Source organism: Cornus florida, unplaced genomic scaffold (genome assembly GCF_030987335.1).
Source record: "Cornus florida cultivar Cherokee Brave unplaced genomic scaffold, ASM3098733v1 CherokeeBrave_3.0.0_Hap2_Chr11, whole genome shotgun sequence".
In the NCBI taxonomy this organism is placed as follows: Eukaryota; Viridiplantae; Streptophyta; class Magnoliopsida; order Cornales; family Cornaceae; genus Cornus; species Cornus florida.
The window spans coordinates 64,415,461-64,487,549 of NW_026775581.1; the positions used below are offsets into that span (position 1 = coordinate 64,415,461).

Sequence of the window (72,089 nt, forward strand, 5' to 3'; positions counted from 1 at the left end):
TCACTTGCACTCGCGAGAAGCGATGGCTTCTGTACTGCAGCGAGGTACATATGGTTGTGGGGGGTAAAAGATTCCTTGTTGTACTTCTTCCCATTTGGGCAGTGGGGTGCGAATGATGTTGGCCTCGCCCTCCTCGTTTTCTTCTTTCAACTCGTCAAAGAAGAGTACTTCGGTAAAGTGGGCTTCATATTTGACAAAAGACTTGTCTGAGCAAGGGACTGTGATGACTTTGTTGCCAAGTATTCCTTTGAAGCACTAGTGGTAAGTGGAAGGTATGATGCCAAAGCGGTGCATCTATGCTCATCCCAGGGGACATGATAGGAGGTGTCGGCCTTCATAACATGGAACTTTGTGGGAGTGCAAAATTTGTTAACTGTGAGGTCAATATTCACATAACCAAGGGTCTAAAGGGATTCATTGTCAAATTTGTACACTTTGATAGCTTATTTGATATGGCGGTCTTGAAGAAGACCGGCCTTTTGGAAAGTTATCCATGGCATGACATTAATGGAAGAATCGTTGTCAAGTAAAGCACGTCGAAACTCCTTGTCATTGATGTATACGGTGGCATAGAGAGGACTGTTCTGGTGAGTAGAGACCCGCTTGTCTGATTCAGAGAAGGAAATGGTTGATGGTGCTTGTCAGGAGTTGGTTTGACTTGCCGAAGCTGTTGCACAATACTCGTCCTCATATTGCTTTAATTTAGTCTTTGAGTGTTGGGGGTTAGTTTCTGCTATCTCATCATAGTAGGTGATCATGGCCACATCGTGATGGCAAGGATAAAGATTGCATCCCACATCCTTTGGCGCGGTCACCTCGAGGTCACCACCTTCAAGTTACTGCTGAAAAATTCACCTCAAAGTTCAGCATGCGCTGGTTGGATGTGCGGTGGCTTGATGGAAGATGCATAAATTGAGACTGGCATGATCCTACACTGTTGGCTCTTTATGAGGAATAGGTAACGTGACCACACCATGTTTAACCCACTGTTGGAGGGTACTTGCTACTTCCTCCATGCGAACTACGAATGGGGGTGGATCGTTAATCGCTCCGCGCGAGGTGCTTTAGCCTTGGTGTCTAATTCACGGCGCTTCTTGGCTTTGTCATTATAAGTAGTAATTGGTGCCTCTTTGCGGGTGGACTGTCTAGCGACTTCTACTTTGGGAGGTGCAAGGTCCTTGCAGATGTTCCATACAGCTATGGTGAGATCACTGAAGCTGTTGAGTCCCAAATTGACCAAGTGTACCTTGTAAGTTCTGTTCATGCCTTGTATGCAAATGTCAACCAGATCTTGCTCGCTACTACCCTCGAAGCATTCCCTCGCATGAGCTTGGAACCGGGAGATGAACTTGAAGGGTTCTTCATGGAGCTCATGTATCTCCTTAATAAGGGAGAGGGTGGTGACCCGCTCGATGGCTTGGCTAAACTTAGCGTGGAAATTGTGAGAAAGCTACTGCCATGTAGTGATCGAATCTGGCTTAAGGCTTTGTAACCATCTGTAGGCAAGTCCTGTGAGGGACTTAGAAAATTCTCTGAGGTGCAGGACCTCGTCATGGCTATGCTGGCCCAGGGACTCTATGAACCTCTATAAATGCTTGTCAGCATCTCCTTTTACATCGTCATACTTGGGGAATTTTGGAATAATGTACCCTTGTAGGTATGGAGTCTGAGCAAGACTCTTTGGGTATGGCGACTCGGGGTGTGGAACGAACGCGCGTGCAGCAGAGGAATCATTTTTCATAAAAAAAAAGTCTCGTAAAATTGATTCAATGACGTATTCTGGCGGGGGGTAGACTGGAGGCACAACTTACACCGAGGCAGGCTTTAGTGCTGCCTGAGCCTGCATCGGCAGGTACCACAATGATAGTACGTGTGTAGATGAACTCGCTGGTTAGTCTTATTCAGGTAGGGTTGCTTTAGAGGGAGAGACGGTTATGGCTCGTGCACTCTCCATGATCATGGCCTCCAATCTGTCTAAACGGTCGTTGAAATGACGGTTGGACCGCAATAGTTCCTCATGTGAAGAGGAGGCTGCTGAGCTTTTTAGCAGCGTGATGTGGGGTGTACTGGCGTTGGAAGCATGTGACGGTGCCTGAGATCGGATGGGAGCATCACCACCTCCCCTTACGGAGGGCTCTGAATGGTGAGTCTGCATATTCTGTGATTCCATCTACTTATACTGATATCCCTAGCGGAGTCGCTAAAATGTAAGGGTTCTTTTTTATCAAGATAATAAACAAGTGTATAATGGTGATATCAAAGGTATAACTGTAAAGGAAACAGAGAAGATGCTTAGTGTAGGAGGAGGAGAAAAAGACCAATCATCAAGATTGAGATGGTAGTAGGGCAAATATACAGTTTCTTATGACAGTTGCCTTTTCTGGTTATTCTTCATGGTATAGTGTTATTTATAGGCCCTGATTCCATTGATTATTAACCAATGGTCTCTTTCATGCATGGTTTCTCGCATGCATAGCTCCCAGTTAGGATCACATGGGTAGTCTTGAAGGTCTAGGAGCCTGAGTAGTCCAATCCTCTTATCGAGCCTTGCACTATGTTGCTTCTCCCCCACTTGGGGCATTAAATGTTGCTTGGCCGCCGGTTGGTCAAGCCTGACACAACATTAAATGTGATTTTAAGGTTTGCTATCATAATATGTATAATCCCATCATCTTGTTAATTGAGCTTTGCTAAGAGCGAAGGCACTTATTGACTTCTCATCCACCAATCCAAGATCATCCTAAATTTCCCAAATTTAGACCCCTTACAGCTGCGAAGATTATACCTTCGTTTCGTGCTATACATGGACCTGTGGCCTTCTAATGGCGAGCTCTCTGCCGCTCCAATCTTTCAATGTGTTACGGGCCTAGTGCAATACCAGGGCTTGGGGTGCTCGAGGATTGATCCCTCAAGGCTCAATGGACCTGATGTGGTACCAGGGCTTGGAGTGCTCGAGGCTTGGTCCCTCGAGGCTTAGTGGGTCTGGTACGATGCCAGGGTTTGAGGTGCTCAAGGATTGGTTCCTCAAGGCTTGGTGGGCCTGGTGTGATGCTAGGGTTTGGGGTGCTCGAAGGTTAGTTCCTCGAGGCTTGGTGGGCTTGGTGCAATGCCAGGGCTTGGGGTGCTCGAAGGTTGGTTCCTCGAGGCTTGGTGGGCCTGGTGCGATACCAAGGCTTAGTGTGCTCGAGGCTTTGTGGACCTAGTGTAACACCAGGGCTTGGGGCGCTCGAGGGTTGGTTTCTCGAGGATTTTGACTTTTCAACTCACCACGGGGGCTTAGTTAGTGTTGTATTGACTTGTCAACGTACCACGTCTGCATTTGATAAGTGACACCCATAACGTTTAAACAAAGAGACAATATCTTCCCAATCAGATATGGATCAATGATCTCTTCAAATGACCCTGTTTCTAATCACACATTTGCATATGACTGGATACTTTTTTCCTATGGTAGCCTCGAGTCAGCGAGGGTTCTCCACAATGCACTATCTTCCTTCTCATCAGTCTCTAGTCTCATCATTAATCACTTAAAAAGTTCAATTTTTTTCCTTGTGGAGTTGACCATCAACACAGCATCTATCACTGCCCTTCTTGGATTTGGCACAATCTGAGATTCATGATGAACTCAACCACAAAAAGGCAAAGGTGGCATGGCTCAATGTTTGTAAGCCCAGAGTTGAAGGTGGTCTAGGCATTCCTAATATAGAGAATCTCAACAAGGCTTCCACGCAAGGACAACTCATGGGCACTGTAATGTTTCTAATTTTTACCATTTTCCATTTTCTGAAATTTTTTGAATTTTTCGAGAGCAATTTTTGTCTTTTCTCGTTTTGCGTGCCGAACACTGTGGGATGTGTTGGGTGTGTCTGAGACTTAGTTGGAGCATTTCTTTGAGTCCAGGACTCTTAGAAATGCATTGTTGGTCATTTCAGCATTTTTCAAGCTGGGAGGTCCAGGCGGGACCCGCAACTGGTATTGTTGTGCACGGGAATTATTTTTTTTGGGGCCGTTATTTTTCATACATTATTTTATGATGTATATTTATGTGGTTATATGTTTGGAAATGTGTGATTGTGAAGTATTTAGTGTGTGTATGTATGTTTATATATAAAAAGAGTAAAAAGAAGATTTTTTTTTTTTGGTGGGCCCCACATGATATACACATATATCATATGTCACTTGACCTTTCTTTTTGGCCATACATCTCTCTTTCTCATGTAGCTCTCTCTCTCCTCTCATTTCCTTTTCATTTTTCTTTTTTTCTTAAGGCTTTGATTTTCTCTTCCATTTTTTGGCTAATCGGTGGTGTGTTCAGTCTTGGTTCCTTGACGGAAAACATTCTCTTGTCATTCTCTATCACATAGTCAAAGGATTTAATTTTTGGAGGAGCGGTGATTATTTTATGAATTTTTGAAGTTTTTGGATTTAAGGCTTCGGAGGGGGTTTTGAGTCACTTGAAGTCGGATTTCGGAGCTGACCCTTTGGAACAGTAGAATCTCCTCGTCGACGGCTACGTTCCCACCGAACAGTTTTTCATTCCGCCGCCGTTGACTAGCGTTGACTTTTGTTGACCAACGTTGACTTTTGTTGACCGGCATTGACTTTTCTGGCCGGGGATGTATTTTGGCTACTTTTGAGGTAGGGGTGTTCTAATTCATAATTTCTTAGGTTTTATGTAAATTTTCCTTCTTAAATTGACTATAAGCATATTTAATTTCAATTATTTTGACTATGTGATTGTGGTTGATTATATATAAAGTGGTGGATGTATGTGATGAGAGCTGAAAAGTACACATTTAAACCCCTTAAGCTTGAGTATTCTAGGACCTTTATCTATCTTATTTACCCGTTTTAGTACTTATTTGTGTTTTTGTCTATTTCAGGTCAATAATGTTAAAATGGGCTAAAAATGAGTTCTTAAGGCCTTTTTGGAGTCAAACTAAGTCTTAGCGATGATCCGGAGCAAAAAGAGGCTGATTTGGAGCAAAAAGAAGCTGATACTGAAAAGCTGAAAAGTTGGATGGATCGCAGAAAAAGTTGGATCGATCGAACTTTTAGTTGGATCGATCAGAAAAGTTGGATCGATCGAAAAATAAGTTGGATCGATCGAAAATAAGTTGGATCGATCGAACTGGACATGCTGGCAGCAAGCTGTCACTTTTTCCGTGCGCGCCCAAAAGTTCACCTACCAAAAAGTTGTGGGATTAGATATTTTTGGGCATATATTCTAGACTTAGTGACTAAGAAAATGACCTTCTATATAAAGGGAAGCAACCCATTTGTAAAAGGGGATTCTTTAGGCTTTTATCATTTTATTTTCTATATTGTAATTTTTATTTCTCTCTCTAGAAAAGTTAGAGATTAGGGTTAGAAGAAAAGAGAGAAGTGGAGGCACATCTCAAGAACACATCTCTAAATCCACAATCTCTCCATCTCTAAAGCTTCAAAGAAGCAGAAGAAGAAGAGGAAGAAGAAGATGGAGCCATGTTTGGAGCTTGATTCCATGACTACATCCACCTCCTCCATGATTGACTAGATCTACACTTAGGGTTTGGATGAGCCCGAAGTCTTGTGTAATCTAAACCCTTGTATTTCTATTTTTGGGGATTTATATATATATTGTTGTGATTAGTGTTCTAGCCTTGTGAATTTCATGAATCTTGGTATATTTCTATGATTTCCATGGTCTAATTCTTCCTATTAATTCTCTAGTTTATTTACATGTCTACGTGTGATTAAATTAGGAATTATGTCTCACATGATTCATATGGGTTAATTCTTCCATTGATTCTCTATTTTAATTACATGTTGTCTTATGTGATTATTTGGGGAATTAATCTCTACACTAGTTTTTCTATATTAATTGCATGTCTATGTGTGGTTAATTGAGAATCTAGTGATGGCTAGACATTAGTGCTTAATGGAATGCTCTTGTTATGTCTTATGATGGTTCATACTTATTCCTTGATGGATTGTACCTCTCCCTTAGTTTATTTTCATGCTAGTAGTGTAGTTGTAGTGTAATGTTAGATGGGGGAGATAATTCATGCTTGTTCTTTGATGTTCCATGTTTTTGAATGCAAGAAGCATATGCTCTAATATTGTGGTGTAATGGAATTTTGAGCTTAATGAAGGATTAATGACTTGTTATGATATATTGTATCTTTCACATGTATTTAGACAATATATTCCTCTCCCAATAGATATATTGTGGCCTCTCACATGATGTTTAAACAATACATATTTAACTAAGTCATCCTTGTGAATTATTTGGACTATGAGCTTAATGAAAGGTTTAATGACTTGATTTGATATTTTGTTCTCTTCACATGTTGTCTAGACAATATATTCCTCTTCCAATAGATATATTGTAGCCTTTCACATGTTGTTTAGACATTATACACTTGTTGAGTCACCTTTGCTAGTCGAACCAATTTTGTTCACAATAATGTATTCCCCATTAATGGAAAGCAAGTGGTTAATTACATGAGCTTAGTGGTGATTCCAACACCCTAAGTCCTCTCTTCTCATCTCTTAAATCCCTATCTATACTTAGTTTTATTTTTATTACATTTTAATTAATTCTTTTCTAGAAGTAATCAACCAACCCAACTCTCTTTTGCAATCATTTGGTACGCTAGAGTCGAAGTTGAAATTCCAACACGTATAATCCCTTGGGACGATCCCTACTCACTCTTGCTACGTTAGTAGTGGTGTTGGTAGTGGTTTTTATAAATTTAAATTTGACATAAAGGGCTTTTCTTGAACCACACATTCACTACATTTAGTTTGGCGTATTGGAACGGCCGTCGTCAGTATGCTATGTGATAAATGAGTTTGTAAATTTATTTACATCCTTCTAGTGAAGAAGCATGCTTAGAAATGACAAGTTGTTTACTTTATGTATTTCAATTGCCATGGAAATTTGATGTCATAATCGTAGAAATAAATGTTTAAAATATTCTTTTACAAGTTGTGATTATGATATGGGTAAAATGTATGAAATATAGCTGTTGAATTTGGCATTTGGAATCATGAAGCATTTATGCATCCATTGGGAAAGAAAAAGGAGAAAAGTATATTTTTTAAAACCAATGTTTTGGGGAAAAGTTTTTGAAAAGTGTTTATGAAAACCCGGACGCCTAGGAGGCGCCTAGTGGTCCGTGGTGTTAGTATGGTCTAGAGAGGGGACTAGGGAGAGACCCTAGTGTGGTTGAGCTAATCAGGCCGAATGTGATGCCTTAGAGGTGCCTTGTGGTCGTGGATGATTAGCTAATCCCCTTTTCGTGACACCTCAGAGGTGCCTTGGGTCGGATTATACTAACGGTTTGGAAGTTAAAACGTTATGGTTTTGGAAACGGGGAGTGACATTGCATGGCATGGCACATCATTGGCATATGTGATACATTTGGTAATAGGTTAAGATATGTATGTTTGTTGATGATACAGTGGTTTTACTTGACTCCCGAAATATGATCCCGTTCTCTTGCTTTCTATTCTCTATGTGGATTCACGAGGTCATAAGAGGTGTGTCTTAGACACTTCCTACTGAGTGTTTAGCTAACCCTATCATTTTAACATTTTTCAGGTTACGCGAAGGAAGTGGCGGATGACGTTCCTCCACAGGTTTTGATGGGTTAGTAGACAGTTTGACATATTTTGTAGTTATGGTCTTATTTTATTTATTATTTTTATTATTTATAAACTGGGATGACACGTATATTATGTATTGATATAGGAAAGGACGGTAACGTTTTTAGTTGACCTCGGGTTCGAGTAAAGACCCGGTTAGTGATTCGGACCCTCGGGTTCGGGTCGTTACAGGCACAATGGATTCTAGAGTACATAGTAAAAAATAGATGTTTCTGGGAGCTTAAAATACCTCAAAGATGCTCATACAACTAGAGATGCCTCCTTCAGCTCAGACTTATCCTCAAGAAATTGGTTCATGTTAAGATAGGAAATGGGGAGATGATAACCTTCTAGCATCACAATTAGCTTGAAAACGAGTCCCTCTACAGCAGATTCAACAGATCGAGATCTGATGGAAGTAGCTGACATCACTCCAAATGCAAAGATAGAGACTTAGGTTCATGGAATTTCCTAACTAATATACTAAACCTCCTCCCAAGCCTTACCTGACTTTGGCATTGATTCATTTACTTGGAAGGCATCCCCAAATGGTAAATTCTCTCTCAAACACACTACAGCATCAATCACCGGACCTTCTCCCCATACTCCATGGTTTCAACTTGTATGGAATTCATTGTCAATACCAAGGCATAAAGTCATCCTTTGGTTAGCTGTCCTCAATAAATTGCCCACCCTTAATCGCAAATCCATGGCGTACAAGCACATTCCTAAGGATGGGGGTGGGGTTGCTGCACAACGAGTTCGTAATTTCATTCATCCATTCACCGCCGCGACCCCCATACTCTCACAATTAGCTAGTTGCCTCTAGCTGGTCACCAGAAATGGCTGCGTTCTCACCGGAGTAGATGATACTGTTCCAACGGTCTCAAGTTTAAAATGCCTGGTGGATGGGCTTTTTCTTGTTCCTTGTTTTGGCTAGGTGCCTTGTTTTCTTGTCCTAGACTATGGCCCATCAATGTATATATCTTTATATCTATAACAATTGCTTGATTTTTTGAATTTTTTTTTAAAAAAAAGAAAAAAAAAATTTGTTTGGAATAGGGATAAAATTGAAAAAGTAAGATCAATGTGCGGAATTGGTTAGTAGTTCTGAAAACTTTAAGACCTAAATATTGAATGTGATACCCCCTGTTTTTGAAACACAGGTTGATCAAGTCTGCGCACGAGACTAAGGGATATCAAAACAATTAAAGTATTTCAAACAAGCACAGATTACAAAAAGAAATAAAAAGAATAAATAATACGTTGAAAAAAACTATTAAATAATAATTTCATTAACACTTCTCCAAAATTACAACTCAAGAATCCCGTAATGAAAGGACCCCTAAAAACATTATTTAATAATCCAGTCAATTATAAATAAAATAAGCTAGTCTATCATCCTACTTTGGAATAAACTGAAAGAATGGATAAGTCCTCCAGCTACGGATCCTCGACCTTGAGACTTGGAACCTCTAATAACCTGAAAAATAAATTACAGGTTAAATCCTACGAGCAAGCTCTCTCTACCAGGCCTCTGAAAACCAATAAGCAGATCATCTCTGATCAAAACCAAACCTAATAAAGCTTTTATCTTTAATATACAATGATACACACATATATAAATAATTATAAATACTACACTAATCACATCTATTAATAGGTTCATTAAATTTTCAAACCCATTAAATAATGATTAAAATAATAATCATACATTCACCAATCCATTATTTCTTTTAAAAAGAAACTCCTTTAACCTAAATCTTATCCTAGTCAGTTATTTAATAATTTAAACAATATAATTAAATAATAATATATTCAATTTAAACCCAATAATGATTTAATTATTTAAATCACACAGCCAATTTTAGGCTTTGACAAATCGTCCATGTCTCCACCAATATTATTTTATTAATATATATAAAATAATAAACTAACCTAGATTATTCTAATCTAAGAATATCTAATCCTAGTCCAACCTATACATACAATAGCCATAGATGAAATTTTAATCATCTAAAATATAACAAGTTAATTATGTTTTAGCAAGTCAACCATGCCATTATAAATATATTTATTTATATATTGGCAATTCAACCATGCCTTCTTAAGTATATATTTATACTTTTAAATTAACAATTCATCCATACTTCCTATGTATGTATTTTATTCATACAAATAATAAGGTAATATATTTAAGCGTTTGGCAATTCATCCATACCTACAATTCAACCATGTACCAAACTTAAAAACTAATTTAACCATAAATCAAATCATACATAGGCATTCCATGTATATTATAAGCATATTAATAATTTAACAATCAGCTTATCAAGATATACCAAATAAGAATAATAATTTAATCATCTTAAATAATATATACATACACATATATTATTTAATATATATATATATGTGTGTGTGTGCGCGCGTGTATAACACCTTCCATACTAATCATAAATTAATTAATTGATATATTTACATATAATATATATACACACTTCCTTTTATTCCCAATTATTAATTAAATATATATACGTACATTAAATACCGTAGTGATATTTTATGACTCTCAAAACACCACGAACGTATCCTTTAATGGTTGCTTTCAACCCTAACAGCTTAAAAATCAATTCTGAAAATTCACTGGACCCCACAGGAGCTTTTTTGGACCACAAACACCTCTGCACATGCCCCACACGCCTTCACTTGCTATATGCGCTTCTACCCATTGGCAGGCGCCTCCACGCACTGCCACGTGCCCTCACGCGCTTACCCACTCGCGGCGTGTGATGGCTTGCTCGTATTGGCCATCCTTCTGTGTTATGGTGCACTTGCCAACACCAGATTACTTTATGCTGACTGGACCGCATCTATGGTCTAGATGCATGCGCACACCAGCTTTACATGCACCGCGTTTCACCATATCATCCATCCCTCATCAGCACACTCGAATGGCCCAAATCCGAATGCGCATGGTACTATCATGTGCTGTAATGCACTGAATCCATCCATTATTATTTTCACACTCAATGGCTCTGATTCAATTGTACACCAAGCTACAGTCTATTGCACCACACTAAACCAAAAACCCCTTTTTGATGCGTCGATTAACTTAAGCCTCTAGTGAATATATATATATATATATATATATATATATATATATATATATAATTTTTCAAACAAATAATAGGAAAATAAATTCCTAAAAATATAGAAAAATACCAGAAAATTCTATAAAATTACAGAAAATTCCCAAAAGCTCTATAAACCCTAAATAACCATCTTGGGTCATAGATCAAGCATAACAATTAATTTTAAACATATACAACCTATATTAATTAATTAATAAATTCAATCTAAAACATTAATACTCAAGGTGAAATATTTATTAGTTCTAAGAGGAAAAATAGAGAAAACTCGCCTGAAAGTTTTAAAATGAAACCGACGTCTCAAACTTTGATTGTCTCTTCCAATCCTGACGTCCTCTTCCTCTGATCCGGCCTCCTCTTTGTCAGCCTTCTCCTCTTTTCTCTCTGCATCTCTTATTTTTCTAACGTGTAACCATTTAACCCTAAAGTCTTATGTATATATTTATACACATTAAAAATCCAAATCATATTCCAACTATGATTACCAAATAAAATAATAAAATAATAATCATTTTAAATAATATATATACACATATATTATATAATATATATATGTATATTTCCTTCCATGTTAATCCTTAACTAATTAAATCATGCATATATTCTATAATAATTATTAATTAATTAATTATTTATTTATATATATATATATATATATATATATATATATATATATAATATTATGGAAAGATAATTATTTAAATATCTTTATAACTATGGGCCCTTATTAATTAACCCAACAAGGTTTCCTTCAAGCCCAAAACCACATTCTTTGGTCCCACTCCTCTTAAGCCCAATCCAATTAAAATAAAATAATTTAAAATAATGAAATTAAATCTAATAATTATAAATAATTAACAAACAATTCACACAAATATAAATATACACAAATCAAATAAACAATTCAATCATAGCATTTCACAAAGTAAAACACCATATCAATTAACAAATAAAATCACAAAATATAATCTAATTATAATAAGATAATTAATCTAAGCACTCAATTAAATAAAACAAATCGTTTAAAAATAAAAATAAAAGTAATTAAACCGAAATAAATCAAACAAATCATTTAAAAATAAAATAAAAGTAATTAATTTTAATTAATAAATCATTTAAAATATCATGGTATTACATTATATAGTTAAAAATTTAGGCTAAAGGTATTGTAGCATGTTAAGAGATGGGCCAAGGGCTTGACTGTTACAGTAGTAAATTTATAAAGTGAATGTCATAATTTCGTTTACTTTGCTTTAACATTCACTACTACCAATAAGCAAAAACCTCTTTCATATAAAATTCAGATTCTTTTAAGTTAACCTTTTATTTTTTGTGATGGGTAATGTAGAGTTATCAGTCACACTTATAAAGTAATCACTGAAAATTTTAATATTACACAATAAAATTTGATTACCAAGTAATATGTGTTTTTCATCAAAATCATGAAGTGTATTATTAATATGTCTAAAGCCATTTTCATGTAAATTAGATATGTGAAAAACATTTGTTTTTGTCATTTCAAAGTGTTATTTGATACATTGATGTTACGTTTCCATGTCTCATTAGAATTTTAATTATCAGTTGAAGGCTTAGAGCACATATTTCATGCCATCTAACCCCCGGTGAGAATAACTTATCTTTTATTATAAATTGAATTCGTTATAGGAGAATAACCTGGAGAATGTATGAATGGAGGACATAGTAATTTTACCTGTCAATTTTTTTTTTTTTTTTTCCCTTTCCAAGTAAGTAAATGATAAATTGCATAGATGAAGAACTCTCTATCAAAAAAACTACTTACGAACAGAGACTATGCAGAGTCATGTATGACTAACTACACGTGCAAACATAATAATATCTATATGTATATATAGAGGGGTGGAGCCGGTGTATGCCGGGGCGGGGGGTACTAGCCCGCTTATTATAATACATATACTAAATTTATATATTTATATATATATATATATATATATATATATATGAAAAAATTCAAATAATGTCCCGTTACAATTTTTATTTTCTAAAATTATCCCTTAAATTTTGTATTTCTTTTCTTTGTTGCTTTTTAAATTCCTTTAATTTCCTTAAAAAACTTATTTTTTTCTCATTTTACTTTCCTTTCTGGCTCTGCCCCTATATATATAAATTTATATATATATATATAGTCCGAGAACCTCTGCCAATCTTATAATTCTGATGTTTCTTGTGCCAATAGAAAACCCCCATGATCAAAATTTTAGACACAGATTTTGCGGTAGCTCTTTGATATGAAATTTATATATATATATATATATATATGAAAAAATTCAAATAATGTCCCATTACAATTTTTATTTTCTAAAATTATCCCTTAAATTTTGTATTTCTTTTCTTTGTTGCTTTTTAAATTCCTTTAATTTCCTTAAAAAAATTATTTTTTCTCATTTTAATTTCCTTTCTGGCTCTGCCCCTGTATATATATATATAGTCCGAGAACCTCTGCCAATCTAATAATTCTGATGTTTCTTGTGCCAATAGAAAACCCCCATAATCAAAATTTTAGACACAGATTTTGCGGTAGCTCCTTGATATGAAATTTAGATTCTTTTAAATTAATCTTTTAGGGTTTAGCGGTTTATGTTTATGTTTATGTTTATGTTTATGTTTCTAGAGTTATGTTCGCATATTAGTGGTTGATAGGGCGGAGGAATATACTTTATATATATAATTAATTTAAAATTTTAGGGTCAGTTATTTTCATGAAGAAGTGTAGTTAAGTTAGTATTCTACTAGTAATTGAGCACTTTTTATGTATTTGAAACACTTTTTACTTAATAATACCGTAGACGATGGGAAACACAGAGCAAAAGCTCCGGCAAAACCAAGAGAGGCCTCGCGAAGAAGACGAAGCACCAACAACTTTCACTTGCGAGATATGCTTCGAACCCATGTTATCGTCATCAACCAAGAAATTCAAGAACCAGAACCGGTGCGTTCACCCGTTCTGCACAGATTGCATGATCAAGTACATCCAAGCCAAGGTGGAGGACAATGTTGCCGCTGACGTCCCGTGTCCGGCACTGGACTGCGAGCAGCTGTTAGACCCTCTCTCTTGCAGGCCGGTTGTGCCTGCGAAACTGTTCGACAAGTGGTGCGACAAGCTCTGCGACTCGACGGTTCTAGGGTTTGAAAGATGTTACTGTCCGAATCCGAATTGCTCGGCTCCGGTTGTGAACGAATGTGGAGGGCGTGTTACGAAATCAGTGTGTCCCAAGTGCAAAACGATGTTCTGTTTCCACTGCAAACTTCCATGGCACTTCGGCTATCGATGTGAAGAGAGCGGAGAGCGGAGAGATACTAATGATATTCAGTTTGGAGTGCTTTTGGAGAATAGTTACTGGAAGAGGTGTCCACAGTGCGGCAGTTGCATTGAACGTATTGAAGGTTGCAATAATATTATATGCAGGTACTCTATCTCTTTATACATATATATTGATTATTAGGGATTCATAGACTTATGAATTCATATTTATTTGAGTTAAAATCGTGATCTTTCAATATATATATATATATATCAAATGCTGAAATTATCTCTTTGTATGGAGGAGTTATATTTAAAGACAATACTTGGATCCTCCTGAGGAGAATGCAGTTCATCCTTTATCTGATGTTTAAGAAACAAAAAAGTTTAAAGATGGGCATTACCCATTTCTTAATGGTTAAACAGTTTTTTCCTATTTCTTCTCCTTTTTTTCTTTTTCTTTTTCTTTTTTTTTTTTTTTTCTTTTTTAAATTTTTGGCGTGTCTTCCTGGGGCTGCAAAACCGGCTTCCAAGTTCAAAACGTCATTCCCAAAAAAATTTGTATGTTTGGTAAATTTCTTAAACGGGCTTATAGAAGAAGTGCAGTGGTCTAACCTACTTTAGTTGTTGCCTTATCACTTGTTCCCGTTTCGAGGGAGGGTTGGTGTGTTGAGCTAGTTAATTCCCTGTTATGTCACATTTTTGACGGTTCGAAAACAACTACTGATGGAGCAGGGATTTTGTGCACAAAAGTTTTTATGCTGCACAAAAATTGGTATATGATGACATGGTCGGCAAAAAAATATGGTACGTGCATGCAAGGGTACATGAAATAATAGAAGTAGTTTGAATAAATGAATAATGTTTTTTCATATCCTTCTAACTTCAATTTTATACTTACATAACACTAATTATTCGTAATAATTCCATATATATATATATATATAAAAGCATATATAACCCATACAAGTATATATTTCGAGTATTTTTTTTCCAAAGAATTACCTTCTGTATAAGAGTTCTATAAAACTACTTTGCTTAATTAAGGTCATTAATTCTTAATTTTGAATCTTTTGGAATGTAGATGTGGGACCAAGTTTTGCTACGAGTGTGGAGTCAAGGAGAATGAAACGCATTTGTGCGCGTGCTACTCCGAAAACTGCTTGATCTTTTGCGGTATTATGTTTATTTCATTGATATCCGTAGTTATTATGTTTGCGGTATACTATTTGGCTTCCCTAATCGGATGAAGCAGATTGGACTGGAAGAGAAAATGCGAGCTTATTGTTTCTTCTTCTCACTGAGATTACAACAACAAAGCAAAAGATCAAAAAGCTCTGTGTTCGGCTATATGAAATTGGACATTTAGAATTAAAATTGGTGAAATTAAAAAAAAAAATAGATTTAATTTTCTTAATTATTTTTCTCCAATTCTATCAATTCAATTAAAAATAACGTATTGATTTGTTAATACAATTTCACACATTTAATTCACTTCTCTCCACAAGTCTTCAATCAGAAAAATTTACCTTTTTTCACCTCGCATGACTTTTCCATACACCATGTTATTAAACCTTGTTAAAAATGTTCAAAAACGGGTAGAAATTCGAGAATATTGAATAGTTTCAAAATGGAGTAAACCTTTGGCCTTTTCTTCTTCAACCATGTTTCTTTCAAAGTGGTTTTTTTCGAGTCATGACCCGAACATGGTGGTTCAAGCAGTGAAGAAAATGCAGTTTTCCTCTATTCGGGTAGCTACTGCTATTGGAGATATTAAATTTGTTCTTCCGCAATAGAAGTCTTTTGATCTGGTTTTTATATCTAGAGATGTGAATGAGGCTAGGGGTGGCAAAATTTGACACAATTCGCCAACACGATTCGAACACGACACGAGTTAAGCGAGTTTGAGTTGGGTTTGGATCGTAAACGGGTTAACACGATTAACCCGTTTAATTAATCGTGTTGTGTGAGTTTAAGTGTTCAACCTGTGTATAAATGGTCTTTATTTTTTCCTTTATTTTAGCTTACTTTTCTCCTTAATTTAAGACTTGCTGTACTCCTTAATTTAAGGCTTGATGTACTCCACCTATTTGTATATAAAGAATGGCTAGTTTAACCATACAATTTCTATATAAATTCCAAAATTATTATCTAAACTTGTCCCTTATAATTTTGCTCTTTTTGTAAACTAGAAACTATTTAGTAATTTGATTGAATTGAAACTTATATATTTTTTTAGTATTTATTGTTTTATTGAGTATTCTTAATAATTTAAATGATATAGGTTGTACTTGGGGAGGCTTCTTGATGCAAAAAGTCCTTTCATTATAAAGGGCTTACAAGAATGACTTTACAAAAACAAATTTGAGAATAAGAAGTTGTTTGGTAGCATCATGTCGAAAAGTGCTTCAAAAGTGATTTTATTCACATTATGTTTGTTTGGAAACAATGTGTGGAAAAGTCCTTATTAAATAATTATAAATTTACAATAATAACCTTACATAATATTTACATATCTTACATCAAATACAATTATTGAATCATATTAGCACCAGTGTTTTGTCATCCCAAAAACCACATAGTATTGCCATTAATATTTTCCAACATATTCTAATAATGTTATGAGATAGTAAAAATATACATGATAAACAAGCCATTTTTCCCCAAAAATAAAAACAAAATTCATGCAACCAACTTCAAATAAATAGAAACAAAAAAACTTTGGTAAATTATAATTACTTAACTTTTGGTCTGGAATTAATGGCGAGTAAACTAGTTGTTCTCCCCCATCTTTATTTGATGAGCATCATAAGTGGTGAAGAACAAACCCAAGAATCTTTACATCCATATCAAGTCCAGGAATCCTTACATCCATGTGGACTTGCTGTGCAAATTGCTTTGGACTTTGATATATTTCCAATTAAATCAAAAGGGAGGGGAAACTCTATTCACTTTTCTTTTTCAATATGAATTCATATTACATGCTATTACATTCAAGTAAGAAAGAAGAAGAGAAATTGAAACTGTTATTTAAACAACGTCGTTAAGTCATAAAATTTATAAGTTGTCTTCGCATTGAGTTATATTGACAAGGAGTTAAAAGGCTTAAGATCATTTGCTCTTTAGTTTTAATTGACATGTTCTTATTTTGTTTGAATCATCTAAATTGCATGAAAAGAGTATATCTATAAATTGAATGGACAAGCAGAAAATCAAAGATGAAAAAAAAAAAAAAAAAAAAAAAGTTAGGAGTGTGATATGAAAGGAACACATTAAACAACAATACCCGTATCATACATCGGCATCTCACAAAATTGCAGGTGTTGGAAATTAATATGTGTCTTGAAAGATTACTTGAGTGACGAAAACTGAAATATAATATATATATATATATATAGAATTAGAATATTAGAGTCCCTCTAAAATTGTAATTGCTAAAGACTTTTGTTGAATTTGTAATTGCTAGACTTTTGGTTAATTTGTACACTACAAATTTATTCATTGGCCCACATAAATCTAGAGAGATGGAGCAACATATCTAAAACATTGATTCAGACTTGAACTATATGGTAGAGGCAAATAGGACAAACGTTGGAATCAGATTAAGAAGATTAAGAATGATACCATGAATAGGAGTGTAGCAATACTCAATTTCATTCTCTTAAACTAAAAATCCATATTAATATATAGAATTGGAGGATAACACATGAGTATATTCTTTGTGTGCTTCTCCCCTAACTTCACACATAAATATGTTGATCGATCTTCAAAACCCTTACTTTACATAAATTTAGCAGTTAGCACTCCCAGATTCGTAAGAATTGTTTCAAGATAGGAATCTGAAGGGGGTTTGCAACTCTTTCGCTTTCTTGTGTAGCATCGTTATTCTTTTAGCGTCGACTAGTTTCAGGAAATAAAGGGGGCAAAATCATCTATGCAATCATTTACTTAAAATGAGGTGTTGGCTTTCTGAAATGTGAGTTTAGAAAGCAAGTTTTATATGTTTCGTTGGAACGGACTTTTAATGACTTCCGATTTCATTGGAAGTTTGTTTCAAATATTTTGCCAAACACATAATTTTCACAAACAGGCTTTTTGGACTTGGAAGCCCGTTTGAAGCCTTTAGAAAGCTCAGTCAAATAGGCCCACAATGCTTTGTTTTTATAAATAAGTCATTAAACGAGTTATAAATGTAACCCGTTTAATAAATAGGTCAGGTTAGTTTTAAGAATTTATGATACGGTTATTAAACAGGTCGTATTCGAGTTGAGCTATGTAGTGTAATATCTTTAAGTCAATACGACACGATTACAATCCGCGAACACAAATTGCCACCCCTAAATGATGCTGCTCATAGTTTAGCTAGTGAAGCAATGGTGGAGAAATGTGAGAGTTTTATAGAAACTATCTTCTAAATACTCTCTTAGAGCATCTCCGACGGTTGTGCATGTGTGTGTGTGTGTGTGTATGTATGTATAAATCTAATGTGTCATGATAGATTTATGCAAAAATTTTAAATTATTTATTTTTAGCTCTTGTTTTATAGCTTTTGTGTAAAAATGTATCCTCCAATAACAACAAACCAAGTGTCATGTCAAACCCCACATAACTTTTACAAACCTATTTAATATAGAGTTGATTCTTTAATGAAATGAGAAAGAGAAAGGAGAAAAGAAATATAATGATATGACTGTGTAAAAATATTATATAAAATACACAACAATTTTATACATTTGAACACTGTATCAAGGTTGTGTAAAATACACAACAATTTTACGCATTCTTTTTTCTAAAATGCATATGGAGGCAAGAATAAAGAAACTTGATTCGTGTTATGCTATTTTTGCGCATCCTATTACCTTTCGAATTGTATCCCATGGTTTGTTCTGCTCTTAAAGAGCGTAGACCCCAATTCCTAGATTTGCCTAGATGCTCTAAAATGTATCTTTAACATACCGATGAAGATAAAAAAAAATTTACACATCATACGTGATTATTTTAATAGACTCTTAGAGATGCTGATACAAACTCAAAATATGATAGAAATTCAAAATTGGATGAAAACTCTATGTACTTTTAATAATATATAATATAGCATATTTATTTTCTATAAAAATTGGATGAAAATTCTATATACTTTTAATAATACTAGGAAAATGAACGTGCGATGCACGTGATCAATGTTTTGTAACTTATCGAATTTTTCTTTTCATATATTTTTTAATTATTTTATAAAAATTATTTTATTTTATTAGAATATATCATTGTCTAATTAGAATTTCTTTTACTAAACAAGTTATGATAAATAGATAAATACAAAGATTATATGTGATAGATTTCTCTTTTTATATTATTAATTAATAAATATTTTTTATACTAAAAAATTAATACTAAAATGCAGAAACTCCTTACACTTTTATATTTTATTTATATGTATTATTATATTATTATATATTTTCTTTAAATATATTCTTGTTTAATGTGATAGAGTTTTATAGAAAGTAAAATAGGTAATTTGTAGTATAGTTTTATAGAATAATTTGTCATAGAGTTTTATAGAAAATAAAATAGGTAATTTGTGGTAGAGGTTTATCGAAATTGTTTTATTTTCTTTAAATATATTCTTGTCTAATTATATTTCATTTTATTAAAAAACTCATAATAAATAAATAAATAGAGGTTATATGTGATAGAGTTTTAAAGAAAATAAAATAGTTAATTTGTGGTAGAGTTTAGATAATTTGTGTTAGTGTTTTATAGAAACTTTTTAATATATCATTGTCTAATGTGATAGAGTTTTATTGAAAATAAAATAAGTAATTTTTGGTAAAATTTTATAGAATTTATTTATTTTCTTTAAATATATTTATTCTTGTCTAATTAGATTTTCTTTTACTAAAAAACTCATAATAAAAGGTAATTTATGGTAGAGTGTTAGAAAAATTATTGTAGTTTTTATATCAATTAATAAATATTTTTTATATTAATAATTCTTGTCTAATTAGATTTTCTTTAATTAAAAAACTCACAATAAATAGATAAATCAGTAATTTGTGTTAGAGTTAACTTCAATCTTCTAATTGTTTGTTTTTTCTGAGGGTATGCCTTCTGTGCATCTGTAAATATATATATATTTTTATTTATACATCACCAATTAAGAAAAAAAAAAAATTTGTTTAGAGTTTTACATAAACTCTTTTAAAATTTATTTTATTTTCTTTTAATATATCATTGTCTAATTAGATTTTCTTTTATTAAAAAACTTATAATAAATAGATAAATACATGTTATGTGTGCTAGAGTTTTAAAGAAAATAAAATAGGTAATTTGTAATAGAGTTTTATAGAAATTATTTTAGTTTCTTTTTATGTAAATATATTCATAATAAATAGATAAATACAAGTTATATGTGATAGAATTTTATAAAAAATAAAATAGCTAATTTGTTGTAGAGTTTTGTAGAAATTATTTTATTTTCTTTAAATATATTCTCGTTTAATTAGATTTTATTTTATTAAAAAACTCATAAGAAATATATAATGTGATAGAGTTTTATAGAAAATAAAACAGCTAATTTGTGGTAGATTTAATAGAAATCATTTTATTTTCTTTAAATATATTCTTTTTAATTATATTTTGTTTTATTACAAAAATCATAATAAATAGATAAATATATAATATGTGTTAGAGTTTATAAAAAATCTTTTAAAAAATATTTTTATATCAATTAATAAATATTTTTTAATATTATTATAATTCTTGTCTCATTAGATTACCTTTTATTTAAAAAAAAAAAAAAAAAAAAACTCATAATAAAAGATAATTTGTGGTAGTATTTTAGAAAAATTATTTTATTTTTTATATCAATTAATAAATATTTTTTAGATTAATAATTCTTATCTAATTACATTTTCTTTTATTAAAAACTCATAATTAATAAATAAACAGGTAATTTGTGTTTGAGTTTTATATAGAAACTCTTTTTAAATAGATTAATAAATATTTTTTTATATTAATAATTCTTGTCTAATTAAATTTCCTTTTATTAAAAAAAACATAATAAATAGATAAATAGCTAAATTGTGTTAGAGTTTAATAAAAACTCTTTAAAAATCTTTTTTTTTATATCAATTAATAAATAATTTTTATATTAGTAATACTTGTATAATTAGATTTACTTTTATTTAAAGAACTCATAATAAATAGATAAATACGTAATTTGTGTTAGAGTTGTATAGAAACTCTTTAAATATATCTTTGTCTAATGTGATAGAGTTTTATTGAAAAAAAAAATTGATAATTTGTGATAGAGTTTTATAGAAATTATTATATTTTCTTTAAATATATCCTTATCTAATTAGAATTTCTTTTGTTAAAAAACTCATAATAAAAGGTAATTTGTGGTAGAATTTTAAATATTTTATTTTATTTTATATATCAATTACTAAATATTTTTATATTAATAATTCTTGTCTAATTATTAAAAAGCACAAAATTATAAAGAGATAATAAGTAATTTGTGTTAGAGTTTTATAAAAATTCTTTAAATATAATCTTGTCTAGTGTGATATAGTTTTATTGAAAATAAAATGGGTAATTTGTAATAGAGTTTTAAAGAAATTATTTTATTTTCTTTAAATATGTCGTTGTATAATTAAATTTCCTTTTTATTAAAAAACTCACAATAAAAGATAATTTGTGGCAGAGTTTAGAGAAATTGTTTTATTTTTTATATCAATTAATAAATATTTTTATATTAATAATTCTTGTCTAATTAGATTTTCTTTTATTAAAAAACTCATAATAAATAGATAAATAGGTAATTTGGGTTAGAGTTTTATAGAAACTCTTTAAATATATCTTTGTCTAATGTGATACAGTTTTATTGAAAATAAAATAGGTAATTTTTGGTATAATTTTATAGAAATTATTTTATTTTCTTTAAATATATCATGTCTAATTAGATTTTCTTTTATTAAAAAACTCATAAAAAAAAGGTAATTTGTGGTAGAGTTTTAGAACAATTATCTTATTTTAATTGGTAACTTATAGGATTTATTTTAATTGATTTTAATTAATAATTTATTTAATGATTTAACTGGTAAATTAGCCTAATATGATTTATTTTAATTGGTAACTTATAGGATTTATTTTATTTGGTAACTTATTTTATTATTTGGTAAATTAGTTTATCTATAAATGATTTGAAACATCTTATTGAATAACAATTAAACAATTACATATTTTATTTTAATTCGTAATTGATTTGTGTCAAAGTTAACATATTTGAAATTGAATTATCAATAACACTCTTTTTAATATTTAATGTAATGTGTGTGTAATATATAAAAATAATTATATTGACTATGTATACAATGCACTACAATATTACTTAAAGCAAAAAAAAAATGTATTTGGATAATATGTGGTGAATTAATAATTTATGCACCAATTGATTTATTAAATATATTATTATGCATTAAAACTTTTTTTTATAGAGCAAATAATAATTAATTTATTAATTTATAAAAATTCGAGTATAATTATCTAATGTATTATTTGCAACGCCGACGAATCTTGTGGCGAATCTTAATGTATTATTTGCAACGCCGACGAATCTTGTGGCGAATCTTGATCTCGAATAGTGTTATTGAATCTTGATCTCAAACAGTGTTATTCAAAATTTTAAATTTGTTGAATCACGGAGAATGGCACGATTTTGATGTGCTTGTTGTTTTTTGTTGAAGTTGAATTTGAGAAAGAACGACACGATTTTAGATGTGCTTGTCTCAATTTATGTAGATTTTCTCCTTCCTCCATACCTCTATTTATAGGATTCTTGAATTAATATGATAATGACATGTATCCTCTCCAGATAAGGACATAATCATAACTAGGCCGGGCCAAATGAATGTCATTATCTTTTATAGATATAGATATAGATTTTGTGTTACAGTTTTATACTAACTCTTTTTTAATAATAATATAAATTTATTAGGTAATTTGTAATTTGAATTTTATTAAGTAATTTGAAAGTGGTGATTTGTTTTATTCGGTAATTTTTTTTAGAAACAAATAGATAAATAGGTAATTTGAATTTTATTTGGTAATTTTTAGAGTTTTATATCAATTAATAAATATTTTTTTATATTAATAAATAAATACTAAAATACTGAAACACTTTGCACATTTTATAATAGTATAGATGATATAATATATTTATATATACTAGGAAAAGGCACGTGCGATACACGTAGTGAATGTTTTGTAACATATAGAATTTTTGTCTTCATAAATATTTTTTTTAATTGTTGATTTGAAGCTTGTAACAATAAACCTTATAAAAAATGGTAATTTTTTGTAACTCTTTTTATATTAATTAATAAATATTTTTATATTAATAAATAAATACTGAAATATTTTGAAGCTGGTGGTGAAGTTTTGAGTTTTGTAAATTAATAAATTATTTTAGGTTTTTATATTAATACTAAAATATTTATATTTTTTTTTATTAATTAACAATTTTTTTTTCATTTTAATACTGAAATTGGTGATAGAGTTTGAGTTTTATAAAGTAATAAATTCTTTTAGGTAATTTGAATTTTATTAGGTGATTTGTAATTTAAATTTTATTAGGTAATATTTAAAAAATTATATATATATATAATAGTATAAATTTGAATTTTATTAGATAATCTGTAATTTGAATTTTATTAGATAATTTGTGGTACAATTTTATATAAATTATTTATTTTTTAAAAATATATATAACCTTGTCTAATTAGATTTTCTTTTATTAAAAAAAACTCATAATAAAAGATAATTTGTGGTAGAGTTTTAGAAAAATTATTTTATTTTTTATATCAATACTAAATATTTTTTATATTAATAATTATTGTCTAGTTATATTTTCTTTTATTAAAAAACTTATAATAAATAGATAAATAGCTAATTTATGTTAGAGTATTATATAAATTCTTTTAAAAAATTATTTTATTTTTTTTAATACATCCTTGTCTAATTAGATTTTCTTTTACAAAACACTCATAATAAATGGATAAATACACGTTATATGTTATAGAGTTTTATAGAAAATAAAATAGATAATTTGTTGTAGTGTTTTATATAATTTATTTTATTTTACTTTATTTTATGTAAAAATATTCATAATAAATAGATAAATACATGTTATACGTGATAAAGTTTATAAATAATAAAATAGCTAATTTGTAGTAGACTTTTATATAAATTATTTTATTTTGTTTAAATATATTCTTGTATAATAAGATTTTATTTATTAAAAAAACTTATAATAAATAAATAATATGATAGAGTTTTATAGAAAATAAAACAACTTATTTGTGGAAAATTCTATAGAAATTTTTTATTTTCTTTAAATATATTCTTGTTTAATTATATTTTCTTTCATCAAAAAACCTAATAATAAATAGATAAATAGGTAATATGTGTTACAGTTTTAGAGAAAATCTTTTAAAAACACTTTTTATAAGAATTAATAAATATTATTATATATTAATAGTTCTTGTCTAATTAGATTACCTTTTATTAAAAAATTTCATAATAAAAGGTAATTTGTGGTAGAGTTTTAGAAAAATTATTTTATTTTTTATATTAATTAAAAAATATTTTTTATATTAATAATTCTTGTCTAATTAGATATTCTTTCATTAAAAAGCTCATAATAAATAAATAAATAAGTAATTTGTGTCAGAATTTAATAGAAACTCTTTTAAAAACTCTTTTTATATCAATTAATAATTTTTTTTTATATTAATAATTCTTGTCTAATTAGATTTCCTTTTATTAAAAAAACTCATAATAAATAGATAAATAGGTAATTTGCGTTAGAGTTTTATAGAAACTCTTTTAAAATATCTTTTTATATCAATTAATAAATAATTTTTTATATTAATAATATTTGTCTAATTAGATTTCCTTTGATTAAAAAACTTATAAAATAGATAAATAGGTAATTTGTGTTAGAGTTTTATAGAAACACTTTAAATATTTTTTTTTATAATGTGATAGAGTTTCATTGAAAATAAAATAGGTAATTTGAGATAGAGTTTTATAAAATTATTTTATTTTCTTTAAATATATCCTTATCTAATTAGATTTCATTTTATTAGGAAACTCATAATAAAAGCTAATTTATGCTAGAGTTTTAAAATAATTACTTTATTTTATATATCAATTAATAAATATTTTTTATATTAGTAATTCTTGTCTAATTAGATTTTCTTTTATTAAAAAATTCATAATAAAAAATAGATAAATAGGTTAATTTGAATTTTATTAGGTAGATTATTGAGTTTTTTCTTATAAAAACTCTTTTCATACCAATTAATAATTTTTTTTATATAAATAAATAAATACTTAAACTCTTTGCACATTTAATAATAGTATAGATAAAAACTCTTTTTATATCAATTAATAAATATATTTTTATATAAATAAATACTGCCAAAGAGTTTCTTAGAGTTCTCAATTTCCGTCCTCCTTCCTTCATGCCTCTATTTATAGACTTCATGGATTAATAGGATGATAACATGTGTCATCTCCCGATAACGACATAATTAATTAATAAATATTTTTTATATTAATAATTCTTGTCTAATTAGATTTTCTTTTATTAAAAAAACTCATAATAAATAAATGAATATGTAATTTGTGTTTGTGTTTTATATAAACTATTTTAAAACCTCTTTTTATATCAATTAATAAATAATTTTTTATATTAATAATACTTATCTAATTAGATTTCCTTTTATTAAAAAACTCATAATAAATAGATAAATAAGTAATTTGTGTTAGAATTTTATAGAAACTCTTTAAATATATCTTTGTCTAATGTGATAGAATTTTATTTAAAATAAAATAGGTAATTTGTGATACACTTTTATACAAATTATTTTATTTTCTTTAAATATATCATTGTCTAATTAGATTTCATTTTATTAAGAAACTCATAATAAAAGCTAATTTGTGGTAGAGTTTTAGAAAAATTATTTTATTTTATATATCAATTAATAAATATTTTTTATATTAATAATTCTTGTCTAATTAGATTTTCTTTTATTTAAAAATTCTTAATAATAATTCTTGTCTAATTAGATTTTCTTTTATTTAAATTTTATTAGGTAGAATTTAGTGTTTTCTCTTTTCATATCAATTAATATATATATTTTTTTATATAAATAAATAAATACTTATACGAATCGGCATGTTAACTCAACGTCAGCCACTGAGGGAATCTTAAGACAACGAAACGTTGAAACACAAGAAAAGAAGTGAGTGACAAAGCAGTACTACTAGTGACTAGAACCCACCCACACTTACTCGTCAGCAATGTAGCATGACAGCATAAGGCACCAGTTCATAACCTTATTGATGTACTTTGTCTCTGAGCTTGTGTAAGAAGACAAACCAAGTATAGGAGAATAAAATATCTTCAAAAGTTATTTGTGAAAAACACCCCAAGAAAAGAAAAAGTTTCCAAAGAACTTTACATCCATGCCCCTATGGACACCGGGAGCAACCAGAGTACTTTCTCACGAAAGTAAAGATGGTAAAGAAGCATTACTTTGGGATACACAGCATCCCAAGACATAGCTTGGTTGCATTGGATTATCTTTTGTGAAACACTGTAACTCTTTGCACATTTAATTATAGTATTGATAAAAACTCTTTTTATATCAATTAACAAATATTTCTTTATATAAATAAATAAATACTGAAACTCTTTGGTTGAACTTCTCTATTTTATAAATAAAAACTCTTTTATATCAATTAATAAATATTTTTTTATATAAATAAATAAATACTGAAACTCTTTCGTAGAGTTTCTGTATTTTACTAATTTTTCTCTAGAATACTGGATTTCGAGAATTCTCAATTTCTGTAACAGTTCCTCCTTCTTTTATGCCTCTATTTATAAGCTTTTTGGATTAATAGGATAATGACACGTGTCCTCTCTTGATAATGACATAATCATAACTGGGTTGAGCCGGTTATATTGTGATAATTATCCATAAAAAAATAACTATTTTTTTTATATCAATTAATAAATATTTTATTATGATTGATTTTAATATGTAATTTGTATCTGAGTTTTATAGAAACTCTTTTAAAACTTCTTTTTATATCAATTAATAAATATTTTATAATAAATAAATAGGTAATTTGTGTTAGAGTTTAATAGAAACTCTTTTAAAAACTCTTTTTATAATAATTAATAAATATTTTTTATATTAATAATTCTTGTCTAATTTGATTTCTTTTTATTAAAAAAATCATAATAAAATATAATTTGATTTCTTTTTAAAAAATTCATAATAAAATAGATAAATAGGTCATTTGTGTTAGAGTTCTATAGAAAATATTTTAAGACCTCTTTTTATATCAATTGATAAATAGTTTTTTATATTAATAATACTTGTCTAATTAAATTTTCTTTTATTAAAAAACTCATAATAAATAGATGAATAAGAAATTTGTGTTAGAGTTTTATAGAAATTCTTTAAATATATCTTTGTCTAGTGTGATAGAGTTTTATTGAAATTAAAATAGGTAATTTGTGATAGAGTTTTATAGAAATTATTTTATTTTCTTTAAATATATCCTTATCTAATTATATTTCATTTTATTAAGAAACTCATAATAAAAGCTCATTTATGGAAGAGTTTTAAAAAAATTATTTTATTTTATATATCAATTAATAAATATTTTATACATTTATAATTCTTGTCCAATTAGATTTTCTTTTGTTAAAAAAATCATAATAATAAATAGATAAATAGGTAATTTGTGTTAGAGTTTAATAGAAACTCTTTTAAAAACTATTTTTATGTTAATTAATAAATATTTTTTATATTAATAATTCTTGTCGAATTGAATTTCTTTTTATTAAAACAACTCATAATAAAATAGATAAATAGGTAATTTGTGTTAGAGTTTTATAGAAAATATTTTAAGACCTCTTTTAAAATCAATGAATAAATATTTTTTTTATATTAATAATACTTGTCTAATTAGATTTTTTTTTTAAACTCCTAATAAATAGATAAATTGGTAATTTGTGTTAGAGTTTTATAGAAATTATTTAAATATATCTTTATTTAGTGTGATAAAGTTTTATTGAAAATAAAATAGGTGATGAGCGCTGAAAAGTGCGTATTTAAACCCCTTAAGTTTGAACATTCTAGGACTTTTATCTATCTTACTTTTTCATTTTAGACTAATTTCATATTATTGTCCTTTTTAGACACTTATCCCCAAAATAAGCTAATTCAGCCAAATTAGAGCATAAAAGAAGTAATATTAAGCTAAATGGAAGAATGGAGTAAAGTGGAAGCAAAGTGGTAGAAATCAACAATCTTCGATCGATTAGGGATATTTTCGATCGATCTAACATTGATCGATCTCACCTCACCAAGATGGATCAGACCCCTTGTCCTTATCAAAAAGGATTCACCATTTTCGATCGATCCAACTTTCTTCAAATCGATCAAACTTTCTTGATCTTATCCTCACCTACTACTTTTGTCTTTATCCCAAAATATCTCAGAGATTTGTCTTTATTCTAAAAGGCGTTGTGATACCCCTCGATTCTAGAGCCACGGGTAATCAAGTCCGAGCACAGATCCGAAGGATATCAAACAATTAATATTTAATCGAATACAGAATACAAAATGAATTTAAGAAATAATAATAAACTGAAGGAATACTAAATTAAAAATCCTCAAATATAAATATTTAAACTCTGACAATCCAAACTTCATAAGTTTACAACTCGGGAATCCATCTCCAGTGGACCCCTAATAAAAATCTAAACCGAGCGAAAATAAATAACTGAATATAAAAGCCCAAATAGAATATCAGGAAAGAAGTCCTACATCGTCGGTAGAATGAAAGATCGTCTCTGCTTAGCTCGAACAAGCTCTAAGACCTCAACCATCCAATACCTGAAAAATAATAAGTGGGTCAAGCCCACTAGCAAGTTCTATACTACTACTACCCAAGCAGAGACCCGATACGCATGTACATCCTAACCAATCCAACAATAACTAAATAGTCCGTAGATACACATATATATAATCACACTACAGGACTCTCACTGGACTACAGGCCTGTCTCAACCTGACTAATAGGCACCATGCAAAACGCACCTGAGGTGGGCATGACTACCTAGATCTAGCAGGGTACACACCCAACCATCATAACCAGCTATGCATCCCAATGCATATATGCTCCCTAGCCAACGACTCTGAGACTCAGGCTCATATCGTGGTACCATAAAAATATATTTAAAATCCGTTCCAAACTAAAAGTGTCACTCAACTATTTAGTGATCTGACACAAAATACAGGTAGGACTTAACTTTTGTAGTTAATCCATCCCTTAATCCAGAGTAGGTAGGACTTAGCATTTTTAAGCTAATCCCCCTAGTATGTCACCGTCCCATACCGGTGCATACCAAACATCCATCCAGAATTGAAAATATATATATGACAGCATAACATATCAATATCAACATATCCAATCATAAGTATAACAAGAATGTTTAACTAGCAGGCTTGTTCAACACATCCAGTACCTGATTCTCCAACAAATTTTAAATGCAGAGAATAAATATAACCATCTTGTAACTCACAATAAGCATAATAATAACATTAACAGACTTTACATGCTTACTTGTAATTACTCCACAACATCCTACAAGTTGACATAAACAATTTTTTTTTGTAATCATCAACTAGTTCCTTATTAAGTATTAACTGAATTTATATTAGTTAATAGGCTTAATCCCATACCCCTGTTATATGATTTACATATCAAACGCCTAATTCAATTGCTAAATTAAAATTAAACAACTTGAATCATTCGCACAAAGCAACCATGTAAACTTTCTTAAAAGTTTCATAATGTCCTTTCTACTAACCTTCTATGGTATAAATATGTATTATCATACCTTCTGAAGTTTAGTAGGAATTTAAACATCACTGAGAACCTCTAATTAAACTCTCAATTGCCCCTGGAAACCCATTAATCTAAGCACAGTAGCTAGCAGTCTCGCAGAAAACCAAAAAAAATGAAAACCCTCGAAGGAGCCGGCTCCACCTAGAGTGAAGCCGCCTCCATCACCAAGTAGAGCCGGCTCTACTATAAAGTAGAGCCTGCTCCATCTTTTAATTGAGCCTGCTCTACTTGAAATAGAGCAGGCTCCTTCCCCTGTGCGTCATTTTTCCAATTCCGGCGGTGTCCGGCTGTGTTGATCCTCCAAACCAAATTTCTTGCTGATTAAAATTAAGTCCTTGGGTGTTCAAAAGTTAATTAACTTCCTTGATTAATAATCACATTCAGTGGGAACAAGAATTAAACAAAATAGTTTAAAAACGATTAACATGCACCTAAAAGAAAACATGTTGTTCAACTTCTTCTCCAACTCCGGCAACTTTGTTCCTCCAACCCAAGTTTCTTGTTGATTTAAAACTAAGTCCTAGGGTATTCCAAAGTAATTTAAATTCATCATTCATTAATTGAATTCAATTGGAACAAGAGTTACACAAAATAGAATAAAACATGCAAAATACTTAATCGGAAATACAACCTGTTTTGAACAAATTCCATGCAACCAAGCAGTTTAATTTAGTTTTTACCCATCTTGAGATTGTGTTAGAGATGCAAAGAACACAAGCCAAAGAGAATAGAGCTAGTATAAAACTTGCCTTACACCGACGTCGTTCAACAAACTCCGGCCAACTCTCTGTTTCTTCCCTTTGTTGCTTCCCAAATTTCTCCCAGACTCCTCTAAACTTCTCTCTATTTTCTTTATGTCGTGACTAGGGTTTTTGATCTCTAAACCCTAAGTAGTCGTCTAATAATATATTTATAGGCTTAAGTAAAAACCTAAACCCTAATTCTAATTGAAAGAGAATTATACAACCGACAATATAACAATCCTATACTACGTCGGCTACAACAATGACGCTAAAACAAAACCCTAATTAATCCTACTAACGTAAAAACTCATTTACTTAATTAAATCATTTAATAATTAATTCTATTTCAAATAATTAAAACCCAATAAATAAACAATTAAAATTAAATAGAATAAATAATTTACAACACTTAAACAAGTCACAAAATTCAAATAATTAATTAAATCCAATAAAACAATGAAACCAACAAATTCACAACTAAACACATAAAACACAATTTAAATAATTAAATAAATTCCAGAATTATCCTTGTTAAATTAGGGGTATTACAGGCGCCGTCAAGGATGGATCGATCTCGCCAACATTCGATAGATCTCACCAAAGTTCGATCGATCGAACCCTCTCATGTGCAAATTGAAATAGAGTCCAGCTCATTAAAAGTTACCTCATGGTGTAATCATTGGAGGAGCCTTAGTGCACAAGTCCAAACCATTGGGTGTAATACTTGAGCTACCTATATAAGGATTTTGAGCCACTTTTACAAGAGAGCATATATTATACTTTAGAGAATCAATCTTGAAGAGGGAGGGGAGGCTAGAGACACACACCATTGGGGAGCTCTTCCGTTCATCTAGGGTTTCCATCAAGAAGGAGATCATCCCCACCATGGAGATAGCCCTTGAGGGTTAGAGGACTACATCAATGAGTGGCTAAACATCTTCTTGGGGCTAGAGTTAGCCCTAAGCATGCCTTTTAGACCTTGATGTTGTATATTTTTAAGGGATTTGTGTTGTAATTTTGTCTTATGAATCTTGTTTCTACAATGATTTGTGTTACTTAATACTTCCAATTGATCATTTCATTCTATCCACATGTCTATGTATGCTAGAATAGATGTTCATGTGTTTATCTCTTGGTTTTGTGATGTTGATGCATGTCTATGTGTATTAATGCTATGAATTTAGAGATTGTCAAGGCATAGTGCTTAATTAGAATACTCTTGTGATTTGTTTGATGGTTCATGCTCATTTCTTGATGGATTGTGCCTCTCCCTTAGCTTAATTAGTTTAATTTTCATGTCCTTAGATTAGTTGTAGTGTAGATGCATTTCTTTCCTAGATGAGAGGACAATCCATGCTTGTTGTTTGATGTTCCATACTTATGAATGCAAGTAGTATATTTCTCTAACCATTTAATGTGTTTGGATTGTGAACTTAAAAGAAGGATTAATGACTTGATTTGATATAATGTGCTATTTATTAGGTTGTTTAGAAATGTATACTTAATTGGTCATCCATACTTGTTGATTTAATAAAAAACATACACTTAAGTTGCAACACATGTTTCCCCTCATTTATTATATATTGAGTGTCTAGAAAGGTGATATTTAGTGGTGACCTCTAAGTCCCAAGATCTCTCTATTTTGTTATCTCTATCTTTCATTTACTATTGCTTGATTTGTATTGAACTTGCTTAATTTAGTGTGTAGCTTAATCAACCAACCATCTCACATTTTGATCCCTCGACCTACTAATCTAACCTTATTTCCATATTAACATAGCTTCTATTTCCCTTGGAACGATCTCTATTCACCCTAACTATGTTAGTAGTATTGGTGGTAGTGGCTCTTATAAATTTAAACTTGGCCACTTAACACGTTTTAGCTTGTCCCTTCTCGGGCGACACCAAGTTTTGGCGCTGTTGTCGGGGATCTAAGCAACGCCGTGTTTTGGAAAAATTAGGAATTAATACTCTTTTGATCGTGTCTTTACTTTATTTTTATTTCAGTTACTTATTGTGTTTGTTCTTATTTGGCTAGGTACATTGAGCTAAGGAAGTTGAGTAAAGGAGAATTCTAAGCAAGGAGCTAAGCTAAGGGAAAAAAAAAAAGGGGGTTAAAATATAAAAATTGCAAAGCTAAGCTGAAAATTGAAAAAATCATTTGAAGTTGCTTAAGGACCCTTTGTGAGATCTTTCTAACTCAATCTCTAGTTAAATCGTCGGCCCGTATGCAAGTTTTTTTTTTTTTTTTTTTTAATTAAATTCTTAGATAGATTGCGAGCCCACATGGAGGCAATTTACTTTTCTTTTCATATTATTCAAGCATGGGAGTATGGGATCAATGTATGTGGAGGAAGTTTGTTGATTGATTTGTTATGGAGGTGAAGTAATTGTCACTTGTTACTTGCTTGTTTTTGTTTTGCTTGTGCATGTATGGTCGTAGATCACTAAATCCTACTCTTATCCCTCATAATTTGTATCTTGAATCGGTTGTTCGTAATCTTAGGAGAAGAGGTAGTTCTCATCACTCCATTTCATCAATAGACGAGCAACATGACAACCATGTGGAGGACCTTGGTCACATAGACCAACAAGGCATCCTCCACCCTAATGTACATCATGACAACATCCAAGTACCATTAGGCATGCCTAAACCAGTCATCCCACCACAATAATAAGGCCAAATTCCATTAGGAATGATGTGATACCCCCTAATTTCGAAACCCGGGTTGATCAAAATCGCGCACAAAACCAAGGGTTATCAAAACAATTAAAGTATTTCAAATAAGCACAGAGTACAAAATGAAATAAAAGAATAAATAATACGCTGAAGAAAAACTAATAAATAAAAAATTTTCATTAATAACTCTCCAATAGTTACAACTCGGGAATCCCGTAATTTAAGGACCCCTTAACCAAAATCCACTATTCATAAATCCATTAATAATTATTAAAACAATAATATCCTACTTTGAAAGAAAATAGAAAGAATAGATAAGTCCTCTAACTGCGGATCCTCAACCTTTAGACTTGAACTTCTACTAACCTGAAAAATAAATCATGGGTTGAATCCTACGAGCAAGCTCTCTCTACCAGGCCTCTGAAAACCAATAAGCAAATCATCTCTGATCAAAACCAAACCTAATAAAGTCTTTTATCTTTAATATACAATGATATACATATATATAATTGATTATATACAATATATCGACAACATCTATAACTAGGCACATTAATTCCAAAACCATTATGAATGGTTAAATAATAATCATACCTAGTCCAATCCATAATTTCTTTTTAAAGAAACTCCTTTAACCTTAATTCCATCGTAGACAACAATTTAATAATTTAAACAATAAAATATAATTAAAAGAATATTACATTATATTCCAAAACCAATACTGATTTTTAAGTTTTTTTAAATCACACAGCCGCTATCTAGGCTTTGGCAAATCATCCATGTCACCGTTAGTATTATTTTATTAATATATATAAAAATATACACTAACTTGTAAGTACTAGACTATTCTAATTTAAGAATATGTAATCCTAGTCCAACTTATCTATACAATAACCATAGATGATATATTTTAATCATCTAACACATAGCAATATAATTACACTTTAGCAAATCAACCATGCCATTATAAATATATTTATTTATATATTGGCAGCTCAACCATGCCTCCTTAAATATATATATTTATACTTTTAATTAGCAACTAATCCATACTTCCTATGTATGTGTTTTATTCATACAAATATTTAGGCCATATATTTAAGCCTTTGACAACTCATCCATGCCTACAATTCAACCATGTACTAACTTTAAACTTAACGATGAACTAAATCACACATAGACATCTCATGCATTTCATAAGCATAACATTACTTTAAAAACCAGCCTATCCAGATATACCAAATAAGAATAATTTATATTAATCATCTTAAATGATATATATATATATATATATATATATATATATATATATATATATACACACACATATATTATATAATATATAAATATGTATAATACCATCCATAATAATCTTTGATTATTTAAATCATATATATATATATATACACACACATCCCTCCATCCTTATCCTAAACAATTAAATCATATATATGCATATATAAATAATTATATATATATATATATATATATATATATATATATATATATATATATATATACTTCCTTCCATAATAATATATTAATTTAATTATATTTACCCAATTTAAATGTTACTAAATCTTGTCAGAAATAGTTTCCCATAAATACTCCATCTCAATAAATAATTTTTCGACACCGTTTCACTAAAATATAAATATCTCCTAGTATAATAGGAATCTGATAATGAAATTGGTACCATCGGAAAGAGGACGAAAAATCCTTGAATTTGAGCTCAAGAATGACCCAATTTCGATTTAAAATAAATGAGTTATGACCGTTTCAATTCCAAGTAACAAAACAAGCAAAATAATTGGCTGAGCTAAATCGCTACTGTGAGCGTAACCGCATCGGATTCTTCCTCTGTTGACCAGACCTAGTCAACGCTCCAGATTTGCTGTGCACTAGGATTTGGTGCACCTCACCACACCTAATCACCCGCCCATTCATCTAACCGCATCAACAGCCAGATTCCTAGCTGCATCATATTACCATGTGCCGCATCACACCAGATTAAACTAACTATATTAAATAAATCCTATGGCCTAGACTAGTGGTTACACCAACTTACCATGCACCCGACCACACTGGATTACACACCAATTGATGCGCCATTTACACACGTTACACAACAGCCTCTATTATATATATATATATATATATATATATATATATGTGTGTGTGTGTGTGTGTGTGTGTGTGTGTGTATAATTTCCAACAAAATACATAGAAAAGTAAACCAAGTAAATTCTGATGAGCACTGAAAAGTGCGTATTTAAACCCGTTAAGCTTAAGCATTTTAGTACCTTTATCTATCTTACTTTGCCGTTTTAGACTTATTACGTGTTATTTATATTTTCAGGCACAAATCCCAAAATTGAGCTAACTCAGCCAAATAAGAACTTAATTGAAGCAATCTTGAGATAAACCAAAGGAGGGAGCAAAGTGGAGAAAGAAAGGAACAAAAATGAATCAAAGTTGTGCAGCTGAAAAGTTCGATCGATCCAACTTAGAGTTCGATCGATCGAACATCTATGATCGATCACAGTACTTCTCGATAGATCCAACCTTGGCCTTTGCTGAAATTCCAAGTTCGATCGATCCAACATCACCTTCAATCGATCGAATCCTATTTTGTCCTATTCAAATGATTGATCTTATCCACAGCTGTACGCCTACCAACCACTTTTGTCCTTTTCCCCATAAATATCTTCGAAATATCTCAGCCTTGTCCTTATCCGGAGGAGTCAGACCACTTCGATCGATCCAAGATGCAGTTCGATCGATCGAACCCATCTTCGATCGATCCAAGTTAAGGTTCGATCGATCGAACTTCCTCCAGCGAGAAAAAGTTAAAGTCCAGCTCATTTATTCCGTCCTTCACCCAATCATTGGAGAATATGCCTTGCACGACCACAGCTCATCATAGGGTGTATTTGACCTACCTATATAAGGAATATGATACACTTTTTGGAGAGGAGTCTAGAGTTTCTTGTCACACATTGAAAATCATCTTGGAGGCTATTCTTGGAGAGGAAGAAGGGAGGAAGCTAGAGCAACCATTGGAGGAGATCTTCACTAACAAGGAGCAGCCATGGAGTTAGCCCTTGAGGGTTGGATCATCACTACCATGAGTGGCTAGACATCTTCTTGGGGCTAGAGTTAGCCCCAAGCATGCTTTCTATACTCTAATCTTGTGTATTATTGAGGGACTAGTGTTGTATGATACATTTTGATATTCATGTATATATAAATCTTGATTATTTCATGGTTTGTATGGTTTAATGCTTCCAATTGACTATTCTATGCTACCCATATGTCTATGTATGCTAAAGTAGGATATTCATGTGCTTATCTCTAGATTTAGTGTTTTTGATGCATGTCTATGTGTATTGATGCTATAGATCCAGAGATTATCAAGATGATATGCTTAATGAATGCTATTTTGGTTCATTTGATGGTTTATGCCTATTTTTGATGGTTTGTGCCTCTCCCCTAGTCTAGATAGCTTTATTTTCATTCTAGTAGTGTAGATTTAGTGTAGTGGTAGTATAATGTTAGATGGGAGGACAATCTACTCTTGATGTTTGATGTTCCATGCTTGTGAGTCCAAATGACATATTCCTCTAATATTGTGTTGCATGTGGATTGTGAGCTTAATGAAGGATTAATGACTTGTTTTGATCTATTGTGCTATCCCCATGTTGTCTAGACAATATATGCTTTATTGCTTAGATATATTGTGCTCTTCACATGATGTTTAGACAATACTTGCTTGATTTGTCATCCTTGCCAATTGAATCAACCTAATGCACACACACCCTTATCATATTGCAACACATCCATTACCCTCAATTGATCACTTGTTAGTAGTATAGAAAAGTATTGGTTGGTGGTGATCTCTACACCCCAATACCTCTCTCTCTCTTGTTTACCTCATATTATTTTATTTAGTTGAATTCAATTTAGCTTAATCAACCAACCAACCAATTGTGTGATCACTCGACCTATTAACCCTAATTACCATAGTTGACAATTCGATACACCATCAAATCCCTTGGGACAATCCCTACTCGCCCTATCTATATTTTATATAGAGAAAGGTAGTAGTGGCTTTTTATAAATGTAAAACTTTGCCACCTCCTAAACACACACAACTCTCAAGCTTTGTTGGTTGTGGCGACTCCATCAAGGAAACCAACAACAAGTTTTTAGCGTCGTTGCCAGGGATTTTAAATTGGCAACGTCGAATTGTGAAATTCAATTAGGATTAGTACTCTTTTGATCGTGTCTTTACTTTCTTTTTATTTTCTGTTTTTGATTACTTATTAAGTTTGTTCTTCATTAACAAGGTGCATTGAGCAAGGAGCTAGCAAAGAACTTCCAAGCTAAGGAGCAAAGCAAAGCAAAGGAAAAATGCTTAAAATGAAGAGTTGCTAAAAATTTTTTTTTGCTAAGCTAAGCTTTTAAATTTGGAGTTGAAGTGCTAAAGGACTATTGTGAGACCTTCTTACTCAATCTCCTTAGTTAAATCGGGGGCCCACGTGGAGGCATTTATTTGACATACATTGCATTTGAAAATTGTGGTTGTGAAGTTTAATTGCATTGTTGAGAAAGTTGCTTATTCGTGTTGCATTGTGCATGCATGGTCGTCGTTCATTGAGACCTACTATTGTCCCTCTTGATTTGCATTTAGAATCCACTATTAGGAATCCAAGGGGAAGAGGAAGTTCACATAGAACCAATCTACCAATGGATGCTCTCAATGATGATCATGTTGAAGACCTTGGTCACATAGACCAACAAGGCATCCTTCACCCTAATGTGCAAAATGATAATATGCAAGTTCCATTAGGCATGCCTAGGCCATACATTCATCAACCTCCTCAACAACAAGGCCAAATTCCAATGGGAATTCCAAGGCCAATGTATGCACCACAACCCCCCATCATTAATCAAGCTCAATATAACCAAGGTGTCCATGTTGCACCTCAAGTTGCTAATCCACCACTCGCATTGAGAGATCACTATGTGCCTAATGAGTATAATGCACCCACATGCATTCAATTGCCACCATTTAGAGCACGCCATTATGAGATTAAAGCACAAACTATCCAAATGCTACCTAACTTTCATGGACTTCCTAGTGAAGAACCTTACAAGCATTTAGATGAGTTTCTTGAAGTTTGTTCTACCGTTCGATACACGAACATGCCAAAAGAAGTTTTAAGGCTGAAACTTTTTCCATTCACCCTTAAAGATAAGGCGAAGTGTTGGTTCAACAACCTTAGGCCTTTTTCTATAACTTCTTGGGCAGAAATGCAACAAGAATTTTTGAAAAAGTACTATCCGGTTTCGAAGACCAATGCTATGAGAACCGCCATTAGGGAGTTCATACATGGGGAGGGAGAAACTTTCCACGAGGCATGGGAACGCTTCAATGAATTGCTTAGGAAGTGTCCTCACCATGACATGCCTAAATGGAAATTGGTCCAATTCTTCTTTGAAAGCTTATCGGACAATTATAAAGGCATGGTTGATGCTTCAATGGGAGGTTCTTATATAGACCGGCAAGAGGAAGACGTGTGGCGTCTTTATGAGAGCATGAGTGAAAACTCTTTGCATAGAACATTGTCATCTAGGAATGGTAGAAATTCTCAAGGTAGGAAGAGTGTTGGCTTACATCAAGTTGACCACTCAAATGATATAATTGCCGAGATGAAGTCTTTATCTCAAAAGTTTGATCAATTGATCAATCAAAACTTGGCGAATCAAGTGTCTTCCTTTCCTAACCATTCTCCTAGAGCTCAAAATGAATCATGTATGACTTGTTCTAGTGTTCTTCATTCTACTTCTAATTGTCCTCATGGACAAATTCAAAATGAACCCATTGAGCAAGTTAATGCAACATTTGTGAACCAAGGGAACAATCCTTATGGTAACCATTACAATCCCGGTTGGAGGAATCATCCTAATTTTTCTTGGAAAAACCAAGGGGAGGGCTCGAACTCTTCCCAAGGTGGTTTTCAAGGGAAATACATTCCACCTCCACTTCAAAACCAAGGATCCCAAGGTTCAAGACCATATAACTCACAAGGAAATCAATTTGCTAATTCTCATTTTCCTAACCAATCATATTCTTAAGGAAATTCTAGAGGTTCCGCTTTTGAGGAAAAGGTTTTAAATGCTTTGGGCACCCTAGAAGCAAATACTCAATTGTTGCATTCTCATTCTCAATCAATTACCAAGCTAGAAACCCAAGTAGGGCAAATAGCTGAAACACTTAATGCTAGAGAGAAGGGAAAGATGCACGTGAATGCCCCAATCAAACAACAATGTGTTGTAGAAACCAAATCCTCATTGGAAGGGCATAATGTTGAGCATGTCAATGCGGTAATAACCTTGAGAAGTGGTAGGGTAGTAGACAATCAAGTTAGAATGCCTAATGAAGAGAGTGAACCGGTACAACCTCAAGTTGTCACCCGTCCCGTTCCACACACTATTCCTCCTTCATTGCATGTGCATGATCTTGAGAATGAGAAGCCCTCAAATTGTGAGTTGAAAGATGATTTCCAAAGAGATTCATTGAAAACAGTGTTGAAAAATGTGTTTGAGAAAAGTTCTTTGAAAAATGTTATTTATGATTCTTCTTTGAAAAGTGATTTAAAATCCAATGAATTGAACAAGTCCAATGCTGAAAATTCTTTGAAAGAAAATGCTGAAAGAGTTTTTGAAAAAGCTCCATTTCCGGACGCCTTGAAAGGGTCCATTTCAAAAGAAAGGCAAAAGACCAAGAACAATGAGATAATGGATATGTTTAGGCAAGTCACAGTTAATCTTCCACTTTTGGATGCAATTAAGCAAATTCCGACTTATGTCAAATTCTTAAAGGACTTATGCACCCAAAAGCGGAAGAACAAGAGCCAAACATCAAAAAAAGTGGTCTTAACCGAACAAGTGAGTTCCATTCTACAACACAACACTTTGCCAAAGTTTAAGGACCCCGGTGCACCTACAACATCTTGTGTCATTGGTGAACATGTCATCAACCGGGCACTTCTTGACTTAGGGGCTAGTGTTAACCTTCTTCCCTATTCAGTTTATGTCAAATTGGGCCTAAGTGAATTGAAACCGACGTCGGTGGTTTTACAACTTGCCGACCGATCCATTAAGAAGCCTAGGGGGATAATTGAGGATGTGTTGATTAAGATTGATAAGTTCTTCTTCCCGGTTGACTTTGTCGTCATTGACACGGAACCGGTGCCCAATCTAAAGAACCAAATTCCGGTTATCCTTAGCCGTCCTTTCTTGGCAACCTCAAATGCCAACATAAATTGTAGGATGGGGATAATGAAGATTTCTTTTGGGCACATGAGAGTGAAGTTGAACATCTTTAACCCCACACCCAATCCATTTGACAAATATGAAGAAGAGGTTAATGTGGTAGAGGAATATCATGATCTTGCTTGTGAAAGGAATGAGCTTTTGTGCATGAACAATGTTTCAAAGCCTTCATCTTCATCTTCAGCATTGCATGCAAGAAAAGTGATTTCGAACTCTTGTTGTGAAAGGGCGTGGAAGCCCAAGGAAAGTTTTGACAAGGAACTCAAGACGTCTTTTGAGTTTACCCCAACAAGTTTTTCTAAGAACCATTTGTTGGGAGTGACTCGAAACATCTCTCATCCCAAAAAGGAGGGGATGCATTGCAAGATCTTTGATCCGGGCTGAAAGAGCCCAAGGTCTTGTTAGAGACGTTAAAGACTAGCACCGAAATTCGTAGGATGTCAAAACCCTATTCCTCCCTCATTTCTATCTTGCATTTTGATTCTTGTGAAGTTTAGATACTGTTTTTGTGGTTCATATACATTGGAAGGAACTGAGTAAGGGATTGCATGAGCATTCAAGTCATTTTGAGCATTTAGACATAATTTTGATCGATCCAAGTCTTGGTTCGATCGATCGAACTTTGGTTCGATCGATCCAACTATGGACTAGATCGATCCAGCTCTCATTTTGCACCCAACACTTAGAAAAATTTTGGACCTGCATCCAAACTCCAAAATGCATACTCTTGGGATCTCTAAATTTTCAAAAGTTCGATCGATCGTAAACCATTTCGATCGATCGAACTACCTTTCGATCGATCCAACATGTGGTTCGATCGATCATGAGTCCCAACACTTAGAAAAATTTTGGACCTGCATCCAAATTCCAAAATGCATGCTCTCGGGACTTTTCAAAATTTTTCATGTTCGATCGATCGAATTCCAAGTTCGATCGATCTAAGGTTCCAACACATATCAACTCTCGAACCCTTAAACTTGTACATTCTTTATCCTCTTCGATCGATCGAAATCTTTCTTCGATCGATCGAAATTTGCATCTCATTAATTTAATTCCCTTTGATTTTTCAAAATTTATTCTAAAAAAAAAAAAAAAAAATGCCATTAAGAGTGGAGACCTAAGTTCGATCGATCGAACTCCATCTTCGATCGATCGAACTCTGCATATCGTGTTTTTAAAAATATAACCGAGTTGGATCGATCACTTTGGATCGATCCAACTTCAAAAGGAAACCAAACCCTAGTTTCCCTCTTCTCTCAATCTCATCTCAATCCGGCCAACCTCCATTCCAATCATCTTTCCCATCTCCGGCGAGCCAATTCCGGCAAGGTAGAGCCTTATTTTCACCGCGGCTTCGCACCCTCTCTCTCATCTCATCCCTCTCGGTTTTGAGGTAAACCGCGAGCCATTTCTTGATTTAAAAGCTTAAATTGATGCATGTTATTGATTTTCTATGTCGAATTATGTTATAAATGTGTAAATCATCCATTTTGAAGCTTGAATTTCCTGTTACATGATATACATATACATATCCATTCGGCCGAACCAAATTGGGGATTGTGATGTGATTTGTGGAGTTTGGGGAGTGTTTGGGTGTTGAGGATGGGATGTTTATTGTGTAGATGGGCCCACAATCACGTTTGTGTGGGCCCCATGCTCTAAATCTCACAGATCTGTGACTTTTCAGATTCGGCATTCGCACAGTTCGATCGATCGAATTTGTGCTTCGATCGATCGAAGTAGTGAACTTCATTTCACTACCTTCGATCGATCCAATCTTGTGCACTTTCATGCTTCGATCGATCCAAGTGTTGGATTGATCCAATTCACTTCGATCGATCCAACTTTTGAACATTTTTCACTTCGATCGATCGAAAATTTTCGGTGATCAATAGAACTTAAAGTTCGATCGATCGAACTTTCAAAGATCACACATACACACTCCATTCATCTCATGTTGTCTTCATGCTATCTTTATATGCACAATGCCTGTGATATTCCACATTGGATGCATTTCATACCTACATTGCTTAGCATAACTCACATTTCATTATTATCATAGATTCATGTCATCCGTATTTTGTCTATCTTATTTGACATACATGTTTCTATTATGCACTTAAATTCTTATATTTGGCACTGACTTATATTGATATTTTCTTGTCTTTTTGCAGATCATGCCTCCGCGGTACAAGAGTACAGCCAGGAGACCTTCGGGGCCACAGCGACCCCGCAGACATATACGGCCCAGGATAGAGATGGTTGCAGAGCCATCTCATGCTCAGGCGGAGCCCGTACAGGCTACTCCCCCTCAGTCCCCATCCCACGAGGCTGAGGAGGGAGCTGACCACATGCCATCTACATCCCAGGCTCCTCCAGCCTTCACACCATCACCTTCTCCTGTGCGCCATCAGGCAAATGCAGCCGCCATGCCATCACCGCAGCCACCTCTACTGGCTCAGCGCCGTGACCAGTTGTTGCCGAGATATGCAGCTATGACCGTGGCTCAGGAGTCATACTTCAATACTGAGTACTTCTCCGAGTCTATCCTGACCCGGTCTGGCTATCAGGATATCATGCAGCGGGGCCTCTTAGCCATCTTTGCCCCAGTCACCGGCCTTATATACCCGCGACTGGTGCGGCTATTCTTTCAGCATCTCCGGCCCTCGCCACGATCTACCGCAGAGATGATCACTACACTGGACGGCCACGAGATTGTCATCACAGTTGACACTCTGGCCCGTGCTTGTCGGTGCCCACACCGGTGTCCACCTGAGCTTGCAGAGACATACCCGAGGCTGCATAGGCCTTCATTTTCTGACATGGCTGTCTCCTTGACAGGCCATCATGCCGGTGGTCAGACATTCGCCACTAGGACCTTCTTGCCTGACGACCTCTGGTTCATTGACACAGTTCTTTTCCAGAACATTTACATGGCGGGCCACAAGATCCAGAGCCGTCATGACTACTTGACAGCTCTTTACGCTTTTTACACGGGCTGCTGGGTATCTATCTCAGTCCTCATCTGGAGCGTGATGAGGTTGCTGTATGATTCTTTCATTTCCAGGAAGGACCCTAAGTGGTCCAAGGTCCTGCCCTTCGGACACCTCATCACGCAGATTCTTCTTGACCAGCGCTACAGAGTGCCCCCAGATGAGGAGCCCCTTGCACGGTCCAGCTTCTATAGGAGGAGCGACTGGAATAAGAGCTACAATGCTCTTATTCAGAGTCTTTAGGAGCCAGCTATAGAGGCAATAGCTGAACTAGAGGAGGAGGAGGCAGCCCAGGCACAGCCGGCACCTTCAGCAGCAGCAGCAGATATCGCAGCGGACGACGCACCAGTCGGTCGGGCTACCGATCGCATGGACATTGACCCGGAGCGACCTGCGGAGGAGTATGCCGATGCTGCAGATGATGCTGATGCCGATGATACCAGTGATCGAGCCGCTGCTCAGGAGCGAGTTCGGGAGTCTTCTTCAGAGGCATCTCTGCCTGAGTCTCCAGTTCCCACTCCCGGTTTCGGAGCACGCTTGCAGACACTGGAGGAGGACGTAGCAGCCATGCGAGCCGACATCACTGCCCACCGAGCTGAGTTCACCTCTTTCAGGGCGGATGTCATGGCTTGCTTTGCCGATCTCTCCAGCTGACTCCCTGCACCCGCACCTGCACCTTCAGCCACTGCAGATCTTCACGATCAGGCCTCCTGAGACTCCACTTCCAGTTGTTCTATGCTTTCATTTCTTTTATTCTGGATCTGTATTATACTGTCACTGTTACTGTATTATACTTTGCGGCCGGTCTGTCGGCTTTATTATTTTATTGATGTACCTGTACTTTATATTCTCTATAGATTGCTTTTTGATTATGAATGTCTCTTAGTATCTCATATTTGTATGTTTGACTCCATCAGGTACACCACAGTGACTTCAGTGAGAGAGTGCTGCCTAATTTTTCAGGACCACTCTTACACCTCTCTCTCTATTCTCTATTTATCCTATTTTACACTTGCATGTCCACTGTGCACAGATTATCCTATCTTGTTATCTAATGAGTTTATCCGAGTGCAAACTTTTCAGGACCATAGTTTATCCCAAGTTTGGGGGGGCCATGCCACCCACTTTGGATACTTCTATCCTGATCATTAATGTCTAAAGCACTGGTATACTCCTTCCTTTGTTCTCTTCACACATTGAGGACAATGTGCAGTTTAAGTTTGGGGGTATTGGTGTATATTTCAGTGTTACTTTAAAATTCAAATTTTGAGCATGTCTTGTGTATTTGAGGGATATTTCTATACTTGGTCCATTTTTAGCTATGATTTTGATCTTTTGAGGACTATATTGCTTAAAATTTAAAAATTGCTTGACTTAAGAGTCCAATACTCCTTGTATGCCTTGAGGATGCCATTTAGGAGTAAATTTTTCAAAAGATTGATATCTTGCTTGCATTTGTGGTCCACATCATCCTGAATTTGTGATTGTTTTGAGATTCATTCTAGGATTCTACACTAGCACCAGTGCACACTAGCATTCATTTGTGGGGTACATGCTTTGTTGATTATTGAATTGGTTATATCCCAATTGGGCTAGTAGTGCATTGAAAGCTTTCATTCTTGATAAAGGTGGATAACAACCCCTTTTCATTGAGTAGCCGGGATTCTTGCCTCATTAAGCAGTGAACTTCTCGCGCCAAAAGGTGGAGGGCCCAAACTCTAGGTTAATAATTGAATTGAAAAAAAAAAAAAAAAAAAAGAAGAAGAAGAAGTTGCAAAAAGTAATAAAAGTGAGGACTTCTCCCAAAAGGTGAGAAGTGGGAAATGATTAGATGGTTGTTGTCTTGATTTGTAGCCTAATTGATTTGAGTTTGTAAGTCCGTAGGGATGTCTTAACACCTAATGCCCTAAAGCCATCTGGTTTGGGAGTCATTGACCTAAAGCTCGCTACATGAATCTTCTAGAAAGCTTAAGAGATCAACACATTGCACAATACTTCCATCTTTGATCCTCAATAAAAAAAAATAGAGTGAAAAGAATAAGCACACCTAGAACAATAAAGCTTTAATAAAAGGTCCACTCTCTTATCTTGATGATCGGTACTAGATTTGTGTGCTAGTTTGAGGGTAAGGATGTGATTACTTCTCTAGTTAGCTAAGATAGCAACACACTTGATGCCGGACCTCTCACATGGATTCTAGACTTGTTTCGATTTTTATGATCATTTTCTTGATGTGTGGAGGACCATGCTTTCTTGCTTGATATTGAAATTTTGGGAGATTGCTTAGAAACGGTTGAAAAATTGCATACTTGAGGTAGTTTTCTCCCAATGCTTGTTTGCAATATTGGTGCCTCTTTTGAAAGAATGAGCTTAATGTTTGTGGGTACCATTTCTGGAAACCCTCACGAGACTTTACTCGTCCACTAGGGGTAACCTAGGGGTTTAAAAGGCTTGTTGCATATGCTAAATGCAATCGTGTTCCCTACGAAAGTGGCGCTATCATTTTACTTGCTTTCCAGTTTATACTTGTTTAGTTGTTCATTTCATTCCTTTACTTCTTAGTTCATTGCTAGGGACTAGCAATATTTAAGTTTGGGGGTGTGATGAGCACTGAAAAGTGCGCATTTAAACCCATTAAGCTTAAGCATTCTAGTACCTTTATCTATCTTACTTTGCCGTTTTAAACTTATTACGTGTTATTTATATTTTCAGGCACTAATCCCAAAATTGAGCTAACTCAGCCAAATAAGAGCTTAATTGAAGCAATCCTGAGATAAACCAAAGGAGGGAGCAAAGTGGAGAAAGAAAGGAGCAAAAAGGAATCAAAGTTGTGCAGCTGAAAAGTTCGATCGATCCAACTTAGAGTTCGATCGATCGAATATCTATGATCGATCACAGTACTTCTCGATAGATCCAACCTTGGCCTTTGCTGAAATTCCAAGTTCGATCGATCCAACATCACCTTCGATCGATCGAACCCTATTTTGTCCTATTCAAATGATTGATCTTATCCACAGCTGTACGCCTACCAACCACTTTTGTCCTTTTCCCCATAAATATCTTCGAAATATCTCAGCCTTGTCCTTATCCGGAGGAGTCAGACCACTTCGATCGATCCAAGATACAGTTCGATCGATCGAACCCATCTTCGATCGATCCAAGTTAAGGTTCGATCGATCGAACTTCCTCCAACGAGAAAAAGTTAAAGTCCAGCTCATTTATTCCGTCCTTCACCCAATCATTGGAGAATATGCCTTGCACGACCACAGCTCATTATAGGGTGTATTTGACCTACCTATATAAGGAATATGATACACTTTTTGGAAAGGAGTCTAGAGTCTCTTGTCACACATTGAAAATCATCTTGGAGGCTATTCTTAGAAAGGAAGAAGGGAAGAAGCTAGAGCAACCATTGGAGGCGATCTTCACTAACAAGGAGCAGCTATGGAGTTAGCCCTTGAGGGTTGGATCATCACTACCATGAGTGGCTAGACATCTTCTTGGGGCTAGAGTTAGCCCCAAACATGCTTTCTATACTCTAATCTTGTGTATTATTGAGGGATTAGTGTTGTATGATACATCTTGATATTCATGTATATATAAATCTTGATTATTTCATGGTTTGTATGGTTTAATGCTTCCAATTGACTATTCTATGCTACCCATATGTCTATGTATGCTAAAGTAGGATATTCATGTGCTTATCTCTAGATTTAGTGTTTTTGATGCATGTCTATGTGTATTGATGCTATAGATCTAGAGATTATCAAGATGATATGCTTAATGAATGCTATTTTGGTTCATTTGATGGTTTATGTCTATTCTTGATGGTTTGTGCCTCTCCCCTAGTCTAGATAGCTTTATTTTCATGCTAGTAGTGTAGATTTAGTGTAGTGGTAGTATAATGTTAGATGGGAGGACAATCTACTCTTGATGTTTGATGTTCCATGCTTGTGAGTCCAAATGGCATATTCCTCTAATATTGTGTTGCATGTGGATTGTGAGCTTAATGAAGGATTAATGACTTGTTTTGATTTATTGTGCTATCCCCATGTTGTCTAGACAATATATGCTCTATTGCTTAGATATATTGTGCTCTTCACATGATGTTTAGACAATACTTGCTTGATTTGTCATCCTTGCCAATTGAATCAACCTAATGCACACACACCCTTATCATATTGCAACACATCCATTACCCTCAATTGATCACTTGTTAGTAGTATAGAAAAGTATTGGTTGGTGGTGATCTCTACACCCCAAGACCTCTCTCTCTCTTGTTTACCTCATATTATTTTATTTAGTTGAATTCAATTTAGCTTAATCAACCAACCAACCAATTGTGTGATCACTCGACCTACTAACCCTAATTACCATAGTTCACAATTTGATACACCATCAAATCCCTTGGGACGATCCCTACTCGCCCTATCTATATTTTATATAGAGAAAGGTAGTAGTAGCTTTTTATAAATGTAAAACTTGGCCACCTCCTAAACACACACAACTCTCAAGCTTTATTGGTTGTGGCGACTCCATCAAGGAAACCAACAACAAATTCTTAAAAATACCACAAAATTTTTAGAAAAATACAGAAAAATTCCAAAACTTCTATAAATCCTAAATAATCATCTTGGGTCATAAATTAAGCATATCAGTTCATTCTAAAAATAAATACAACCCATAGATTCAACAATAAAAATCTAAAATTCCAAAAATAAAATATAATAATTCATGTTTTAAGTATTCCGTTCTAACCATCATTTAATCAATAAATTTAACCTAAAACTTTGATACTCAAGGTGAAATCCTTATGAGTTCTAAGAGGAAAGATAGAGAAAACTCGCCTGAAGGTTTCGAAATGAAACCGACGATTCAAGCTTTGATTGTCTCTTCCAATTCCGACGTCTTCTTTCTTTAATTCGGCTTCCTCTTTCTCAGCCTCCTCCTTTTCTCTCTCTACTTCTCTTATTTGTCTAACGTGTCAACCTTTAACCCTAAAGCCTTATGTGTATATTTATACACATTAAAATCCAAATCATATTCCTATTCCATCTAGGACTCTCAAATAAAATAATAATCTTTAAATAATATATATCTATAAACATATATTATATTACATATATATATATATATATATATATATATATATATATATATATATAACCCATTGGTTAATTAAATCATATATACCTATATATCAATAAATATATATCTATATATATATCTTTCCATAACAATTATTAATTAATTATATTTATATATAATTATGTAAAGATAATTATTTAAATAACTTTATAACCATGGGTCTTATTAGTTAACCCAACAAGGCTTCCTTCAAGCCCAATACCACATCCTTTAGTCCAACTTTCCTTAAGCCCGAATCCAATTAATTTAAATAAATTAAATAATTAAATAAACGCTTGAATTAAAATAACTAATTACACTAAGCACATAAACAAAATAATAAATTACAACCAAGTCACACCATACCAATAAAATCAACACGCCAACAATTCAATCAATAATTAAGCACACACACAACAATCATCATATCAATAATTCACGAAATATAAATAAAATAAAACAATTAATCTAAGCACTCAATAAAACAAATTAATTAAAAATTAAAATAAACAAAATCAATTCAAATTAAATCAACTAAATCATTTAAAAATAAAATAAAAGTAATTAATTCCAATTAATAAATCCTATACATCCTTTAAAATATTGGGGTATTATAAATGATTCGGCCAATTTTTGCTCCACAACCTCCCATGGTTCAAGTTAATCATGGTGTTCGTTTAGCACCATCGGTTGGGAATCCTCCCATTGTTTTGCGTGATCATTATGTTCCAAATGAATACAATGCACCGACATACATTCAATTGCCCCCATTTAGAGCACATCACTGTGAGATTAAATTGCAAACCATTCAAATACTTCCTAATTATCATGGATTTCCAAGTGAAGAATCATACAAGCATTTGGATGAGTTTCTTGAAGTGTGTTCCACCGTGAAATACACGGACATGCTAGAAGAAGTGTTAAGACTCAAACTTTTTCCTTTTACCCTTAAAGACAAAGCAACATATTGGTTCAACAATCTTTGGCCTTTTTCGATAACTTCTTAGGCAGAAATGCGATAAGAGTTCTTGAAGAAGTGCTACCCGGTATCAAAGACCAATGCTATGAGAACTTCCATTCGTGAATTTTCTCAAGGGGAAGGGGAACTGTTTCATGAGGCAAGGGAAAGATTTAATGATTTGCTTAGGAAATGTCCACATCATGACATTCTTAAATGGCAATTAATCTAATACTTCTTCAAAAGTTTACCGGATAATCAAAAAGGAATGGTAGATGCATCTATGGGTGTGTGACGACCCTGGATTTTTCAACCCAGTGTGTCCTGTGATAACCCGAACCGGATCCGAGATGCGGAAGAAAAAAAATAAAACAATGGTCTCAAGAGACAACACATCTCTAAGACACCAATGTGACACTCAATGAGGTCACGGAACCCAAAGGAAACAAATGCGGAAGCAACATTTTAAAAACGGACAAGAATAGACCTAGGGGCAAAAATGTCATTTCTAGCTTAAAAATAGGTGCCACCGAGCACACCATTGGAAAGACAATAAAAAATTAATGAATTTAGACTCAAGAATCACTTGATTTGGAGTCTGGATGAAGAAGATATGGCTAACGGAAGAAGAATGAGCAAAACGGTCAAAAAGTGCAAAGCCTAGATCATCTAACCGGTTACCAAGCCTTCCTAACCGGTTAGGAGACCAAAAAACTTGACCAAAACACTGCCCATGCACATGTAACCGGTTACCAAACTTCTCGTAACCGTTTAGATGTAAAGGGGGCAGAATGGGCAGCAAGAAATCCTGGCAGCAGGGGTTTTTCTGGAAAAAATGGGATTTTGAGGCCCTAGATGACATTTTATGGAAAAACACAAAGAAGAAATCCCCCTCAAAATTGAGTTTTCTACATGACTCCCAAGAAAAATTGAAAAATACGCACTGTGAAATGCCCAAAATGCTGCTAAATTGAAAAACTGAGAGCTGAACTTCGTAAGCGATTTCCGATGCTAAGACGACATTTTCTGGAAAAACACGAAAAAGAAACCTCCCCTAAAATCATGTTTTCTATTCAACCATGTTGAAAGAGGGAAATAAAACTGAATTAAAAAGTCTAGAATACCCCTAGATCAGAATATGCAACAAAAACGCAAAATGAGTCTGTTGGAGGCTCAAAACACAAACGATGAGGTTTTGCCCGGAAACGACTATGCACACAAACGTAACTTACCTATTTAGATGCGCTACAATGGTCCATGGCTTAAAAACATAGCCGATGCAAAATCCGACCCCCCACGGATAAAAAGGCAAAAATGGACTTGAAATGGAAAATATGGAATCCAAAAATACAAAATGGAGTCAATTGACCGTTTGGCCCTTGGCCACACTTCATACAAGATTAATGAGACCCTATGAAAGAATAAAAATGGAATTCCCACACCCGATGCAACCATTGTGAAGCAATGACTTGCGATTTTTTAAGATTTTCACAATATTTCATGAAGTTAAAAAGTACATAGAATACAATATAATGGTCATTGGCCTCCGGCCTCATCTCATACATATGAAATATACTGAAAGGAGTGTACTTAAGTACACATTACATACATGGAATCAAATATACATATTTTGACATAAAAGTCTACAAAATGACATTTCATGCTAACATTCGCATGAAATGGAAACTTGAAAGCTACACGACATCCAAGGAATGTTAGGCGTCACGAACCAAGTCTTCGTACCTGAAATATGCCTCAGTATCGTAGGGGTGAGTAACATAAAGCTACTCGTAGGAGATGAGCATGCATCGACCTAGCATTTTACAAATTTATCACCTTAAGGTGAAACATGTTAAAGGGGTTCATGTCACCTAACGTCTATATCGAAATGAGACTCAGGGAGCATCATAAGCTACCTTAGAGTGTTTCTAGCGTAAATCACATCATCTATGCCATTTAAACAATATGGAAGCATGTTATACAAAGCAACAAGATATAAGTTCTTAAAGGCATTAACTTGCAATCTCGAATACAGAAACAACTAAAGTGATCATGTCACCTAACCTCTATGTTCTAAATAAGTCTAAGGAATCATCCTAGGCCATGCTGAACAATCAAAACACAAATCACAACTTCAATGCAGTCTAACCACATAAAAACATATTATACAAGGCAACAAAATACAATTTCTTAAAGCTATCAGTTTGGAATCTAAAGCACGAAAACAACAGAAGTGGGTCATGCCACCTAACGTCTATGTTATAAATGAATCAATAGGATCAATCCTAAGCTTTATTAGAACGTCAAAACACGATTTTCAATATCGATACAATTTAACCAACATTGGAACTTCCAATACAACGCATAAAGCACAATTTCGCAAAGTTAACATCCTGTCACTTAAAATGGAACGACAAATAAGAAACAACAAGTTACAACATCATCTAGTTATCAACTTGAAAATGAAATCCGAAATCAAGCAAAGTGGATACTCGGACGTCACGCCGGATCAGACCGACAACATAGTTACTTTAGGGTTACTAACCCATGGGTAACCTCCCTATGTGTGCACTAGACTATATAGAGGGACTATCCCCCGTATTAGAACCACGTCCTAGCCATAGTCAAACAACGACATCCCCAAGTTTCCAAAATTAACAAGTTGTGCAACAACGCATATATCAACAGGAATATGCAAGATAATCAACCATCTACCAAGCACAACTAATTTTGGAAACCTATACAATACATGCTCTAAATCCACAACTAATATGATATGATGAATGTCGAATCTTCAGTGTGCGATTCGTTACACGCTATGCATGGATGATATTAAATATGAAGTATGCAAATTATTACGCAAGATAACAATATATTCAATATTGAAAACATAAGCTCAAGAGTTTAAATACAACAACAAGGTAGAACTTTAATTAAATCATGCTAACTTAAATCCCAAGGTTCTAAAACAATTTCAAATAGTCCCAAATTAATATATACTAGTAAACAAGTCATGGCCAATACAAATATCAAGTTAAAACCTTAATTAAGCTAATGGGACCACAAAATAGATTTTAATTATTTCTTTTAATTAAAATCTCTTGATTTTTAAACTTAACCAAATGCTCTCAAATTAACATATGTTGGAAAACATGCCAAGAACTAATGTAATATCACATTACAAGTTTATTTCATTCAATTTAAGACCATGTGAATTAAACTTTCACTACAGTTAAATATAAATTAAAAGTTGCAATTCTCATACAATTAATCTCAATTTAATATATGTGAACAACTATATCTAAGCTTAATTTTCTAGCATGCCACAATACAATTCCAAGTTGTATATCACCATGAGGATTAAATCTTAAATATGGAATTTAATTAAATAAAAGGTTTCAAAACCTAACCAAATATTCTAAATCAAATATATGTGAAGCTATATGGCATGTAAATTAAGAATATCAAGTCAGAATTCAAATAGAGTGAATAGTGCACTCGGGGCAAATTAATTAATTAATTATTACTAATTTTCAAAACACCTCCAATCACTTTCAAATTCAACTATGTTGGAGAGCATGCTAAGGCCTAATTTAATATGCTAACACATATTGATTTTAAGCTAGTTAAGGCCATATGATTTAATATTTTATTCAAGATAAATATTAAATCAAATCTTTAATACTTGTTCAAATTCCCTCAATTTAATATATGTCAATGACCATATTATAGAGCATTATATTACCATGCTACATGTTTAAAACAAGTCATAAGCAACCGGGAAAATCAAATCCAATACAAGAAAATTAAATAATAAAATCTCTAGATTTCATATTTAAGCATGCAATCAAGTTGTATAAGCATCAATAGCATGTTATATAACAAGAATTAAATCTATAACACGTCCTACCTCAATTTGAGATGAAAATCCCAAATCCCCACCAAATTGAAACGGCTCCGAATCCGACAAAACTCCTAGGTTTTGTCGGGGACAACATGATCTATATGAATCCCTAAGAAGCCCCATGAAAATCCAAACTTGACCTCAATCCTGAACTCGAAATTTGGTCAGAAATGGTTTCTAATAAGGGATAATGGTAGAGCACGACGAGACGAACAACAAATGTTAAGGCCGAAGACTTTTCATCAAAGAAAAGTGGATCAAAGGAGGAGAGAGAAAGTGGCAGCCATGGGAGGGAGCTTGGCCGGCCATGGGAGAGGAGGAAGAAGAAGAAATCTGATTTTTTTGTTCTTAAGTCCCATATTTATAGTAAGTCTCAAAAAGTGCCCCGAAAGGGCTCCGCCGGGTTCGGAAAAGTGGATTTTGAGCAAACGCACTCAAACAGCAAAACTCTATGAACAAAAAAGATTTAAAATGAGAAAATATGAACATCAGAAGAAACAGCGTTGAAAACTGAGTCCCGAACAGAAAGTTATGCCCCGAACAAGTTCGGCGATAACCGGGTCCAGAAACTCTGAAACTGGAGAAAAATGACCAAAAGGAAATTCTATGAATTTACGAGTCATCAAAAAGTGAAAATGAATCTAGTACGAGGATCCAGGCTCCAGACGAAACATTTTTGTAATAACTTTCGTTAATTGCACAATGGCCCCTACAAAAAGGGTTAACTGCGAAATTACCCCAGAATGAAAATATCTTCCAAAAGATATTTTCTTAGATGCCCCTGAAATAAAATATCTTCAAAAGATATTTAAGAAAAATACCCCAAGAAATGAAAAAGATTCTGAAGAATTGTGCATCTATGCCCCTGTGGACACCGGGAGCAACTAGAGTACTTTCTTGCAAAAATAAAGATACGTATTTCGAGGAAACCACTCAAGATGAAGGCACGTAAAGTCAAAAACCAACTCCGAGCATGAGAAGTGAGGTTGTGTCAAAAACTGACAAACGGAGATAAGACGAAATAGGAAAAATGACAGAATAGGGAAAAGACGAAATAGCGCATAGTGTCCGAAAAACGAAAAATGCAAAAATGACTCGGTTCTCAAAGGAAGTTGTCAATTCACATGAAAGAGTCTTAGAAACCAATTCTGAGCACTCGAGATGACACTAAGCGACACGAAACAGAGCTCACAAAAGAAAATTAAACGAAAAAAATTTATTCGTAAAATTTCAGGAAAAAGGAAAGGAAGGCAAATGACCGGGTCGTTACAGGGTGGTTCTTACCTTGATAAACATGAGAATGATGTTTGGCAATTGTATGAAAGTATGAGAGAAAATTCCATGCAGAGATCTTTGTCCTCTAAAAATGGTAGAATTCTAGGTGGAAGGAATTCTAGGTGGAAGGAAGAATGTTGACTTATATCAAGTTGACAATTCAAATGACATAGCCGCCGAGATGAAATATTTAACTCAAAGGTTTGATCAATTTTTGGTCAACCACAATTCGGCAAATCAAGTGTCTTCCCCCCCTAATCATCAACATACATCTACTGAATCTTGTATGACTTGTTCTAGTGTCTTACATTCTACTTCCAATTGTCCTCATGGACATGTGTAAAGTGAGCACCATGAACAAGTTAATGCTGCATTTGTTAACCAAGGGAATAATCCCTATGACAATCATTACAATCCTAGTTAGAGGAATCATCCAAACTTTTCTTGAAAAAGCCAAGGGGAAGGCTCAAACCCTCCCCAAGGTGGTTTTCAAGAGAAGTATGTCCCACCTCTAATGCAAAGCCAAAGTTCCCAAGGTTTTAGATCATCATTTCAATCGCATGGCAATTAATTTTCTAACTCTCATTTTCCTAATCAGTCATCGTATTCTCAAGGAAATTCTAAGAGTCCCGCTTTTGAAGAAAAAGTATTGACCACTTTAGGCACTCTAGAGGCGAATACTCAATTGCTTCATTCTCGTTCTCAATCCATTGCTAAGCTAGAAACCCAAGTAGGGCAAATAGCTAGTACATTAAATGCTAGAGAGAGAGGGAAAATGCCTTTGAATGCCCCACAAAAGTAACAATTTGTTGTGGAGACTCATTCCTCATCGGAAGGTCCCACAATTGAACATGTCAATGCGGTGACAACCTTGAGGAATGGGAAAATTATGGTCAACCAAGTAGGTATGTCCAATGAAGAGAGTGAACCTATGCAACCAAAAGTTGACACCCGTCTCATTCCATATTTTATTCCTCCTTCATTACATGTGCATGATCATCTTGATGAGAAAGTGATGAAAAGTGATTTGACAAATGATGTAAAAGATTCTTGTGTTGAAAAAGCTTTGAACGATGATTTGAAAAATTCTTGTGATAAAAATGATTCAAAGAAGGATTTTGAAGAAGTTTTTGAGCTAAAGGCTCCATTTTCCGGATGCCTTGAAAGGATCCATTTCTCTTGAAAATCAAAAGATTAAGACCAATGAAATCATTGATGTGTTTAGGCAAGTGAAGATTAATCTTCCACTTTTGGATGCAATTAAACAAATTCCGGCTTATGCCAAATTTTTTAAAGATCTTTGCACCCAAAAGAGGAAGAACAAGAGACAAGCACCAAAGAAAGTGGTCTTAACCGAGCAAGTAAGCTCTATTTTGCAACATAACACTCTCCCAAAATTCAAAGACCCCGGTTCACCTACTACTTCTTGCATCATTGGTGACCATGTCATTAATCGGGCTCTTTTAGATTTAGGAGCAAGTGTTAATCTTCTTCCATATTCGGTATATGTTAAATTGGGCTTAAGAGACTTAAAACTGACGTCGGTGGTTTTACAACTTGTTGACCAATCCATTAAAAAGCCCGGTGGTATCATTGAGGATGTCTTGATTAAGATTGATAAATTCTTCTTCCTGGTCGATTTCGTAGTCATTGACATGGAACCGGTTCCAAATCGAAAGAGCCAAATTCCCTTTATCCTTGGCCGTCCCTTCTTGGCAACCTCAAATGCTAACATCAATTGTAAGACCGGGATAATAAAAATCTCATTTGGCTACATAAAGGTGAAGTTGAATATATTCAATCCAACCCCGAATTTAATAAATAAGCATGAAGATGTTTGTGTTGTGGAAAAATATCGTGACAATGAATGTGAAAAAGTCGAGTCCTTGCTTGAACATAGAACTTCAAAAAGTCCATCTTCCAATGTGAATTTAAAGAATGCTGCTTTAAAACAAAGGGCATGGAAGCCCAAGAGTTGTTTTGATAAAGGACCATCAATGTCTTTTGAATCAAATCCAATGAGTTCTTTAGGGAACAATTTGTTGGATGGGGTTCAAAGTGCTTTTCACCCCGTCAAGGAGGGGATGCATAATAAGATATTTGATCCGGGCTAAAAAAGCCTAACGTCTTACTAAAGATGTTAAAAACTAGTGCTTCGTAGGGTTTACAACCCTATTCCTCCCTCATTTCTATTTTACTTTTCATTTCTTGCGACGTCTAGATATATTCTGGGTTCATACACATGGCTAGGAACTATGATCGAGGTTACATGCACTTTCTTCCTAACCTCTGGCGACATCACTAAGCTTCGAATCATCTCTCTTCTCGATCTCGTCATCTTTCTTTTGTCTCCACTTCTTTCTTCTCATATTAGGTAAGTTTTGAGTTGTATTTTTAATTTTGAGCTTTAATCTTGATGATTGCATGTTTGCCATGTAAGATCTGAGCTTCCATGTTAGATTTCTTGCTATATATGAAGTTTCCAAGTATGTATATATATGTGTACATATATGTATATATTTTTATATTTTTGATTCCGATTTTGATTCAGGGGGTCACGGGCCTATCTAATGACCATTGTTGAGTTGTTGATGTGTGACAGGGCCCACGAGCTTGCTCTTGAGGCCCTAGTGTCATCAACGTCACAGATATGTGACTTTTTAAATTTTTCACCGCAGTTCGATCGATCAAATTTTTCTCTAATCGATCAGAGAAAGATCGATCTTACTTAATCCTGATCGATCCAACTTGGATCGATCTCATATTTTCCTGATCGATCAAGTATCACAGATTTGCACATACACCTCCTACACCATCTTTTGTGTTCCACACTATCTTATTTATGCCCAATGCCTGTGTTTTCCACATTGGATGTTTTCCATACTTATACTGTTTAGTATGTTTCACTTAGTCACTGTTTATTTGGCGACGTCATCACTTGCATAGATTCGTGTAACTCATTCTGAATTGTCTATCTTACTTGACACACTTGTTTCTATATGTTGTGCTTCAATTCTTTATTATCTGTTACTGACTCCAGTTACAAGTATTTCTTTTCTTTTTGCAGACCATGGCTAGGGTAAAGACAGTTCCCACCGACAGTATGAGCGCAGAGTGAGACCGCGTTTAGAGGAGTAGACAGGACCTTCTCACGTTCAGGACCCAACTCTAGAGCCAGCTCCAGTTCAGTCCTCATCAGCCGACACCAGACTACAGTCTTCGGCTTCTACATCATCTTCTTCAGATGAGGCTGAGTATGTACCACCTCCTTTACCACCACCAGCACTGCCAGGCCAGGTCTGAGACAGACCTAGCAGGAGACATTCATGCCTTCAGGTGGCGCATGAGTTGGTCTTCGACATTGCCTTCTTTTCTCGGTTGATCCTGACCCAGGCGGCATTTGATGACATTGACCGGTGGGGCATTTCAGCCATTTTTGCTCCAGTTACCTATCCTGTTTACTCGAGGCTCGTCCGGTTGTTCTTCTAGAATCTCCGACCGGCCCCGAGTAAGCTATCGGAACTGTGGACCACTATCGATGGCCACTCCATCTGCATCACAGTTGAGTCACTGGCTATATCCTCACGATGCCCATATGATTACCCTCCTAGCCTTCAGTATCCTATTCTCAGGCAGCCATCTTACGTAGATATGGCCATTGCTCTGACCGGCCACTACAGTGATGGCAAAACATTTACCACTCGGACTTATCTGCCCAACGATTTCTGGTTCTTTGATTCGGTCTTGTACCGAAACGTATTTGTAGCGGGCCATAAGATCCAGAAATGCTCAGACTTTCTAGCTACTCTTTATACCTTCTATACAGGGCATTGGTTCTCTGTTCCTGCACTCATCTAGAGTGTTATGATGAGATTATATGCAAGCTACATCAGCAAGGCCAAGCCTAAGTGAGCCACTTTCTTCCCCTTTGGACATCTGATTACATAGATCCTCTAGGACCAGCATTATCCCTTTCATCCGGAAGAGCATACTGAGTCAGGGGCTTGCCACTATGGCAAGAAAGATTAGAATAAGAGCTATAATGCTCTTATCAGGAGTTTAGAGCAGGACGCCATTCTAGTAGCAAAGGAGGCTGTAGAAGTAGAGATGGCAGAGTAGGCAACAGCAGCAGAGCATGATCCAACAAACCCACTGGCAACTGCGGACGTGCATATGGATATTGATTTAGAGCCAGAGCCTCTAGAGGAGTCACCACATAACTCTCCGGCAGGGTCGCCATTGTATTCTTAGGAGCAGGGTCAGGATATATCTCCAATACATGATCCAGTTATCCCTTATGCTCCAGTTCCGACACCTAGCCTAGGAGAGTGTATACAGACCTTGGAGGACACAGTTGTCTCTCTTTGGTCAGATGTGGCCTCCCTCAACACTGATGTGGCATCTCTCCGCTCAGACGTCATGGCTGTGTTACAGGATTTATCCAGAGATATTCGGGGATTACGCCCCACTCGCCCTACTTCCTTTGCCTGATCTCTATCTCTTTACTTTTTATCATTTTTTATATATCTGTGATTTTAGACTGCTACTTTGATATAGTTATTATATTTTTGCGGCCAGTCTGTTGGCCCAGACACTATAATGTACTGTACATTATTTTTATTATTCTATGCATGCTATTTTTGGATGTCAGCTCTTATATTAATATATTTATCTGTGATTGACTTCATTTATTAGATATATCCCAGTGACTTCAGTAAGAGAGAATGCTGCCCAAATTTTTCAGGACTACCCTTATTCTTCTCTCCTCATTTCATTTATTATCCCATTTACACTTGTATGTCCACTGTGCACTGTTATTATCCCTTTGTTATTTGATGAGTTTTATCCAAGTGCCATTTTTCAGGACCACGGTCAGTTCCAAGTTTGGGGGGGTTATACCACCCACTTTGGATACTTGTGTCCCAGCCATTCTTTGCTTTAGTTGCACTGGTATACTCTTTCCTTTTGTTCTCTTTGCACATTGAGGACACTGTGCTGTTTAAGTTTGGGGGTAATGGGTGTTATTGGCAGTGTTTGCTTTCAATTTAAAATTTTAAGCATGACCTGTATATTTGAGGATTTTTCTATGATTGGTCCATAACTAGCTATGATTTTGATCTTTTGAGGACTATATTGCTTAGAATTTAAAAATTGCTAGACTTGAGAGTCCAATACTCTTTGTATGTCTTGTGGATGCCATTTAGGAGTAAATTTTTTGAAAGATTGATATCTTGCTTGCATTTATGGTCCATATCATCCTAATTTTGTGATTGTTTTGAGATTCACTCTAAGATTCTACACTAGCACAGGTGCATACTAGTATTCATCTGTGGGGTACATACTTTGTTGATTATTGAATTGGTTATATCCCAATTGGGCAAGTAGTGCATTGAAAGCTTTCATTTTGACAAAAGTGGATAACAATCCTTTTTCATTGAGTAGCCGGGATTCTAGCCTCATCAAGTACTGAATTTCTCGCGCCGTGTGATACTCGTCAAATTCGAGACATGGGTTGATCAGGCCCAAACCCAAACTCGATGGATCATCAAATAATTAATATATAAACAAACACAGAATACAAAAAGGATTTAAGAAAATAAATAGTAAAGCTGAAAGAATTATTAAATATAAAATCCTCCAAAGTTAAAGATGATAATAATCTAACTCTCCAAAACCTCTAAGAGTACAACTCGGGAATTCATTTAGTGGACCCTTAAATAAAATCCCAAATGATAAACAAACAATTGAAGATAAAAACCAAATCTAAATCATGGAATGAAAACACTACTTCGTCGGTAAAGTGAATGATCGTCTCTGCTCACCCCGACCAAACCTTAAGATTGGAACCGTCCGATACCTGAAAAATATAATAGTGGGTCAGGCCACGAACAAGTTCTAATCCAATTGTAGTCTATACAGTGACCCAATACATAGATACATCCTAGATATCTCACAATATTTATCTAGTCCACAAATATATATATATATCCACACTAAGGGACATTCACTAAACTACAAAGGGGTCTCAACCTAAATAGAAGGCAACATACAAAAACGCACCCAAAGGTGGGCATGAATACCTAGACCTAACATCTCAACCTATCATAGCCAGCTACATATCCGCTGCATATACGCACCCTAACCAATGACTATAAGACTCAAGCTTATGTCTTGGTACCATAAACATATATTTAAAGTCCATCCAAAACCAGAGTACGTCATTCAATTGTTCATTGATCTGACATACGATTTATAATCCCGTTAGTCACTCAACTTATTCAGTTGATATGACTTAACTACAAACAATAGTTAATCCATGTAGTCACTCAACTTACTCAGTTGATCTGACCTAAATATAAGTAGGATTCAATTTTTACAATCCATTCCCTTATTCCAATAGGGTAGGTCTTAGCGTTTTGAGATAAACCATCCCTAGTATGCTACCGTCCCATACCGGTGCATACAATCCACAACATCCAGATAATTGATAGAATTTAATGTAATAATTCAGCAATTATAATCCAACACATAATTCCATGTAATTGACAAAATATCTTTTAATAATTCTTTAATTAAAATCTAAGAGAAACATAATCAAATCTAATATGTATAAGACCCTATTATGCATCCAAAACAAATTTAGAAATCATACTCCAGTCATCTAGGTTGCTAAAATAAGTTTAAGCAACTAAATACTGTATATCCGTCAACAGTGTGTGACATTCCTTAAAACTTTCACACTATGAATACCATTAGCATATAGAGATAAATTATGCATTTTGGGTTTTAATACAACATAATATCATGTTTAGAGTCCATGCTACAGTTCGTTAAATTGTTAACACAAGATTAAACAATTTAATCCTTCCTATCCATTAACAGCGTGCAAAGTTGCTTATTTTTATACTGTTCATTCTATTTACACTATAGATCAAATTATGCAATTAGAGAGTTTAAAATCCCATGAAATTACATTTAAAATCCTCAGTCCAGTCCTTGAAATAATCCAGAATACCAAACACGTCCAAAACAGTGCCCAAAACAGTTCCGAAATGCATCAAAACAAGGGAGCCTGCTCTCAAAACCACAAAGCAGGCTCAATGCACCACGGAGCCGGCTCCCTAGCCCTTGGAGCCAGCTCAGTGAAGAGGGGAGCCGGCTCCCAACCACCTGGAGCAAGCTTTCTCCCTCTCTGAGAGCACTGGTCCGCTTCTTCTCCGTTTCTGATCATCTGCTTCGACTCCGGCCTCTTCCTACCCTTTTGTTCTTCCTTAAAATTGATCTTAACAGTCTAATATATATCTAGTAGCATCCCAATGATTTGTTTACAATAGTTGGAATTAATTACAGTGATTAAAACCGCTACCTATTCATTATGCGTTAACACAGACCTTGAACTTCAACTTGCAAGAACAGTTACAGATTAAATTAAAACACATACAGTCGATTAATTTAACGTAAACTAAGCATGCAAGATTCAGTTAACGTTTAATTAAAACCCTAGAGACCATCTAGGTATGCATAGAACACAAGCCAAGGGAGAGAGAAAGAAAAGAACTTGCCTGTGATTTCAGTTATGAAATCTCGGCGTCGTCTCTAAGTTTCTGGCAGTTACTGAATACCGTCAAGCCTCCTACTGCTTTGGCTCTAATCCACAATCATCCTCCTTGGTCCTCTCTATTTTCCTCTCAAGCCTTCCTTTGTTTCTCTCTGCCTCCAGTACGTGAATAGGGTTCTAAAACCCTTGGCAGACTTATACACGTATTTATATAGGCTTTAGCCAAAACCTAATTCTACTACATTAAGAGACAGAACCCTAAAATAACTAAAAACCCTAACTTAAACAATAAATAAAACCAATTAACTTATTTAAATAATTAAACAATTTCTTCATTTAAGGAAACCAATAATATAATTACAATTAATTTAATTAAATAAAAATCAAAATACAATTAAATAAAACAAGTCATTAATTAATCAAATAAATACAATTCAATAAAACAATACATTTAAATAAAACAATTTATCAATTAATTCGTATAAACAGACAAATAAACAATTAAATAATTAAAAAGCAAATTAAACAATTAAAAATGCAACAAAATAAATATTAAAATGCCAAGACTATCCTTTTAAAATTAAGGGTATTACATTCTCCCCCCCTAACAAAAGGAATTCCGTCCTTAAAATTCGCTCTTACCTTCTTCCAATATTTTAGGAAACTGCGAGCGAATGACATCCACTGAACACGCACCAAAGGGATAACCTTATTGCGAAGGATTTGATCCTGACGGTCGACAATACGACATGGTGGCTCCAAATATGTTACATCCGGCTGCAACTCAATCTCCCCAACATCGATATGCTACTACCGATCTTGATCTCACAGAAATTTCCGCAACATGGAAACATGGAACACATTGTGTACGCGATCCAAATTATCCGGAAGTACTAACCGATAAGCGACAGCTCCTACTCGATCCGTAATCATGAATGAACTGACAAACCGCGGTGACAACTTACCTTTCTTCCTAAAGTGCATGACACCTTTTATAGGCGACACTTTGAGTAAAACTTGATTCCCAACCTGGAACTCCAAAGCACGAGTGCGATGATCAGCATAACTCTTTTACCGACTCTGAGCAGTGCGCATACGATCCCTAATAAGAGCAATTTTCTCAGAAGTATCCTTAATGAACTCTGGACCCAAGAATCTGCTCTCGCCAACCTCCGGCCAACAAATAGGTGATCGACACGATTGGCCATATAATGCCTCAAATGGTGCCATACCAATAGTTTTCTGGAAACTATTGTTATATGCAAACTCCACCAGTGGCAAATAATCCTCCCAGTGGCCCTTAAAATCAAGAACACATGAATAAAGCATATCCTCCATGATCTGATTAACTCTCTTAGTCAGTCAATCAGTCTGAGGATGATAAGCAGTGTTAAGATGTAACTCTGTACCCAAAGCCAGCTGAAAACTCTTCCAAAATCCTGACATAAAGCTCTAATCCCTGTCCGATATAATAGACAACGGAATACCATGTAGCTTCACAATTTCTGTAATGTAAAGTCTTGCCAACTGCTCCGAAGTGAAGTCAGTGCGAATAGGCAATAAATGAGTTGATTTAGTCAACCTATCCACGATAACCCAAATGGAATTGTGATCCTTAAAAGAATTAGGCAATCCCTCCACAAAATCCATTGAAATGCTCTCCCATTTCCACTCTGGTATAGGTAGTGGCTGTAGAGCTCCTGGCGGCCGCTGATGATCAATCTTGACCATTTGACAAGTACTACATCAAGAGACAAAAATAGCAATGTCCTTTTTCATACCTGCCCACCAAAACTGTCGCTTCATATCCTGTTGTCTTCTCCTAGATGAACAGAAAACCCAGAGTGGTGAGTCTTAGTCATCACATCCTTCCTCAAATTATCAGCAGAGATACCACTGACCGTCCCTTATACCTCAAACCTCCATCAGTCCCAACATAGTAAAATGGGACCTCCCTAGAAGTTATCTCTGTAATTTTGTTAATGCACTGATGATCCGTGAGTTGTGCCTTCAAAACTTTGTGAATAATAGAAGGTGTAACTACCATGAAAGCCATGAAAGCATCTGATAACTCATCCACCGTTTTCAAAGCATTCCACTCAGTAGTGAATAGAGCAGAAAGGCTAGCAATGGGTTGGCGACTGAGTGCATCCACCACCACATTTACTTTCCCTGGATGGTACTGTATAGAGAAATGATAGTCTTTCACAAACTTTAACCATTTGCGCTGTCTCATATTCAGCTCCTGCTGAGTGAACAAATACTGCAGACTCTTGTGATCATTAAATAATTTGAAGGATTCCCCCAACAGATAATGCCTCCAAATGTGTAAGGCAAAGACCACAACTGCCAATTCCAAATCATGTGTTGGATAATTAAGCTCATGAGGCTTAAGCTTACGAGATCCATATGAAATTGGTTACTCCTCCTGCATTAAAACACATCCAAGACCTTGCAAAGAAGCATCTGTGTAGACAAGATACTCAATCCCACTCTGTGGAGTAGACAAAATCGGTACAAAAGTCAACTTGCGTTTTATCACATCAAAAGCCTTCTGACAGTGTTCATCCCACACAAACCGTACACCCTTTTTAGTCAAATGAGTGAGTGGTCCCACTATCTTGGAGAACCCTTGGATGAACCTACGATAATATACTGCCAATCCGAGGAAACTCTGGATCTCAGTAGGTGAAGTAGGTTGTCCCCACTCAACCACTGCTGAAACCTTGGCTGGATCTATCGCTATTCCCCTTTCTGACACCACGTGACCCAAAAACTTCACCTCCCGCTGCCAAAATTCACACTTCTCAAACTTGGCATATAACTGGTACTCATGAAGTGTCTGCAAGACTATGCGAAGATGTCTAACATGATCGTCCTCTGACTTTGAATAAATCATAGTGTCATTTATGAAGACAATGAAAAACTGATCTAAATAAGCCCTGAAGACTCTGTTCATTAAATCCATGAAAATTATTGGTGCGTTATGTAATACCCCAAATTTTAAAAGGATAGTCTCGGTATTTATTTATTTATTTTTATTGTATTTTTTTAATTTTTTAATTGATTATTTGACTAATTGTTTATGTGTTTAATTGAATTAAGTGTTACTTGATTAATTGGCTACTTATCTATGTGTTATTTGTATTTTGTCTAGGTGTTATTTGTATTATTTGTTTAATTAGATTGTGTGCTTAAATGATGTATTTGATTAATTGTAATTAATTGTAAATTAAATGATTAAATGTTTTATTTTATTTTATTTTATGGTTATGGTTAGTGGTAATGGGCTAACTAATTGGGTCCCATGAATTACTTGGATAGGAGGTTGGATGGGTATGGATAATTACCTATGGATAGTTGTATATGTATATATATAGATATATATGTATATACATATATATAAAAAGGAAAGTAATTTATTAATATTATAGTAACTTTAGTATTAATAAATAATCTGATATATATATTTTATATATTTATATAATAAGGATATACATATATTTTATACGTAACATGTTTTAAGTTACCTTTTTAATATTATGGTAACTTTAGTATAAATAAATAATCTGATGTATATATTTTATTTATTTAATGAGGATACAGATAGATTATATACGTAACATGTTTTAAGTTACTTTTTAATATTATGGTAACTTTAGTATAAATAAATAATCTGATGTATATATTTTATTTATTTAATGAGAATATAGATAGATTATATACGTAACATGTTTTAAGTTACCTTTTAATATTATGGTAACTTTAGTATTAATAAATAATCTAATGTATATATTTTATTTAATTAATAAGGATATACATAGATTATATACATAACATATTTTAAGTTACCTTTTTAATATTTTTATTTTTTTTATTTTTCTTTATTAAGTTGACTTGGATTGGAAAAAGGAATAGGGTTATTATTTAGCTTATAAATACACAACTATAGGTTGAAAAAGGAGTGAAAATATATCACGTAATATATTCTAGAGAGAGAGTTAGAGAGAGAAGGAGAAAGAGGAAGGAATGAGGAGAAAACCCTTTAGAGAGAAGATCAAGGAAGAAGAAGTTTAACTTTCAGTCCGAAAGTTTAAGGCAAGTTCTTCTTCTATCTCTTTCCCTTTGATTCGTGTTTCTATACATGCCTAGGAAATTTCAGGATTTATTAAACACTTAAAATTAAATAATTATGCATGTTTAATTGGATTAGAACATAGATTTTATGAATTTGGTTCATATCTGTTCTTGTGTTATGAATTGATAAATGTATAATTTTGATTTGATTTCCGGTGTGAATTTTTACATATTTAAATTATGTATATTTCATATCTGTGGAATGATGGAACGTAGAAAAATGCCTAGGATTCCTGAACATTAAATTAGAACTAGGTTTGGGTTTAAATAAATTTAAATAGACTCAATCATAATGATGTTTGCTATTTGAATGTTTTAAACAAACGAATGAATTTAATCTTTTAATATGTTTTAACAATTGAGATTAAATGTGTAGGATGAATTGGATATGGAGAATGCTTATTTGACGGTATAATAAAATATCATCATATGTATAAGATTCAGTTTATGTAGGACATATGATATAGGAAACTTAAATAAATAATAAGTCATTCCTATTTTGTGATAACTTGATATCATATTATCACAGTTATTTCTGGATTGTTTGATGTATTTCCTTAATCGTTACATCAATTGTTAAATTGTGTGATTTAATGCACCAGTATGGGACGGTGGCATTCTAGGAACAGATTAACTTATCAGTTAAGTTCTACCTATTTTATATAAGAGAATGGATTAACTAAAATGTTAAGTCCTACTTATATTCAAGTCAGGTCAGCTGAACAAGTTGAATGACTTATGGAGGATTAATTTATTATATAAGGGAACGGATTAACTAAAATATTAAATCCTACTTATATTCAAGTCAGGTCAGCTGAACAAGTTGAATGACTTATGGAGGATTAATTTATACTGAATAGGATGGTTACTAGATTATATATATATAAGTATGGTGCCATGATATGAGCTTGAGTCTCAGGATCAGTGGTTAGGGTGCGTATATCGCCAGGGATGTGTATCTAGATATAGTGTAGTTGTGTATCCTGGTAGGTCTAGGTACTCATGCCCACTATATGTGCGTTTTGCATGTTGCCTACTATTCAGGTTGAGACAACCCTATAGTCTAGTGAGGTTCCTTTAGTGTGTGTATATATATATACGGACTACTATTTACTGTTGGATTGACTAGGATGTATACGTGTATCGGATCTCTGCTTGGACTGTAGTAGAGTAGAACTTGTTTGTGGGCCTGACCCACCATTATTTTTCAGGTGTTCGTCAGGAGTAAAGGTTGTTCGTGCTGAGCGGGTATTAGTCTACTTCATTCTTCCGATGTTACATAGGAGTTCATTTATGATTCAGTTTCCTGATTTAGACAGTTATTGCTGTCATTTGTTTAGTTTGGATTTTCTAGGGGTCCACAAAGTATGGATTCCCAAGTTGTATTTTGGAGGATCAGTTGTATCAGAAGAGTTTATTAATTAATGGAAATATATTCTGAGGTTTATTATTAGATTATCATTTTAGTTTCTTGTTAGCATTTTATTTAGTCTTCTTTATTCTTTTGTACTCTGTGTTCGTTTATTATCAATTTGTTTTGATATCCTCGGGTATTCGGGCCTGGGCCTGACCAACCCGCATTCGGAAATCCGGGGGTATCACAGTTGGTATCAGAGCCTGACCCAGTCGGAAGTGTGCCGACGGGGACGTCGGGCCTCCAAGGGGGGTGGATTGTGATGACCTTGTGGGCGGGTGTGCCATGGGCTGGTGCAAGAGACACTGTTAGGCTACCACACTGGCGAGCTACGGGTGCACAAGTCCCACATCGCCTAGGTAGAGGAAATGTGAAGTGCTTATATGTAAGTGCATAATCTCCAATTGGTATGAGGCCTTTTGGGGTGAAGCTCAAGAGCAAAACCGTGCAGGCTCAGGCCCAAAGCGGACAATATCATACCATGTGGTGGAGCGGGTCCTTACAAATGGTATCAGAGCCTGACCCAGCCGCAAGTGTGCCGACGGGGACGTCGGGCCTCCAAGGGGGTGGATTGTGATGGCCTTATGGGCGGGTGTGCCGTGGGCGGGTGCGAGAGACACTGTCAGGCTACCACACTGGCGAGCTACAGGTGCACAATCCCACATCGCCTGGGTAGAGGAAAGGTGAAGTGCTTATATGTAAGTGTGTCACCTCCAATTGGTATGAGGCCTTTTGGGGTGAAGCCCAAGAGCAAAACCGTGCGGGCTCAGGCCCAAAGCGGACAATATCATACCATGTGGTGGAGTGGGTTGTTACACGTTAGTCAGTCCGAAAGGCATGACTCAAAACTCATAAGACCCATATCTAGTGAGAAATGCTGTCCTCGAAACATCTTGCTCCCTAACCCGAAGTTGATGATATCTAGAACGCAGATCAATCTTAGAGAAGTATGTAGCTCCCTTTAACTGATCGAAAAGATCATCAATCCTAGGCAAAGGGTACTTGTTATGAATAGTAACCTTATTCAACTCCCTGTAATCTATACACAGGCGAAGTGAACCATCCTTCTTCTTCACAAACAACACCGGTGCTCCTCAGGGTAAAGTACTCCTATGAATAAAACCCTGGATGAGTAATTGTTGAATCTGATCCCTTAGCTCTCACATCTCCACTGGTGCTATCATGTATAGTGCCCTAGCAATAGGCGTAGTGCTTGGAGCTAAATCAATCATAAAGTTGATCTCATGATTATGTGGCAACTCTGGAATCTCCTGAAATACATCTAGAAAATCCTGCACAATTGGTATGTTATCCAAAAATATAGTAATCCCTTCATCCATTTCCTCCTCCATATGGAACAAATAAGTGCTAGTGACCCCGTTAGAACGTGGCATAGCAACGAAGTATATATCCTGACCAGTTATGGTAAAAACAACAAACCTATCATAACAATTAACTTGGGCATGGTAGTGCAATAACCAATCCATCCCAAGTATCACATCAAAAGTATGCATGTCCAGGACCAAAAGATTGGCTCGAAAACTGAGTCTACCAATATTTAGTGTCACAGGCCCATCACTTTCATTCAAAATGGCAGTATTGCCTAACAGTGTAGAAATACCCTGAGGCCTATTGCATACCCGCGTCATCATCCCAGATAAAGTAATAAAAGATCTAGCTACAAATGAGTGTGTAGCACCCGTATCAAATAAAACACGACCTATTGTACCATGAATAAGAAACATACCCTCAACAACCTGAGGTGCCTGAATATCCTGCGGCATGGGGTTGAAAACCCTGCCGTAATGTAGCAACTGCGGTGCCTATCCCTGAGGCTACGGCGGTGCCGGTAATGCCGGATATGTCTGTCCCTGAATCTGTGGAACCTGTGGAGAGGGTAAAGGTACTGGTGCCCTCTGTCCTAACTGCACATGCTGTCCCCGTCCCTGTCCTGCTTTAAGACATTGCCTGGAAGTGTGACCATACTCTCCACAAGTGTGGCAACTACCTTGGAAAGTGCCAAATGGCCTCCTCTGTCGGTAAGCATGTGGCTGACCCTGTCCTACCTATGGTCCCCCATTCTGCTATCGCTGAATAGGTGCCCCATCCTTGTGAGAATCCGAACCACCCTTGTGCTTCTTCCAAGACTGTTATCCCTGGAACTTGCTTTTGTCATTCTGTTAGTGTCCATTGCCATTCCCTTTCTCAGCTGACTGATTTGCAGTGTCTCTGTCACCCCGCTTCTCACCTTTAGCCTGTCTGAAGTCCATAGTCAATTGATACTGTTATAGGGTGGCGTCTACCACCTGAGCATAAGTAGTATAGGCTGGACTACCTGTCATAGCTTGCTTGATAGACCACATTAATCCTTTAATGAAACTATTGCACTTCTTCTCCTCTGTATCCACCTCTTCCTGTGCAAAAAGAGATAAGCGCGTGAACTGCTGTTCATACTCTGCCACTGTCATGTTCGCCTATTGCAGATTAAGGAACTCCATCTTCATAGCTACCCTGACTACATAAGGAAAGTACTTTTCATTAAAGCGAGCACTGAACTGATTAAAGGTCAATGAAGTCCTCTCCTCTGTAGTGGTAACCGACTCCCACCATTGTAATGCATCTCTAACTAGCTTGAAGGTAGCAAGTATCTGCTTTTGAACCTCCGTGCACTGAACCAGACGAAGATATTGCTCAATATCCTTCTTCCACTGATGAGCTGTTTTTGCATCGGTGGAACCTGAGAACTCAGGTGGGCTCCTCTTTGTGAAAGAATTCCTAGCCTTCTCCTAAGTATCAGTCTAAACAACCGGTGCTGGTATCGGTACCGGCTATACCTGAGGCTGATTCCGAAGTGCAGTTGTTACCCCAGCTTCTATAGCCCGAGTAATGAGGTCATTGATATGAGGAGGATACTTTGGATCTCCTCCTTAATCCTGAGTCTGTTAAATTTCCTCCTGCTCTTCATAGAACTGACCACCATCATCTTGAAACCCAGGCATTTGCTGATCTTCCTCCATTTGCTGACACCGCAGGCGTTCTTGCTGCCGCTCTCCTTTGTCGACTGTTCATGTTCTATCCTCTTCTAGCATTAACCATGCTGTTAACATAGAAAGACAGACATCAGTACAAGTTTAAACAAATCGTATAGGAATACAATGAATCCTAACTTAAGCTCTAATCAAGAGAAAACGCTATGCGGAAGTCTTAATACGAAACATCCCAGAGACACTTGAACCTCGAGTGCTCTGATACCAACGGTGATACCCCTCGAATCCGAGACATGGGTTGATCAGGCCCAAGCCCAAACCCGAAGGAATATCAAACAATTAATATATAAACAAACACATAATACAAAAAGCATTTAAGAAAATAAATAGTAAAGCTAAAAGAATTATTAAATATAAAATCCTCCAAAGTTAAAGTTGATAATAATCCAACTCTCCAAAACCTCCAAGAGTACAACTCGGGAATTCATCTAGTGAACCCCTAAATAAAATCCCAAATGATAAATAAACAACTGAAGATAAAAACCAAATCTAAAATATATAATGAAAACCCTACTTCGTCGGTAGAGTGAATGACTGTTTCTGCTCAGCCCGACCAAACCCTGAGACTGGAACCGTCCGATACCTGAAAAATATAAGTGTGGGTCAGGCCCACGAACAAGTTCTAATCCAACTGCAGTCCATACAGTGACCCGATACGCAGATACATCCTAGATATCTCACAATATCTAACTAGTCCATAAATATATATATATATCCACACTATGAGACATTCACTAAACTACAAAAGGGTCTCAACCTGAATAGAAGGCAACATGCAAAAATGCACCCAAAGGTGGGCATGAATACCTAGACCTAACAGGGTACACCTCAACCTATCATAGCCAGCTA

General features: G+C 34.4%; 1 protein-coding gene across 1 annotated transcript; it reads left to right on the top strand.

Moving 5' to 3' along the window:
• The first annotated feature begins 13,612 nt into the window (after positions 1–13,612).
• Positions 13,613–58,942, top strand: LOC132281198 (E3 ubiquitin-protein ligase RSL1-like). The gene is made up of 5 exons (XM_059782924.1): positions 13,613–14,229; positions 15,149–15,284; positions 58,244–58,381; positions 58,478–58,560; positions 58,717–58,942. Exons 1-5 carry the CDS (start codon positions 13,613–13,615, stop codon positions 58,940–58,942), a joined length of 1,200 nt encoding a protein of 399 aa, XP_059638907.1.
• The last annotated feature ends 13,147 nt before the right edge of the window (positions 58,943–72,089 follow it).

Bases quoted from the DNA above. Each gene is read 5' to 3' on its own strand.
- LOC132281198 (XM_059782924.1), top strand. From the start codon at position 13,613: ATGGGAAACACAGAGCAAAAGCTCCGGCAAAACCAAGAGAGGCCTCGC. The intron at 15,285-58,243 runs GTATACTATTTG...TCTCACGTTCAG, and splicing joins CCGTAGTTATTATGTTTGCG to GACCCAACTCTAGAGCCAGC. The intron at 58,561-58,716 runs GTTGTTCTTCTA...TCCTATTCTCAG, and splicing joins GTTTACTCGAGGCTCGTCCG to GCAGCCATCTTACGTAGATA.